General features: G+C 41.0%; 5 protein-coding genes and 3 long non-coding RNA genes across 11 annotated transcripts; 6 read left to right on the plus strand and 2 right to left on the minus strand.

Moving 5' to 3' along the window:
- The first annotated feature begins 2,013 nt into the window (after positions 1-2,013).
- On the plus strand, positions 2,014-5,739 carry LOC113024419 (toll-like receptor 2). The gene has a single exon (XM_026171516.2). The coding sequence runs from the start codon at positions 2,433-2,435 to the stop codon at positions 4,794-4,796; it is 2,364 nt and encodes a 787-aa protein (XP_026027301.2). The 5' UTR covers positions 2,014-2,432; the 3' UTR covers positions 4,797-5,739.
- Positions 5,740-7,932: 2,193 nt separating this feature from the next.
- percc1 (proline and glutamate rich with coiled coil 1) lies at positions 7,933-9,061 on the plus strand. Its single transcript, XM_026169431.2, has one exon. The coding sequence runs from the start codon at positions 7,946-7,948 to the stop codon at positions 8,795-8,797; it is 852 nt and encodes a 283-aa protein (XP_026025216.1). The 5' UTR covers positions 7,933-7,945; the 3' UTR covers positions 8,798-9,061.
- Positions 9,062-10,651: 1,590 nt separating this feature from the next.
- pdia2 (protein disulfide isomerase family A, member 2) lies at positions 10,652-18,792 on the plus strand. Its single transcript, XM_026171517.2, has 11 exons — positions 10,652-11,022; positions 11,775-11,981; positions 13,423-13,556; positions 13,641-13,778; positions 14,389-14,505; positions 14,652-14,777; positions 15,030-15,224; positions 15,371-15,491; positions 18,134-18,312; positions 18,406-18,585; positions 18,664-18,792. Exons 1-11 carry the CDS (start codon positions 10,746-10,748, stop codon positions 18,718-18,720), a joined length of 1,731 nt encoding a protein of 576 aa, XP_026027302.2. The 5' UTR covers positions 10,652-10,745; the 3' UTR covers positions 18,721-18,792.
- A 1,996-nt stretch (positions 18,793-20,788) lies between these two features.
- LOC145429488 (uncharacterized) lies at positions 20,789-24,535 on the plus strand. The gene is made up of 3 exons (XR_013909737.1): positions 20,789-20,920; positions 22,085-22,179; positions 23,472-24,535. It is a non-coding gene; the product is annotated as an uncharacterized LOC145429488 (long non-coding RNA).
- On the minus strand, positions 24,276-25,794 carry LOC145429489 (uncharacterized). Its single transcript, XR_013909738.1, has 3 exons — positions 25,613-25,794; positions 24,845-24,933; positions 24,276-24,647 (listed from the first exon to the last, which is right to left on the minus strand). It is a non-coding gene; the product is annotated as an uncharacterized LOC145429489 (long non-coding RNA).
- Positions 25,795-27,568: 1,774 nt separating this feature from the next.
- Positions 27,569-38,474, plus strand: LOC113024421 (lipopolysaccharide-induced tumor necrosis factor-alpha factor homolog). Of its 3 annotated transcripts, none has more exons than XM_080303077.1 (7): positions 27,569-27,682; positions 29,770-29,926; positions 30,238-30,339; positions 30,880-30,951; positions 32,259-32,466; positions 32,569-32,678; positions 38,333-38,474. In XM_080303077.1, the coding sequence occupies exons 2-6, from the start codon at positions 29,791-29,793 to the stop codon at positions 32,672-32,674; spliced, it is 624 nt and encodes a 207-aa protein (XP_080159203.1). In that variant the 5' UTR covers positions 27,569-27,682; positions 29,770-29,790; the 3' UTR covers positions 32,675-32,678; positions 38,333-38,474. The 3 variants fall into 3 exon arrangements, with proteins under 3 accessions (XP_080159203.1, XP_080159204.1, XP_026027303.1); XM_080303078.1 differs by having other exon boundaries at positions 32,259-32,368; XM_026171518.2 differs by lacking the exon at positions 38,333-38,474 and having other exon boundaries at positions 32,569-33,713.
- A 5,399-nt stretch (positions 38,475-43,873) lies between these two features.
- LOC113023324 (protein disulfide-isomerase) lies at positions 43,874-49,659 on the plus strand. The gene is made up of 11 exons (XM_026169342.2): positions 43,874-44,153; positions 44,282-44,482; positions 45,193-45,317; positions 45,408-45,545; positions 45,880-45,987; positions 46,674-46,799; positions 47,229-47,426; positions 47,521-47,641; positions 48,909-49,090; positions 49,234-49,323; positions 49,437-49,659. The coding sequence occupies exons 1-11, from the start codon at positions 43,985-43,987 to the stop codon at positions 49,518-49,520; spliced, it is 1,542 nt and encodes a 513-aa protein (XP_026025127.1). The 5' UTR covers positions 43,874-43,984; the 3' UTR covers positions 49,521-49,659.
- On the minus strand, positions 47,919-48,478 carry LOC145429487 (uncharacterized). 2 transcript variants are annotated; one of them, XR_013909735.1, is made up of 3 exons: positions 48,375-48,478; positions 48,161-48,280; positions 47,919-48,072 (listed from the first exon to the last, which is right to left on the minus strand). It is a non-coding gene; the product is annotated as an uncharacterized LOC145429487 (long non-coding RNA). The 2 variants fall into 2 exon arrangements; XR_013909734.1 differs by lacking the exon at positions 48,375-48,478 and having other exon boundaries at positions 48,161-48,299.
- Positions 49,660-56,285: the final 6,626 nt, after the last annotated feature.

Raw genomic sequence — 56,285 nt, forward strand, 5'->3', positions numbered from 1 at the left:
TTTATTCAATTTACCATGGATTGTAATCAGAAAAGTGATAATCAAAACCCACCCCTAATCAAGAACTTGCAAAGTAAAAACATGATCAATGTAAGGTAGCCCTTTTGTTATTTACATTTAAAAAGAGGATTAGTGTTACTGTGCGCTGGCTGAGTCTGTTTCTTTTCTTAGAAATAGTTTCTCCTGCCCTGGAGAAAATCCACTTGCATGGAACAGAAGAGGCTGTGGAGTGCAGGAACCACACTGCAAGCTGGTAGATATGCAGGTATTCCTGGGTCCTGCAGACTATCACCTAAAAACAATAAACAAAATGATTTTCTAAACTGTAGCAATGTAATGTACGTATAGTGTCAAATACATTTTTGTAGTCTTCATCAGCTTTAATTCACATGGAAGTGTTCCTAAAGTCATATGCTGTAATGATATTTACATTATGAAAACATGATTTTGGACATTTCAAGTTTTTCACTTCGGCAGATAAAATGAATTGAGCAAAATCAACTCAAAATATTTCCACACGCCAGAACGTCCTCTCTTCCTCGCTGGCTCCATATCTGTCAGTGGAATGATCACCTCGTCGCTATCTGTCACCATCAACACACTCCACGAATCCCGTGGATGATTCACTTCCATATATCCGTTTGAATCAGGTACCGAAGCAGTTACGTGCGTAATGAAGCTTCGGACGTCACTGGTCACGTGACTTTTGCCAAACGAAGCAAGCCTCGACACAGTGCTTCTGAACCAGTGTGTTGTTTTTTTCGACACACGCTCCGGAGCGTCAGCTTCAAGCGGGCCATCACTACACAGCATGCTCGTACAAAGCTTTTTATTATAATTAACAGAGTTGATATTTGGTTTCCCCTGCAGTGAAGCCATAGACCGCACCTCCGCCAGAGTAATAAAGTACATTGCTTAATAACTCCCAGGAGAAAGTAATTAGTTATTCTACTCATTACATTACTTTCATGTTACTCTGTAAAATAACCTCAACCACACTGTCTCATAATGAGCATTTAACATTATAAATCTCGAGGTTGCAGTCCTACACACCAACACAAATCCCTGCGCTAATGACGGCAAACATATGATCTTTCTCTCAGTATTTAGGTGTGAAAACAAAGCTCACAGCACAAAGAAAAGATGAAAACCAGCACAAAGACACTTTTGAGTGATTCTACTTTAGACACACAAACAGGCAGAAAAGGAGCCTGCAGTGTGACTGCTCATCCCTGCTTTTGCTACCTGTTGAAGTGCAAAGCTTGACTGCTAGGCTGGGGTCAGCATTCACTCAGCTAACGTCACAAACTGAAAGCAGTTAATTGCAGCACAAATGCGACCGTCAAATAACTGTAACCGTTCAACGGAGGGAGTTTCTTGTTTTGTTTTTTCCTCCAGTCAGACAAAAAAAGTGCAGACAAGTACAGCCACACTCTTCAATAGCGTACACACCCATTCTCACACGGCATGGAATTAATCTTTTAGGATTTAAACTTAAATGCACCTTTTCTTTTTTTTTGCTTTACTTTTTGAATATTTAACAAAAAACATTTTTGTTGGGCGTTTGAAGGCACATGTATTTTATTCAAATAACATATAGAGGAAGCTTTCTACAGACAACTGAACAGTAAAACCAGAGAAACCATTTATCCTATTCTTATCCCAAAGCCCTGCAGACAAACTGCCACTCTGTTTCTGTATCACCACTTCCTAATATGGCAGGATGTATGCCAGACATGGGGAAATAGTTAAGCCACAACCAATAGAAGTGGCACAGGACACTTCAGAAGTTGTTCTGAATGTTCAGAAGAAGTGTAAGACATTTCAACTGTGACCAAGACGGGACATTTATGAAGGTATTTTCTCATTATTTTGTTCTGTGCAGGCATAAAGCTGTTAAGCTTGTTTTTTTGACCAGAGAATTTATTATGTTTTAATGATATGTTGAAAAACTAAATATAACATCAGTAACATTAAATTTGAATGCATTTTCAAGAACATTTTCCAATTCCATTTTTAAATTCTTTGTTTATATGCAATTAAAGACACACATGATTTTGCTACTTCAGTGAAACATTCTGAACTCTATAACAATCAAGACAAATTCCACACTATGAAAAGCAAGTCAAGTGTCAACTATTAGACAATTATTTAAAGATTGTAGATTATATTGTGTACATTGTGTTATTGTGATGATTTACTGGCATACGCGTATATAATACTGTTCTTTTATTCCTCTGAAAAGTAAGAATTTGTGTTTGTGTGAATTTGGTTCAGACGTTTGTGGTCCCTGATGTCTTTTCTGCAGACGCGTCTTTCTTAATGATCACTCGACTGCTGCCAGTGGGTCAAACTGTAATTTCCCCACCTGAAAGAAAAGCTCTGAGTTTGATTTTGTGTTTGTGTTTTGCAGGCACTCAGGAGAAAAAGTCATGAAGTTTCTCGTGTTTGTCCTGTTAGTATCTCAGTGCTCGGCGCTCACCAGTCAACAGTGTCACCACTGTGAACAAACATCCTGCGACTGCTCGAGCCAAAACCTTCGAGAAGTCCCTGCAGCCGCTTCAAAACTCATCACTGAGCTCGATCTCTCTTTAAACGCACTGGAGACGATAATGAAAGATGACTTTCTTTCATATGCCGCTTTGAGGGCTTTGTTCGTGAATAACAACAGGATCAAAACCATCCATGAAGACGCATTTCACCCACTGACTCATTTGGAGAAACTGGACTTGTCCTCAAACCAGTTGGAGACTTTGTCTTCTGGTTGGTTTCAGAACCTGACTTCTCTCCACTACTTGAATCTTTTGGGAAACAAATATTCAACACTTGGTCAGGGAAACCTTTTCCTGCCACTGAGGAGCTTGAAGACCCTCCATTTTGGAGGACCTTTCCTTCAGTCTGTCAGTAAAAGGGATTTTTCTGGCCTTTTTGGTCTTGAGGAACTTGTTTTTGAAGGAAATCATCTGCAAGTGTTTAACAGAGGGAGTCTGAGACAAATTGGACCCATTAGCCATGTAACACTTAGTCTCAATGGAGTATTTCACAGAGATTTAGCAGTAGTACGAGCTATATTGTTAGACGTTGTTCATCCAAACACAACAGTGACATTCACTGACACACAGTTTAACAAAAGTTTGCAAATGTTCCCACTTCACGTGGCCATCGAGCGTGGTGCTACAGGTCTTAGTTTCAAAAATGTGAACATGTCTGTGTCAGCTTGTGTACAACTTGTGAATATTTTGTCGGGCTCTGATCTGACTTTTTTTGCCATTGAAGATTCTCACATCTTCAAAAATGAAGAGGAAGTCCGTCTGCATCACATAAGCCTAAACAGCTTGGATGTCATCGTCTTCAAAAACATTGATATTCATTCATTCTACAGATTTCCTGCCCTGAATTTCTTAAACAGTATGATGAAACCAGTAAGAAGGACATCTATGATAAACACTATGTTGTTTGCCATTCCTTGTCAATCCATTATTCATTTCACAAACCTGGAGGTTTTGGACATCAGTGACAACATAATCGGAGATTTGGCACATATGGAAATGATGTGTTATGGAAAGGAGGATGTCCTTCTAAATCTCCACACACTCAACATCAGCAGAAATCGTTTGTTTTTAATCAACAGCAAACTCTTCACTAGACTAGAAAAGCTGGAAAACCTCGACATGAGTAGAAACTCATTTGACAGCATGCCTTCGACTTGTTCCTGGCCAGCAAGTCTCAAGTTCTTAAACCTTTCGTCAACTTCTCTTCCTGAGGTGACATCCTGCCTACCACAGAGCCTACAGATCCTTGATTTATCCAGAAATAAACTGACTGTCTTTAGCATTGAGTTGCCGCTTCTCAAAGAGCTGTACATCTCTGGCAACAAGCTTGGAAATCTCCCAGATGGGCATTTATATGTCAGCCTCGCAGTTCTCTCCATTCAAGACAACAACTTGGCCAAATTCAGCAGTAAAAACCTGCATGATTACCAGAGCCTGAGGGTCCTGGAAGCTGCTGGCAACCCTTACGTCTGTTCATGTGACTTTGTAGGTTTCGTGACAAATGACTTGATGAACCACAAAACTGTAGTTAGACATGACTTAAAGTCTTACATCTGTGACTCTCCCGATGCAGTGAGGGGGGAGAGAGTGTCAGACGTGAAGCTGTCAGTGTTTGAGTGCCGCACAGCTTTAGCGATTTCTTTGCTCTGCTTAGGCATCCTGGTGCTGTGTGTGCTCATTGCAGGTCTGTGTTATAAGTTCAGCGTTGTGTGGTACATGAAGATGACCTGGGCATGGCTAAAAGCAAAGAGAAAGCCAAAGTTGAAGAAGGGAGTGCTCCAGTACGATGCCTTTGTGTCCTACAGTGAAATGGACTCCGGCTGGGTGGAGGCGCATCTGATCCCGGCCCTGGAGCAGTCGGAACCGCCCCTCCGACTCTGCCTCCACAAGAGAGACTTTGTTCCCGGAGGATGGATCGTAGACAACATCATGGACGCTATAGAGAAGAGTCACAGAACGCTCTTCGTCCTCTCCCAGAACTTTGTCAGAAGCGAGTGGTGCAAGTACGAGCTTGACTACACCCATTTTAGATTGTTTGATCAAAACGATGACGCAGTTGTGCTGATTCTACTGGAGCCCATTGACAAAAATAACATCCCCAAAAAGTTCATCAGGCTGCGGAAAGTGATGAACTCCAGGACGTACCTGGAGTGGCCTGATGATGAAGATCAGATCCCAGCGTTCTGGCAAAGTCTGAGAACAGCGATCGAAACACCTGAAATTGACGATACAAACAATCTATAAAAGCATTTATAGTTAGAAATATTAAAATGAATGTACATTCAAATTATGTTTTCTGAGTGCTACAATGTCAGTGATTTTATGCTATGAATACAGTGTAACATACTACTTTTATCTTTTAGTATCTTATTTTAACAAAATTAATATGAAAAGTTATGATCTAATTTTTTTTAAGTCGAATGTAATTTAGTAAATCTTTTTTAATAATTCCATTTTCTCAGCTGACTCACTTCAATTTAATTCCTTTTAAGTTACAGGACAGGAGATTGTATACTTATAATGTTGCAGTTTAAAAAAATACCTGCATTTGCATTTCTGAAATCCTCTGATTTAATTTCATCCAGTTATTGTGCCAATTGTGTTTGAAATGAAATGTAAATTCTTCCTGCAAATATGCTTTTCTCTATATTTTATAACAGTAGATTTATTTTCTATATGAATGTATGCACACAAACCATGTACATACATGGATATACACATGTAGGTTTACATAATAAGTAAAGTGAGATAGTCAGTAGTCTTTTACTGGTCATAATTGTTTTATACAGGTCATTCCTACTATTCAGTTTGAAGGTAGTAAAGTTTTAAAAACAAAAAGAGGCAGATTTTCAATGATTTTTTGATTTTATCTGAAAGACGATTTATTAAACTGTTACAGAAACAAACTCACAAAGCCCACAACATTATTCTATAACAATTTTGCCCAAATTCTCCTCCCTGTTATAGGACAATCTCATCTCTGTGTCTAAGTGTTCAATGTACAGTCAGTCTTATATTTTTGTAAATATGAAAGGGAAAAATGTCCCTGACTTTGCTCAAATATAGTTTTCAGAGTGTGATAAACAAGTATTTTCAAAGAAAAAGATTTATTTTGATATTTGATGTAATTTTAATTCATGTCTTTGAGATTAAAAAGAACTTTTATTAAAATGTAATCACATTTTTTAAATTATTCCATTCTGTTCATTTTCTCCCTTCAATTAACAGCAAAGATATGTATAATATTTTTTTATTTTATTTAGTTAATTTTAAAATAACACAGGTAAAACGGGGTGCACAGAGGAGAAACAGTGGACAGGATATGACATCACGTCCCAGTCATTCTTAATTCACCGTTTTATCAAAGGTTTGCATGTTTCTAACATCTATTAATTAAAAATGGAAAAATAATAACTTTTTAAAAACATTACTACTGAACTTCTTTAAATTTCCTTTTTACATGAACACCTGTAGCTTTTGAGTTTGTTACCAAAGGCCATACGTATAAGCAAGTAAAGATTTTATGATGACTTCATTTTTATTTATCATAACTAAATATTAAAGAATGACAACTGACGATAATTGCCATTTATCTTGTACAAACATCTATTGTATGTATGTCATAGAAAGTGGTCTAAAATCTTTAGTTTGCATGTGTGCTTTTTATAATGAATATAACATGTTAGACAAATCACAAAGTTACTGTGTTTGTTTTGCGTGTCTATGTGCTTGTGTGCCTAAAAGCGTGTGTAATTCTTTGTCAGCCTCTTGAGAGCTGACATATTGCTGCTATTGATCTTTAGCCCTAAAATCAACACAGAAGCCTGGATACTGATGACAGGCAGACCAGGGGAGTCAGGGTTTCCTGATAACACACACACACACATTAAATAATGCTCTACATGCACATATAAACAGAAGCAAGACACGTATATACAATGTTACAGTGCAAACCAGGTCAAATTGGCCTTAATCTGTGAGACAACTGCAATTATTGTGCAGTTTTCTGTGAAGAGTGTATTTCCTTTTTGATTTCAAAAATTCAAGTTTCAGTTTAAACTTTATCTGTAAGTACCAACTTAGAGCATATTGCAAAACTTAATTTTTGTTGTCTTTGTTTTTCTCTTTGTGTTTTTAAAGGAGTCTTGTTCTGAAGCAGTACCAGCCTGGTTCATAGACACAGACTAAGCCTAAGTCAATAATCAGTAACAATCTCCACTGATTAAAGCTTTTAGTCCAAGACTAGCCTTAATCCATGTCTGGGGAACTAATGATTCATGAGTTAAGTTTTAAGTTAGAAAAGCACATGGGTTTATGTTGGTAGCTTTTTGGAAAAACAGCACTGAAAACAAACCTACTTTTGTCTTTGTGGCCATTATTTTAGGTCTATGTCAAACCGAGAGGCTGAACGGCATTTTATGGACTTCACAATTGGTGGTGCAGGTCTTTAAAACGTTACTTTAAAACTATGTGATATGACATCTGGTATCTGAATATCTATTTTAAGATCTTTTTGAATGAATAAGCTCAGGAGGCCAAATCCCGACACAAACCAGGGAAGTTGTAAATCATAGAAAGATGGTGCAACACCGTAGAGTTTGTAGTTTTTGTATATTGACAATAAATGATAAAGTATCTCCTCCCTGTCAGCTTTAATTGGTTGAGTGGTTTTATACCATGAGATGCTAACAGCTAACCTGCTTATCAGTTTATTCCTTGAGGGCACTCTGATTTTCTCTGTTTTACCCTCCAAGTCAACCAGCGGCCGATGGCGCGTTACTTGGGTGCTTTAAAGAATATTACACTGTGTCGTTCGTTAGGGAGAGTGTGTCTGGCCAGCCTGTGTGTTAGCCTGCTGTCGTAGGGGGCATGTGGTGGGCTGATGGGGGTTCAAAGTGTTCCCCTTTAAAAGTCAAAACAGCATGTGATTTGATTTCATGCTCTTTTATCCTTTAACTAGCCTGATAACAGGGACGGAAAAAGGCAATGATGTGTTTGTGTCCGCGTCTGGATAACAAATCTCCATCATCCCCTAGCAGAGGGTCCATTAGCTTCGGCCCCCCTCCCTGGTTGCCCAGTGATAAAGTAAACAATGTGTGTTTGACCAATCCCGCGCGCAAATATTTGTCCTGGAAGCTGCCTCATCCGACGCCAGTCACACACACGCCTACTGGCGTGTGCGGAGGTATATATACAGGGCCGGTCCTGGAGGGCACATCGAGCAAATCCATCAGTGACCCAGGCCAGACCTTTATTCTTGGACAGACACTAAACCTGGCAGCTAGGTAAGGTAAGGAAACTCAATATAAGCGTTTTATCCTTTTTTTGTTATTCCCAATCAAGTTCTTACTGTCCCTCTTTCTTCATTCATCTCACCAGGATTAGAAGCCGACATGGCTGCAGGTGTCATCAGGAACTTTCTCATCCAGGCTCCGACTCCGGCCTACTTCCCCATGATTTTTCAGCATTCTCCGTGTAAGGACGGTGCCTATGAGAAGACGCTGCCAGAGAAGCCAGAGGAGAGAGAAGACGAAGAAGAGAGACAGGCAGATGAAGACGAGGAGGACGAAGAATCTGAGGCTCAGGAGGAAGAGGAAGAAGGTTTGGAGGAGGTTTTCTTAAACCCCGCTCACCATGCTCTGGATGTGACCAAGCAGCTGCTGAGGTTCGCCGACGTCATCAGTCGCGATGTGCAGCGCTATTTCGGTCGCTGCTCCGGTGACCGAGAGGCGTGCGACATCTACAGCGACTCCATCTCCATCACCACCAGTGGGCGTCTGCGTTACTATGACGACCTGATGAGAATAGCGAGAGGAAGTCCTGAGATGCAGGAGAACAGCTTCAGGGCCTGTCCTGAAGAGCAGAGAGCCGCGGCTGCAAAAGGCAACAGCAGTGGGCTGGGGCCCCTGGCTGAACTGTTTGACCTCAGGGCCCCGAGCAAGGGCCGAGGCCAACCGATGATCAAACGGCACCTGCCTCTCAGTTTCTGGACCGAGCCGATCCACAGCTGCCCTCTGGTCACTCTGAGTAACACGCTTGACATCGCACACAGGACCGGCGCCTCGCCTTCGCAGGACCTCACACGCACGGACGAGAACGCGCACATGCACTATAACGTCCCAGCGCAGCACGACATGCACACCCTCGACAGCGCTCAGCCAGACTTCAGCGACCTGTTGGCAAACTGGGATCCAAACCCGGAGCTCACTCACACGCTGACGGAGAACACAAACATGCAGCACTGATCACGCCACCCTCAGCCTGGGACTGAAAAGACTCCACTTATGATCCTTTTACAAATACAGTTTTCTGCAGTTTGAAAGGGTCGAGACAAAGAACCTGCCATCTGAGCAGAGTGAGATTTAGTTTAATAAAAAAATGTACCAGGACCCACTGTGTCCTCTACTACTGTAACATAATCGGATGTGAAACTGTTACGCTTTATTTCTGTTGCATAACATTTTGTAGAGCTGCTGTTGATATTTTATAAAATAGATTCATTAACATGAGTGTTGACTCTTTGTTGCTGTTATTTACTCCCTAATTCACAGTTTGGATTTTGTCAAATATGGCTGTGTTGGGTTGAAAAATTAAGTTTTTCTGAATAAATCCATCATCGTTTTGGTCATGCAGTCATGGAGCTGTTAAAAAAAGAAGTTTAACTTCTTGTTCTGCCACATGGTTGCACAGGTGCACTCCAGGACGCTGTAACATCCCTGCTGTGTGTGGCTACAGCATTGGGTTACAGGTGTAAAGAAAACACTACTCACCACACCCATCATTTATCTCACGGTATCTCTATTGTACATAGAAGCTGTCCAAGGTTAAACAGACGGGCAGCAACACAAACTTTTCTTTTGCAGCTGTTTCCTGGAGTGAAACCCTTCACATTAATGCGCAATTTACCTTTATCTGCGAATCGGTATTAGAGAGACGACAGGAAACTAAAAATGGAGACAGAGAGGATGCTGGAAGCAATGACCTGCTTCTTTGAATCTCAGAGCAACATTGAGAAACCTGGACGTAGTTCAATAAAGTTCCAAGATAGTCATTGAGTTTTAAAGTTATAAACAGAAACAGATGTGGCTTCCACAGCACGTCTTTTGTCCCGTCTCCCTCTCATCAACCCCAACCGGTCACGGCTCCCCGAGCCTGGTGCTGCCAGAGGTTTCTTCCTGTTAAAAGGGAGTTTTTCTTTCCCACTGTTGCCAAGTGCTTGCTCATAAAAACTTTACCTTACAATATAAACCTTGAGATGACTGTTGTTCTCATTTGGCACTATATAAAAAAAACTGAATTCAGCAAATAAGTAAGACTTTTCAAAACATACGTTTTAGAGGAACACAAAGGTTAAAAGAAAAGAACCTCGCGGTTGTTTTAAGAGCTCAAACTTCAATCTCAACTTTTGAAGCAAGTTTTAAAATCCTGAAAACAGCTGGACAACCTCTGCCTGTGGAGAAAGACTCGGCGCTGTGAGCCGTGCGTATGTGAGTGTTACATGTACTGGTTTTAGATTAACTGAAGCGCACATCGACACGCACAGTAAAACGCAAAGCATCTGCATGACAAAGATAGCACTATGTTGACAGCACTCAGCTTCAGTGATATTTCACGTTGCTAGCTTGAAGAGAAAACAGAGAAACTTGCTATCTTTCTTGATTAATGGTGCTGTGGATTTAAATTTGAGGTCATGACAGGGGCAACTGTGGAAAGTGGTCTCTGTAGTTTGAGTAAACATAAAGGGTGTGATAAATGGTAAGAGTTGTTAATCCACTTGTTAGTATCACTGTGGGAGTTTTTAGGTAAATGAGGGTTTGATAAGGAGCAGAAAGAGGAGTTAAAGTTAAAAGCGTTTTAATGCTACCACGTGGTGTATGGGGAGGTCTATTTAAACGCTATAAACAAAAGAAACACAAACACAAACATACGAGTAGGTGTACGTGTGATCAAACACAGCAGTCGATCATCCAGTTTACCCAATTCTGAATCTACAAGGCATCGTTTGATTGGCCGAGACTGGAAAGTTTCCCCTACAGGCGTGACGCCTGATTGGATGACAGGGAAGGCCAGTAACATTCTGACACACACGCTTCATCTTAGATAAATAATCGTACAAAGAGTAAAAGACACATGCATTGACGGTCACCTACACCTAAGCACAGGTACCAGAGCAGCTCAGACAGAGACGCAGACATGAAGACTCACAAGCTTTTGTTCATAGCGCTGCTGGGCCTGCTGCTGTGGGCCTCCTGCACGCAGGCCGAGGACAGCACTGACAGCCAGACAGAGACGCAAGAGGAGACGTCTGAGGAGGCATCGGAGGAGACAACCGAGGAGGCGGAGGAGGAGGCAGAGGCACCAAAGAAAGAGAAAACAACTGAGATAGAGGAGGAGAATAACGTCATGATCCTTCACATCAACAACTTTGAAAGAGCCCTCAGCGAGAATCAGTATTTACTGGTTGAATTCTGTAAGTGGGATGTCTTATATCCTGGAACAAAATCCTGATTATTATGATAAATGAGCTCTTTCTCCTTCTTTAGATGCCAGTAATAACTTGTGATGAATTTTCCCTTATCGCTTTGTTCTGTCTTCAACACAATTGTTATTAAATTTGAGTTGCTTTTATGCACAAATAACATCAGTGACAGCGAAGGTTGGCATAAGGCGCCACATAAAGAAGAACTCATAGGTAAGTTGTGCAGATTTTATGTAATAACATGAAAACTAAAATGTAAAATAAGCATTAATGCTCCTTGTTCATCCTGGGAACATAATCTAATCTAAACTGATCAAAGAAGGTTAGAAAATATGGCAGGAAGTGAAAAGATTATCTCATTTTGCTGGCAAGGAATTTAAAATTTGATCAATTTACAAAAGAGAGAAAATCTTTCCTTTCCCAGCCTTTAACAGCGCCGAGGCATTATCGCACACGTGACACGTCCTGTCCAGGTGTTGTGCGGGTTCAACTCTCCCACAGATGAACTGAAGCGGAGAGGCCAGGACGAGGAAATGAGACATGGGGGAGAAAGACGGAGCCCAACTGCCACTTTTCTATCAGCTGCTCATTTCCATGAGTATCTGGACAGGAGCTGCTGATAGCAGCAGAGGCCTGCTGTGGACAAACCCCTGTAGTGTCTCCCTCTGTCTCTCACTCTCTCTGGAGTTCTCTGGAACTTTCATTGAACTGTGTGTGTTCATGTGTTTTTATATGTACTGTAGATGCTCCTTGGTGCGGTCACTGTAAACAGCTGGAGCCAATTTACGCCGAGGCTGCCGAGAAGCTGAAGGAGGAGGAGCCGGAGCTGCGCTTGGCCAAAGTGGACGCCACGGAGGAGAAAGAGCTGGCCGAAGAGTTTGACGTCGGAAGCTTCCCCACTCTGAAACTCTTCATCAATGGAGACCGCAAAGAGCCTGTCGAATACACCGGTGAACACACACACTTATACACAAACACAAGCAGCTCTTTATGCATCATCAGTGAACATCATCACCTGATTGTGTATAGTTTGCATTTTTCCACCTCCCAGCACCTTCGAGGGTTATCATCTATTAGTTTGCACACTGAACCAAATGTGCGTGTTTAAACTACTGTGTAACCCAGTTGGTGTTAGATATTTTTTAATTATTATAATTTTTCTGAGTCTTTGTGTGTCAAAGCTGTGGTTCCCACAAAGGCCTGTGGGATGGGTACTGAGTAGAGCAGCTGACCCATATGCAATAAGGGTTGGAATCTGCCTAGAGGTCTTTACTGGTCTTTCGCTCAACTTTATTACAATAAGAATCTAATGTGACCAAAAATTGTATTTTTAAAAAGTAGCCCTTCATCAGCATCACTTCTCACATTAAAACATGTTGAATTGAACTCATGCTACACTTTTTAAAATTAAAATAATTACTGTAAATTCATTTTTCCAGCAAACAGTCCAATCCAGCCACTGGACAGGTTTGGAAATGTTTTTTAGATGACAATTTGGGGCTTTTAACTTTTTTTCTGCTAAAAACCTTCTCCAAGGCTATTTGCACTTCAAGTGTAATTAAGTGACAGATAAACAAACAAACAACAGTAACGTTCTTGTTTTTTCACTATTGACTGTAGAAATAAATGGGTCCAAAATTTTTTAAAAAAGGTATTTTTTGGGAATTAATGACACTTGTGTGCTTTATAATTACAGGACAGTCTGCACGATAAGCTACCACAACTTTTTCTGCACTTTTACACATTTATTTCTTACAATTTAAGACAGATTTGTTTCATTTACTACAGCAAACTTTCTATTCATGTATGTGTTAGTCCGCATAGGGAAATAGTTCCTCTGCATTTAACCCATTCACCCAGTGAAGCAGTGGGCAGCCACCAATGCAGCGCCCGGGGAGCAGTGTGTAGGGACGGCTCAGGAGTACCTCAGGGTAGCCGTTCAGTGGAGTTGAACCCCCGACCTTCCGATCATGGGGCCACCACTCTACCTACTGAGCTATCCCTGCCCCCTCATTTAACTACACATTTAGCAATATGCAGTTAAACCTCTATACTGACCGATTACTTAAGGTCAAAGCTGGGTTGGCGGTATGTACCCCTCGATATAAAATGACTTTGACTAGCTGTTTCAAATATTTACCCATAACCTTTTAGCTAGTACTAAAAATAAAAGCTAGCTAGCAATTCCAACATTTATTAATTAAGCCAGACTTTTAGCAGATATTACAAATACCCATTACTTTCTGACTGTTCCTTAATTGAATTCATTGACTGCCTGTTTCTACTCTCTTGTTATCATTTCTGCTCAAAGCTGAGCTACAAGCTGATGTTGGGCACTCTTTGCTTCAAAGCACCTGAAACAGCCGCTTTATATCGACCTTTTCTCTGCAGGTAAGAGGACGACGACGGGGATAATCCAGTGGATGAAGCGTCGCACTGGCGCCGGTGCTGAAGCCCTGGAGTCTGCAGATTCTGCAGCTCAGTTCATAGACGCCCATAACATCACTGTAGTGGGATTCTTCGAGGTCTGTCCTTCTGTCGAGGCTAACATTAAATCATGCAATCATCTATGAGTGCTCGTAACTCCATGCTCTCGCCCTCTCCTGCAGAGTTTGGATAGTGAAGCTGCTCAGGTGTTTAAGGAAGTTGCTATGGACTTGCCTGACACAGAGTTTGGAGTCACAGCCACTCCAGAGGTTTTCCAGAAGTATGAGGTGAAAGGCACCTCCGTGGTGCTCTTCAAAAAGGTACAAATACTTTGCAGATACTTTGCTTTGCTGCCATCTAGTGTCCGGAGATGGTGACTGCGTGTTCCTGTAAATTATTTATCCTATTGACCATGAAGAGAAAAAACATCAGAAAAAGAGACTGTGACATATAACAGAATCAACTTCTTTGAGTCTATGAGTCATTTCTTTGAATAACTTCACTATAAAACAGATTTTGATGAATCAGTGAGAATATGACAAAATAGTTGTAATAATCTTTGTATTTATTTAAAAGGGAAAATGCAACCTGGTAGGTTGGTATTATTTATAGATAATTAAGAAAAAACAAACATAGAAAACCATTTAAACATACTGTATGTGAAAGAAAAAACGTACACATGAGGTAACAAATCAAACATTAAAACCACTAAAACTGAATTAAAGACCAAAACACATTAATTACTATGACATTTATGGATTTGAGAGGGTAGATTATACAGCAACTACTGTGTTATAGATGTGGAGAAAGAACGCACAGAATTATGAACCTTAATCCTGCAGGTGTAATATTTCAAGTATGTAAGTATGTAAAATGTAAATGTGTGTGTGTGTGTGTGTGTGTGTGTGTGTGTGTGTGTGTGTTTGCTAGTTTGATGATGGCAGAGCAGACTTTGTGTTGTCAGAAGAAGGGAAGTTGGACAAAAACAACATGACCACCTTCATCAAGCAAAACAGCCTGCAGCTGATCATCCGATTCAGCCAGGAGGTAACGCACACACCAGTGAGCAGACACGAAGAGAAAACTGCAATTAAATTTAAAAAATGATAGCATAATACTGTGTGTGTGTGTGTGTGTGTGTGTGTGTGTGTGTGTGTGTGTGTGTGTGTGTGTGTGTGTGTGTGTATTTTCAGGTAGCAGACAAAGTCTTCAACTCTGGCATCAACGTGCACTGCCTTCTGTTCATGAACTCCACAGCGGAGAGTCAGATGAGGCTCCTGGAAAAATTCAAGGCTGTTGCCAAGGAGTTCAAGGGAAAGGTAACTGTCCTGCTCTGTGTGTGTGTGTGTGTGTGTGTGTGTGTGTGTGTGTGTGTGTGTGTGTGTGTGTGTGTGTGTGTGTGTGTGTGTCATGTGGATCATTACAATGTAAGGTGAAGACTTTGTTTCATCAGTGCTTCGTCCTCTAAACTGTTGGAAATGTGTGTGTGTGTGTGTGTGTGTGTGTGTGTGTGTGTGTGTGTGTGTGTGTGTGTGTGTGTGTGTGTGTGTGTGTGTGTGTGTGTGATACAGCTGCTGTTCATTCTGATAGACGTGTCAGAGCCCCTGTCACACGTGCTGAGCTACTTTGCCGTGTCCAAGGACGACGCCCCCACGATGCGCATCATTAATATGGACACAGGAAAGAAGTACGCCAATGACTCAGAGGAACTGACCATAGACTCACTACGACAGCTGTGCCAAGAGGTTGTGGATGGTACTGCAAAGGTACTACAAATGCAGACAGTCCTCACCTTCTCAAGTCTGTATGTGACTGTGAATGTTAGGTTAAAAGCACTTGGAGTGAAGTAATGTAACTAGTAAAGTACTGTAGAAGTACGAGTTCTTCTAACTGGTCCTTTTTTCTTCTGCAGCCTTACTATCGGTCAGAGGATATCCCAGAGGACTGGGACAAAGGACCAGTTAAAATCCTGGTGGGAAAGAACTTTGACTCCGTCGCTCTGGACCCGACCAAAAATGTGTTTGTGGAGTTTTGTAAGTCAAATCCTGGACAGGGATCTTGTGAAATCAGAGCATTCATTTATTATTCAACTCAATCAAATTTGCAGTGAAGTTTGCCAACATCACTTTGATCATCACTTTTCTCTGACTTCAAATTCATTAGTCCTTGATTTAAGCTGCTTCGCTAAATGATTTTTAGAGTCCGGCACCGGAGTTGCTCCGGTGTCTCATCTTACTTTAATGAGCCTACCTGTGAGCAGGATTTCCGACATCTCAATAACTTAAAAGCGAGTCCTGGTCTAATAGGAAATTTGGCAGCTGGAACCCTGCACAAACACCGAGGATAGACATTTCCAATGCAGTCTTTAAACCTTTGACAAGAAAAATATTTGCATATCCACCAACAGTGGATTCAAGGAGGGAAAACTCCTTGAATTTACTACTTCTGAACAAAACATCCTCTCAAGAAAGCATGGAGCAAAGGCTGTAGAGTCTATAGCATACTGAACGATTTTAATGTTACAGAAACTACAGAAGAGGACACAAAACAAGCACTAACAGAAGTAGATTAAGCTATTGAGTGAAGGAGGTACTGATATTAGATGCAGTATCTATATATGATAACATTATCATTCAAGTCTTGTGTTAAAGCTGGAGAGAACTCAAAGTGAAGCGACAGGAAGCAGAAGCATGGTCAAGCAATATTTATTTACAGTTTACCAAAGAACATCATGAAGTGTTTGAGACAGAGAAGCAGAATGAGCTGGTAAAAGGATTGGAGCTGGCAGCGTGCACACAGAGCGAAGGCTAATCCGAGCCAGTGAGAGCAGAGAGGGACACTCAGACACAAGTAATCTGTGCAAGCTGGAGACCAGAGGAGGTCCACTCCAGGAGTGGATCAGCAAGGAATTAGCAAGAGGTTTAGTGAGTGGCTCGAGGAACTGAACGGCTGATTATGTGATTGGGCAGCATGCTGGAGCTAAGGACCGGTATTTGAGGCAAAGATGATTGCAGATGATTGGCAGCTGGAAACTCAAGCCACCAAGCAACTGATTCCACTCCTGTAATCAAAGCAGGGCATGTGGAGAAAGATCCGGATTTGGGAAAAAGGCTTAGCCTGGAGAAAAAGTAGTATAAATTCACACCTGTTCTTTTTATATGTTCGAGGCATAATTATGCTGTGGCTGTCTTTTAATCTTTTAATCCTGCCAAAATTTGCTTAAACGTTGTCTTGCACACACTGAACAGCTGATTAGAATTTGCTGGCCAAACATCAATGCAACCAGTCAAGACTACAGCCACAAAATGTCTAATAAAATAGCATTTTAAAGCCAGAAGGTCGATGGTCACCTGTGCTTTGCCATAGTGTTGTTCTTCAAAAACACTTTTTTGGCCAATATTTGGCGCCATACGCACACAGAAGCAGAGGGTGAGACTGTGACGATATTTCACCTTCAGTCAGATGCTGATCTGGTGATGCTGACCTTTTGTATCCACCGATTAATAAATTCGTTCAGCGTCTGCACTGCACGTATCTTGAGTCTGGACACAATCAGAAGTACATTCCAACTTTAGTATATGGATGGAGTCACACAACTGCAAAAAGGTAATATTAGTTAGCAACAACCAATCCTAAAGTTCATGCCAGGCTTGCGGCAGTTTTTCAAATTCTTCATTCTGTATTTGGTGGTGAATAGATGAACAAAAGTAAGAAACGCAAACAGAGAAGATAACATCACATTTATAGAGGTATGATAAAATGAACATGATATCATGAAAATTAACAGAGCTGGGGTTTATAATGGATCTACAAAAAAACACCATCTAGATGTTAGTAATGCAAGTTTCATTCAGATTGGCCCACCCATTAAGGTGGAGAAAGGGCACATACTCTGTAAGAAGATTATTGTTCTCACTTAACACAAGTAATTGTTAACGTGGCCATGTCACTACTCTAAAGTCATATGGGGCAAGAGCAGTAAGACAGGCCAACAGCTCAGCTGGATTTCTAAAATAAAGAACATACACTATGTGGACAAAAGGATTAGGAAACGCCTTTTAATTCAGGTGCTTTCAGTTTCATTGCCACAGGTGTATAAAGTCAAGCACTTAGCCATGCAGTCTGCCTTTACAAACATTTATGAAAGAATCGGTTCTGTAACAGGATGCCATCATAGCAACAAGTCAGTTTGTAACGTTTTCTGTGACATCTATAAATTCCACGATCAGCTGTAAGTGTTGGTAGACCACGTATAGTTCATAAAAGACGCCAACTCTCTGCTGACTCAGTAACTGCAGAGCTCCAAACCTCTGTCATTAACATCAGCACAGAAACTGTGCACCAGGAGCTTCATGGCATGAGTTTACATGTCGAGCAGCTCCTGTTGGTGGAACATCGTGTTGGCTAAGTTCTTTGGTCCATATAATGTGTGTAGATTAGTATGCACCAAACAGGGAGTTGGCATTAAGGGAGTTAAAGTTTATTTAGCTGAACTTAAGGTAAGAACCTCCTATCCTTCCACATTTCCTTTAAGCAACGAAGCAGATCTCTAAAATGGTTATTCCTCTGTGTTTACTGTAACATACAGCTGAAATAATCCACCTTTCATTAATTCATCTTCACCAACATTAGAATGACGTTCCTTGTATGTGTATCTCTGTGTGTCTGAGTGTAGATGCTCCATGGTGTGGACACTGCAAGGAGTTGGCTCCCATCTGGGATCAGCTTGGTGAGAAATATGCCGACCATGATGACATCATCATAGCCAAAATAGACGCCACAGCCAATGAAGTGGAATCTCTTGACATTAAGAGTTTCCCAACACTCAAATACTTCCCAGCTGGTGACAAAGAGGTAAACACACACGCGCGCACACACACACACACACACGCACACGCGCGCACACACACACACCTCTACACACTGCATTCTTTCCTTTTCTCTCAGGTGATCGAATACACTGGAGAAAGGGACCTGGAGACATTTTCTAAATTCCTGGATGGTGGAGGAGTTTTACCTAAAGAGGAAAAGGATGAGGATGAGGATGACGACGACGATGATGATGATGATGATGAGGATGAGGTGGATGAGAAGAAGGAAGCCGACAAGGCTGCTGGCGATAGCAAGGTTTGTGTTAACGCTGCAGATTTATGCTGTTTTTCTTTTAAAAATAATCCACAGTTCACACGTTTTCCTCTTTTTCAGGAGCCCAATGAGTCCGCAGAGGAAAAGACCAACAAAACATCCAAAGATGAGCTGTAATGTCACTTTTTGGCCAATCAGGATCAACCTAGCAACTTTGAATTTTCTTAATAAAAGTGATACAGGTTTAAAGTGTTGGCTTTGTTGTGAAAAAGCTTTAAACTTTTTGTCTTGATGCTTGCTTCTTTATATGTCTGTTGAGTGCTTCACACGGCTGAATTTGACACGTTCAACACAGACGGTAATATTTATAGAGACTCTCCAAATGTGTCATAAAATTGAGCTTCAGCAGGATTACGAGGACACGATGGACCAGGATCAAGGTTGGATGTAGCAGTGCAGTGAAAAGAATTTCTTAGAGATTTCTTGGAAACGAGTCACATAATGATTTGTTCTGTGAGTTTCTTTGTGTACAAACTGTGATCAGCTGACTTGTGCTGCTGCTCTGATATTCACTGCTCTTTATCTTGAATTCAACAAGACATAACTGTATGTGTTGTGAGCTATGTGGCTTATTTCTAACCCCCTTAATATGATAAATCTAGTGTAAAAAGTAGAAACCAGTCTAATCAGCATCACCTCAAATATAAATTAATGTCTGCTACCCTTTATCACTGTGTGAGAGGTATTTGTTATACAATATGGAGGACTCAGGCATAGAACTGAACTCAGTTATTGCTGAACTTACATGAGACTGAATAGAAAGACTAAGCAGACATGTGGGAATACAAGCTAGGAAACTACACAGGAACTCACAGGACACACAGCTTGAGGGAAAGACAAACAAGGGCTTAAACAGACACAGGAAGTAATGAGGGAGATGGAGTGCACCAGGGAGCACAGGTGAACTAAATCAGGCTAACAAGACAGAAGAAGCAAAAACACAATGCACACATAAGAGACGATCAAAATAAGACCAGAAATAAACAAACACAGAGACAGAGACCCGGACCCGAGACAAACTAGATGCAGGTAAAGACTAAATAAGCACAGAGACATGACTGACCTGAGACAACAGGGTGACCGACCATAGGGACAGGGCACAGTGAGACACAGAAGCATGACCAGGGCCATAGATGAAGATAACTAAATTTTACAGACTCAAAAGATCAAAATACAAACAGGTTACAGCAACGAGCTTGAATTTATTTATATAGTACATTTAAAACAACTGTTGAGCAAAGTGTTGTACATTTAAATAATCAAAAGAGATAAAAACATAGGAAGACATGACAAAATCTAAGAAGCATAAAGTGAGAAGATCTGAGTAAGAAATAAGACAAATAAAAGTAGTATGAACTTATTCTCATTTAAAAGCCAAGGAATAAAAGGTCCTGATGTGAAACAGCAGTTTGTTTCACAGTTTAGGAGCAGTCACGGCAAAGGCTCGATCTCCTCTGTGCTTTAATTTGGACTTTGGGACAGCTAGGAACATTTGATCTGCAGACCTCAGTGATCTTGCAGGAGTGTACCAGTTCAAAAGGTCAGAAAGGTATGAGGGTGATAACTTATGCAATGACTAGGACATGAAGAACTAGAGTGTAATCACATAATAACTCCAAGAATGAACCAAAAACCCACAAAACTGGGAGGAGCAAGAAAAACTCAAGAAACTAGGAGGTGTTAGGACCCAAAGATCCTAACACCCCTGATGTAACCTAGTAACAGTACTTCCATCCCAAATAGTGCATCATTGTAAATGTTATCACGATACAGCAAACTAACCGGTGTAGCTTGAACTAAACTGCCAGCTGTTTTCATGCAAGCTCTGAATAAGACAAAATTCGTATATTTAATTTGTTTTGGAAGACATTTTACAGACATAATTTGGCAATTTTGATCCAACATTTGGTTAAAAAACTCTAAAATGAATCAACATTAATTGCAGATCTAAATTTGATTTTCTAAAACTTCACTTGCTGAGCAGTCCTTACCTTTGCAAATAACCCCTCATCTTCTTCTCTTGCGTCACTTTAACACTGCAGCAGCTGTAGTATGGAATTGTTTTCGCTTACAATTTTTTTTTTTCGGTTTCAATCCATTTTTTGGTTTCAATCCATTTTTCGGTTTCAATCCATTTTTCAGTTTCACTCTGCTGGCACTGTTTTGGCGTCCGGGGGCGCGCTGGGGGGGCGGGGTTTCCGGCCCGCATGTATTTGCATATATTATAGAGGCCACTAGTGCTGACCAAGCTGCCATCTTTCTCTCTTCCCGTCTTTCAATGGCTGCTTCAATTTCAGCTCGAACCTCCAAACCGCAAGTAAGTAATCATTTTTTGTCATCTTTTCTTGCTGTCCCACTGGACTGGACATTAGTTTAGTTTTTTTAGCTACATCTGGTGAAGTTGTGGTAAAATGCTGGTATTAGCCTATTCGTCGTAGCAAGCTAGCCTGAAGCTAATATTTGCTAAATTTAGGGACACCCGTGTCTCTTCAGGAGTTGGAGGCCGGTGTTCTAGGAGCGGATCTCAGGATCTCAACAGGCAGTGTTGGGCAGTAACATAATACATGCACCGGCGTTACGTATTTAAAATACAAAATATGAGTAAATGTATCCGTTACAATTACTGTTCAATAGGTGATATTGAGAATACAGTTAGTTTGTTGAAATAAATGGATTACATGGCGGTATTTACCTGTTTCATATGTTAGGCTATGGTCTCTCTATTTTTTGGTAATTCCACGCCGGTGGAAACCCAAACAAAACACACAATAAGAGCCTCTAAAAATTATTATACAAAAATTATTTAATATGAAGGCAATAGCAGAGTGTTAAAGGCATCGCCCTAAACAATGTAGCCTCATGGGCAGTACTGCAGGGAGAATGGACTGCCATACCCGTTATGTGTCTGTGAGCGAGGAGGGAGAAAAAGGAAAAGTACAGCTGTCACGGAGCAGAAACAGGAGCTGGAAGCATGTAAATATAATAATAACCACTAAAGCCAAAAAGAGAGCCTGACGAGCCCAGCTGTAAGTAAGCTGTTAAGACTCGACTGTACAACGTGTTCGTGTTTTCCTCCGAAACAATAAGCAGCCTTTCAACGCCTCTCTCTGTCTCTCGCTAGCAAACTTGACCCAGACAACAAAGTAAAGCTAGTTTTCAGCTATGAGCCCGACACGAACCGGACGTATTAGCCAGAGGTCCCTTTACTACGGTTCGGAGCCGCTGACCTGTTTTATATACGTGCTGAATAGTTTTCTACACGAGATCGCTGCAGCCTTACCTAATGTCCACCCTACTGTTACTCATTTATATTAAGATTTTAACATCTAGTTGGTGTTGGTATGGCGAGTAGCCTTCAGTAATAGTAATAAATCACACAGCAATAGCACATTCATGTAGTTGTAAAGTATTCAGAATACATTACTTCTATAATCTTTGGTGGAATACATTTTAAAATTAACCTTCCCAACACTGTCAACAGGTTAGCACCTCATACCACAGTGCATCAAAGCAGTCTCATGAGCACTGGGAAGGAGGAGCCCAGAGCCCAAAACAGACAGTGCAGGAGATGACAAGGTTAGTAATTGTATGGTGAAAATTATACTTTGTTATTAGGGCTGGGCGATATGGCCTAAAATTCATATCGCGATATAATTTGAAGCATGTGCGGTAACGATATATATTGCGATATATTCTTTTCTTCTGTATAACGTATTTTCCACACTATAAGGCACACTTAAAATCCTTTAATTTTCTCAAAAATCGAGAGTGTGCCTTATGTATGAATTCTGGTTGTGCTTACTGACCTCGAACCGATTTTGGCGTGCAGAAATCTGTTAAAAAATGTTTTAGTACAACTTTGGTAAGCCGCACTGCTTGCTGGATTGTAAGAGCATTACGGCTGCCGTAGTGAGGAGCTTCGCGGAGTAATCTGGGTCCAAAACTCCGTCCGCTTCAGGTCCCAAAGTCAAACGAACACAGAATTAAAAACAGTCTAAATTCTTTCATCTTTAATTAAATCATCAGCGTTGCTGCTTTATCGGGTGTAACAATTAAGTTGTACATCCATGCATCCATGAAAACAGAATTTATTAAATTTAACGGAGTTAGAAGTTAACAGGAAGTTAGCTCGCTAGTTTACACCTAAACATTTCATACCATGTTCTGACTGAGAGACTTTTGAAACAGCTCTGCTACCAACATAAATGAAGACAGAAAACTAAACAGCAGTGGCGTTTGCAGGGTTACTGAAGTTGGACTACCTGGTATATAATGTTGTGCTACGTGAATGTGATTGCTAGCGACACAGCTAACTTTTTTTCCACTCAATAAAAGTTAACGTGAGGGATTCTGGTGGTCAGGAACAAATGCAATCACATAGCAGGATGCTATACATGGGCCAAACTTCAGTCAGGAGAACAACTGAGATTATTCATCCACAATACGAGGTTAGTTACTAATATACTGCAACAACATGGGAATAGAGCAGCTGCGAGAGAATTCAACATTAATGAATCAATGTTACGGAAGTGAAGGAACGGCAGTTTTTGGCTTTCCCCATATTTCAAAAGTGCTTCATCTCTTTGCTATGACTATCGCCCGCCATAATCTGCAGATGATAATGGTTGTAGCCGCTGCGATGCTTTCGACCAAAACAGGCGCAGCTTGATGACATCATCAACATGCACTATCGCGATAGAGATTTTGACTATATCGCTCTATCGTTAGCCAAATTTATATCGTTTCTATCATATATCGTTTATATCGCCCACCCCTATTTGTTATCTTGATTGGCAAAAGAAAAGTAAATACAAAATCTGCTTCTCACATATAGGGCATTTCCAAAACTTCAATTTCTTTCATTACAGCTGTCCTGTGCCAGAAGTTCTGTTGACCCACAGTGAGAGGCATCATTTCAGAAACACCAGGAAGACTGAGACTCATCGCCGGGATCAAGCAGGGCTCGTGATCTTCACCAGCAGCTCCCTCACAAGAAGGATAAACCCAGCATTTCATGAACACTGATGGAGACCTTTGTTTTGTGTAATGTTAGAAGTACTCAGATAATCCTCAGAGGGTCTGGACTTTTACATAATATAATAGAATAGAATAGAATTCAACTTTGTTGTCATTGCACAGGTACAGGGCAACAAAATGCAGTTTGCATCCATCCAGAAGTGCTTTAGCCATGATATAGATATATTACAATATATATTAGCAATAGTATAGATATGTAAGTATATTACAGAAATGGGTCTATTATGGTATGTTACAATGTACACGGTATGAAATATGTTGTGAATATTCTATAACTATAAGTATGTACAGGCTGTAGTGAGTACAAACTATGTACAGGATATAAATGAGAAACTACAGAAATCTGAGATATACAGAAATGTGAACTATGCAAATTATAAACAGTTGTAGGATTAAAAATCATCATATGTACAGAATGATTATTTACACAGAACTATACAGTAGTGCAGTTAAGTAATAGCTATAAGCTATAGTAATAGCTTTAAGTCCTGTAGAAAGTTAAATATATGTTGTGCTCACTGGTTACTCTGGTATGAATGACTCTGAATTACTTTATGATAAATAACACACTATTGTCAAAAAACAGTGAAAGAATTCCAGATCACAAGTTTTTAGTTCAAATACAAGTAACAACCTTTGACTTTTAATCAGGTTTTATTTAATTGTGTCAGAGAAAACATCACGTGCTCTTCATGTAGCTGAGTACATTCAGTGTTTAAAACAGAAGTTGTGCAGGTCTGAGATCAGCAGTTTTCTGAAACACCAAACTGAGGTACTGTTAATGCTGATGTATAGTGACACAGTTACAGGGGTGATTAATCCTTTTGACTTTTTGTCTTTAAATTTATCAATAAAACAGCTGCAGCTTTCACTGACAGCACATGTGGTACTTTAACCTTTGTACCGTTTTCTTCAGTTAATTTTGGAGTTACTACAAAGATTGAAGATATAGGATGATCTGTCTGCTGTCACTGGGTGGTGCTGAGGTCTGAATCTGAGGTCAGCTCCTGTAATCACAAACAACAGAATCATCACAAACTGAAATATAAAGTTTATCTCTCAAATCTGAAATACAGCTGATCCTTCTCCGGCCTCACACACTCGGGATCTGAAGTTGTTCAGTCCTACAGTTCTGCCGACAGCTGTTTATTTTTTTTATTTGTTTTAAAGGCTTTACTAACACATTTTCTAATATCATGTTTACCTTTGAGTTGTTGATGCTTTATAAATGGACATCTGCAAAGATGAGATGATGGAGCAGGTTTCAGTCGAGGTTCAGTCTGCTGCTGCATCCTGGTCACAACATACAGAGGTGTTATCAGCTCAGTATTGAACAAGAAATATTAACGTTTCAAATTATTTGTCCTAAAGGATGCAAGCTGTACAGAGTACTGAACATGTGACTTTGTGAACATAATTCATTAAAAATAATTTGGACAGTTTTTTAACCTGAATATTTGTAACAAACTCAGTAAAAAAAAAAAAAAAGCTAAAAAAAATAATCAGGGGAAAAATGTAACATTTTAAGTTAAGCTGACAAGCGGAAGTAGTTGGTTTCAGTACATAAGTATCGGGCTTTGCTATTTAATCCGTAGCTATTGACTAATGAGGGGAATTTAAAAGTTGGCTTTAATGTCCTTCCACATGTGGAAAGCGACAGAAAACATGCTGCTGTTTGCACATATTTAATAATCAGCTCTGCACAGGAGCAGAAGCAGAGTCCAGCCCGTTGCTCTTACAGTATAATACTCATAATAAAAGTACAGTAACCGTGGTTAGTCACTGAGCAGCCCGGTGCGTTTCTCTTGATTTCTTTAGTCAGGGTAAATTCATTCACCTGCACGGGTTAGCTAAACGAACTTTACAAAACATGTTTCCCCGACAGCCGAGTGCTCATCTTAGCTAGCTAGGTCCTTAGGTAGCTAGCTAAGGACCTAAATTACGGATTAGCTTACAAACACATTTAACTTACCAAAAATAATGCGGTGGGGCCTCAGGTCCTCCTGTCCGGTAGTCCAATTTACTGAAGAACACCTCAGGCTGTCACTTTGAAATAGTCGGTAATGTAAACGCTGGACCTCTCGGCATCTGCCATTCCCGAACAGACACGTGCGAGTTTGTCCGTGACCGCAGCCGCGTCGTCAGTGTTTTCTCCAGTCATTGGTCAGCATTATAATATATGCAAATACATGCGGGTCGGAATCCCCGCCCCCCAGCGCGCCCCCGTACACCAAAACAGTGCCAGCAGAGTGAAACTGAAAAATGGTTTGAAACCGAAAAATGGATTGAAACCGAAAAATGGATGGAAACCGAAAACAAAAAAAAATTGTAAGCGAAAACAAAAAAATTACAGTTTCAATTAATTGTTTTTCACTGTCAATTTTTTTTTCGGTTTCAATACAAGATTTTTCAGTATATTTATTTCAGTTACAATATTTTTTTTCGGTTTCAATCCATTTTTCGGTTTCGTTTCAAGGTGGCATCGTTCTGATTCCATACTGTAGCGCTCACAGACACAATTTGTGACAAACTGGAGAGAAAAAGTTTGTGTTTCCTGATATTTGTTGAGCTGATTGAGAAGTATTTGAAATGGCTCTAGGCTTAAAAAAGTTAACTAATTCAATAATGATATGCTTTAATCTGCCTAATGATAATAATAATGCACATCCATTCACTGTTCACATGCATTTAGGTGTGCAGAGTATCCAGCTGAGGTTCAAAGTGACCATCAGAATGGGGACGAGAGGTGATTTAAGTTATTTGATGTGGCACTTATTGTCATAGTGCAAGACAGGGTGGTCTGGGAATTTCAGAAAATGGTCATCTACAGAGATTATTCACCACAACCATCTGTAGGGTTTGCAGAGAGTGGTCAGAAAAAGAGAGAATATCCAGTGAGCTGCAGCTCTCTGGGTGAAAATGCATGTTGATGTCAGAGGTCAGAGGAGAATGGCCAGACTCCTCTGAGATGAACAGAAGCAAAAGTAACTCAGATAACCACTACATACAACCAAGGTACGCAGAAGAGCATCTCTAAATGCAGCAGAAGACCGCATCACTTCTGTCTGCTAAGAACAGGAAACTGACGATACATTCTTTAAAAGTGGACAATAAAAGATTAGAAAAAACATTTCCTGGTCTGATGGGTCTCAATTTCTGTTACAACTTTCAGACGATAGGATGAGAAAAATGGATCCATTCTGCCAAGTACCAACAGTTCAGGCTGCTGGTGGATGTGTAACTGCCAAATATGCTCGACTGCCTGGCTGAATGAGGCAGTTGTATAAAACTTTGAGTACTCCAGTGGAGTAGAAAAGCGCTTTATAAAAACCAGTCCAGTTACTATCTTTCCAAAGCTTTGGGGAAAAAAAGAAAAAAAAAAGAAAGTAGGAAAAGAAAACCAAAAAAGCACCGGTTGTCTTAGAGCATATATAAAAACTCCCTTTTAACAGGAAGAAACCTGCAGCAGAACCAGACTCAGGGAGGGGCAGCCGTCTGCTGCGAGCGAGGGAGTGAGGAGAGGAAGACAGGACAAAGGGCACACTGTGTAAGAGAGTTGGAGATTAATAATAGCTAATGACTAAATGCGGAGGTGTACGTAGAGAGAAGGAAAAAATAAGGTAAAAAAAGGAGAGGAGGAGTGGTGACATTTACAAAAAAAATGTGAAATATTAGAAATGATTGCCAATTATTAAAAAACTTTCCATAATTGCCTCATAAAGAATGATTAGTCTTTGTGCTGGGTATCTAACAATAAATCATACTATAAAAGTTTTTTTTATTGCTGTAGATCTTGTAAATATAGTGATTCCAGCTAGTAAGCAGGTATAGACTGATTTAAGTTGAACAATCTTTTCTTCCTGCAGGGAAAACCTCTGAATAGGCAGTGGTGACTAATAAGACAAACAGGTTGGTTTTCATGTGAGACGTAAAATGTTTCCAATTCCAGGGGAGAACAGGTTTAACAGGCTGTGATGTGATGACCATGATCAGCAATGGTACGTGTTTCCTCCTGCCAGTCGTTCTTCCTCATTTGCCCAAGGTAAGACCACTGCTCCGATATATCTCACATTACACTATTTAATCAGCGGGTAATGAGCTATAAGGTTGTTGGCAGGTGTTATTGGAAATGTCTATGTGGCAGGGGCAGGTCTGTGCCTGTCTGGATCAGGTATCGGGACTTGGATGTGTCTTGTTTACATAAGAGCGAAGTCTCATGTGAGCTCGAGTGACTTGACTGCATTCAGCGGGTGCATTTCATGGCTGATACACTCGGTTTTCTCTGATATAGGGGTAGAAAAATACATCTTTGCCAGTCAGAGTTGTGTTTACATGCTGTAATAATTCTGTGTCATCTTGATAAAAAGGTGGACGATGAGTAATACACGTTTAAAAGGGTGAATATTTCACACCAGTTTAAAAACAGTGCAACTATATAGACTAACAGTCTAGATTTGACATTTGTTTCTATTTTTATAATCCCTAAAAGGGATGAAGCTGCTGATATATATATATATGGCTTCTATAGTTACATTAAAACACAACTAAGATTAATGTGTGCGGCATTATTAAAAACACTAAAGTATGTGAAGTATGAGTAAAAGACTGATTTACGCCATCACATGTTACACTGTGTGTACTGTTCTGACGCTGTCACTTTAAACCAGCAGTGCTAAACAATGAAAGACTGGATATGTAGCGCCTTTCATTGTTTAGCAGTCAGGAGGAGAGATAATGCAAGTAGCTATTACGGCAGAATCAGAGCTTCAGACTTAAAAGCAGTAATATGAGACTCAGCATCACAGAGCCTGGCATACAAAGAGCTAAACCGCCACATAAAATACTTTACAATTGACTCTTTCCAGTGCGCCCACATTAACACCAGGATAAACTGAAAGAAGCTAGTGTACACACAGCACATTTCATTTGCAATGCAAGCTGGAAAAGCCCAGGGTATAAAATGTTATTTTTTCATTCTTAAAACCTTATATGTTGGTTTTTTTTATTCATTCCCATTTTTTCCCCAGTTTCTCGGATTCAGTCCTAAACAGAGTGATTACACGTGATTCAATGTCATTTTTTTAAACAATAGTCTTTCGTAACCATGTATTAATTAATTGGATTACTGGCACTTTTACTGAGACTGTATATAATACATGTTGTCTTGTCAATAAAAAAATGTCCTTTTTGTATATAATGTACTCTTTCACATGGTCTATTTTTCAGTTTTCTATATTTTGATACTGGAGAGAGAGACTAACAAAAATAAGTCTGACTCTGACTAGATAGCACAGTGATAATAGTGTGGAAATATGAGGGAAAGGAGTGGGCACCAGTATGTGTGAACTTCAGTTTTTGTTAGTGAGCTAAATGACAAGTAATCCAGCGAAAATTACTTGGAAATAAAGTAATTTTGCTTAATTCAATAGTGTTTTCACACACGTAATGTCCTTTGTATCCTTTATGACCAGGTAAACAACTTTAAGCTGGTCATCGCTTCCACTAATCCTAAAAAGTAAAATTATAAAGTGATGCATTGGATCATGTAAATACATTTTCAATGTAAGTACAACTTTTGATAAAAGTAACTTCCCCATAATCCAGTCCAACAAATTACCCCTAAAAGAAGAACAGCAAAAGAAAAAGGGCACGACTGACTCCACGAATACTTTTATCACAATTCTGATAAGAGTCTCACATGACTCGTGTCGCATGTTAAGAACCTAACATGTGACATTAGTCGTGTGTTAAGAATCGCTAATGTGGGTTCACCAAACGCAAGATCATTGTCAACTTTTTTCCCCACCAAATACTAGAAGATTGTGACGACTTGTGAATGAAGATCAAAAATAACCTGTTTTAAAGTGATGACAAATAAGAATATATTTAATTTGTCACTGAAGGAAAAGCACAGATGTTATCAACAGCAGGAGCTACGTGACTCGATAATTGTGAAGAAGAGTCTTACATTAATGCCCTTTTGGGGTTTTATCTGGAAAGCAAGACTGTACCAAATCAAAGATATCTGGGTATAGACTTACATCGTTTTTATGTAATTAACTATCTGTGATGAAAACACACATTTCAAACTTGCTCTTATCTACATTTCTGTTTTTATCTTCATGACAGAATCCTGTTTGATCTGTTTGGATGGACCCCCCTTCATATGAGGAGGCCAGTCGCCAACCTCCTGCTCTGCCCATTGCAGCTTTTAACGCCCCCCCACCTGCCTATGACGCCTCTCTCTCATCCCCACCGACACCTCCACCTGCCTACAGAGAAGCAGGTGAGATGCTTCCTTTAACCCCATTTCTTGAGTCAGCTCGTGAGATATTGCTGACAGGATGTACACACTAACTTGTGTCCTTTTCTATTTATTTTTTGGGATACTGTTTACATGACATACCAGTTTTACCAGGCTGATTTGTAGAAATGTCGTCATTAAGTGTATTCATGCTTTTACTCTGCCAGACAACCACTTCAGTGCACTCTGAAGTAAATTTAAAAAATATATATTTAAAGTAAAGTGTGGAAGGAAACCCTAGTGTGACTGCAAAATAACATGTAAACATTTCTTTTTCTTTTTTTAAATCACAGTTACAGTTCAGCCAGATCCTTTTCCTGTCCTGTCTGTGCCAACTGCCGTGTCCTCGCCTCCCCACCAAAGCACTGGAGTCATAGTCCATCCCATTACTCAAAGTATAAAGATTGCACTTTTAATATTGACTTTGTTATGTAGACCTGTTCAACTGCTCATTAACGGAAATATCAAATCAGCCAATCACATGGCAGCAAACCAAGGCGTTTAGGCATGTAGGCATGCTCAGCAAGTTCAGTTCAGTCTCTATGTGCTGCACGCTGGTTTCACAATGTAAGAGGCTCAGTCCATATGCTGTCTGTAGTCTACTCACCAAATGTTTGTATTTTAACCCAACAGTGCCTGTCGTATCATATTTAATTCATGAGTTTTTGTGAGTTTTTGAGACTTCTACATCATCACAGTGATCCCCGTGGAAAGCCTGTCTAAACAGCACTAGAGAGAGAGAAACAAATGTAACAAATATAATTTCAAAGTAAACTCATGCATGCAAATGAATATGTTTTTTCTCAGAAGGTTCACAATATTTTCAAAAATCTTGAACTTTCTGGCAATTATTTCATGGTTCAGACTTTAAAGGGTCAAAGTGTAAGTATTTAAAAAGCTACATTAGGTTAAATTTTGGTTTTTCTGTGTTACAGTTAATCCGCATGCTTCTCGTGCTCGCGCTGCAGCTTCTGCTCCAGCTGCTGCGTCCTCGCGTTCCCGACAAGGCAAGTATCAAGACTACATCTTTACTATAAGCATGATCTCTTTACTGCTATTTACACTTACTGGCCACTTTGTTAGGTACACCTTTTCATCTGACTGTCAATGCAAGTATCTCATCAGAAAATCACAGGGAGGTAACTAAATGCATTTAGGTATGCAGATATGGTCAAGATAACGTGCTGAAATTGAAAAGGAGCATCAGAATGGGGGAGGAAGGTGGCATTCGTGGCTTTGAATGTGACACGGTTGTTCTCGTCAGACAGGCTGGTCTGAGTATTTGAGAAAAAGCTGATCTCCTGGGATTTTTCCACACAACCATCTCTAGGGTTTACATAAAATGGGCCAAAAATATCCAGTGAACAGCAGTTCTCTGGATCAAAATACCTTGTTGATGCCAGAGGTCAGAGGAGAATAGCCAAACTGTTTCTAGCTCATAGAAAGGCATCAGGAAACAAGATATGCAGAAGAGCATTTCTGAACACACAACATGTCGATCCTCGAGGCAGAAGACCGCACTGAGTGTCTCTCCTGTCAGCTACGAACAGGAAACTGAGGCTACAGTTTAAACTGGCTCAACAAAATTGAACAAGAGAGTCAGTCATTTGGTCTAAGTAAGTAAATACATTTTATTTCTATAGGATATTTAAAACCAAAATGTGTTACACAAAATAAAACAGAATAAACAGGTTCCTATAAAAAAAAACCAGCAGCTAACAGCAGCCAATCCTCCAATCACAGCTCAACAATTCAACTGTTTCACAAGTCTAACAGAAAAGGCAGCTCAGATTTAAAAACAGTCTTCACTGATGCTTGCACGAGGTCATCTGGGAGGTCATTTAAGAGTTTTGATGCAGCAACAGCAAGGACACAAGCTGCTTTTGAAATAAGCTTTGACTGCAGGGATTATCAGGAGTAACAGAGAAGCAGACCCTAACGATATGCACGCAGCATAAACACCACATATACAAAGCTCAAATCATCTCAGACGGGTTTTCCTGACCATATGGCCTCCATAGTCATCAGATTTCAATTCAACATCTTCATGATGTGGTGGAACAGAAGATTTGCATCATGGATGTGCAACAGCTGTGTGATGTCATCATGTCAATATGGAGGAAAATCTCAGGAATGTTTCTGGCACCTTGTTGGAATCTTGCCATGAAGCTGTAAAGGCAGTTTTGAAAGGGAAAAGGACGTCCAACCTAGTACTAGCTAGGTGTACCTAACAAAGTGTCCAGTGGGTGTATAAGCCTCTGCCTTACTTGTTCTTCTCTCCTTCTAATAACTTCATCTGTCTCCTGAATGGCAGCTGGTGCCGCACCGCGTGTCAACAGCAGACAAACTCAGCCGATAGCAGTAGTGAGCCAGCCGCAGCCTGTTCCCATAGCGGTGGAATATCTGAGAGGCGCCCCTGGTTTGGTACGCTGCCCACACTGCAGTCATCTTGTAACCAGTAAAGTCACACATGTACCTGGGACAGCTGCTTGGTGCTGGTGTGTCATTCTTGCAATGGCGGGGTAAGAGCCCCAAACACTCACACAGGAGGAGTATTGCATGTGCACCGGCGCTAAACGAGCTTGAGCACAGCTTCATTGGTGTTTTCTGTGCTTGTGTTTCAGGCTCATCTGCGGTTTCTGTCTCATTCCATTAATGGTACGGGGAATGCAAGACACACATCACTCCTGCCCACAGTGTGGAAACCCTCTGCACGTGCACAAAAGATGACCCTGTGAGGATTAATTAACCTTACACATCGAAGTGTGGACAAATGAACTAATGAACTTGTGATGCTAGTGTGACATCTATGGCAAACGAATACTTTACACAGATGATGGCTGAGGAGAGGCCCGGAGTCATGTGGAGACTTTTGTACAAACTCTCCCAGACTGTTACAGAGGACCTCCAGGTCACCACACACACTACCACAGCTGGTAGCTGTACTGAGACATTTTTCCTTTTTTTCACACTTTAGGCTCACAAGCAGAAAAGCATTTCTAGGACGTAAATATGAAAAAGAAATTACACAAAAACACTTTTTTCACTTTCTAATTTTGTACAAATGTATTACAGTGTGAGTTCATTATGATTAAATGACACACAGCAATAACACTTTACACTCCCCTAAAGACAGTGCAGGACAGTCCTTCTTCATTGCAGACAATGGGATGAGACAGTTTAATGCAGCCATGTTTAACCACATTTGTCCAAATTCTAACATGAAAAGAGTTTTACAGCTCTGCACTAAATTCTTTTATCATTTATAATTAAGCTTTCATTGCTTTTTATCCAAACTGACTGATTTCTATATCTGAAAACGAAAAAAAAACAAAACTTTGATGTTTTTTAGCTTTACTGCAGGTACAACTGAAGTTTTTAAAGTACCTTTAACTGCCTAACTACACTATTTTACTCTTAGTGATAGTTAGAAAAAAGGTTATGTGGTTTAAATTATTATATTTATTACATCTGTTATTATTTCATGTGAGAATGGTGACCTAACTCTGCTGCACTGCTTTCTAAGCAGCTGTAATCAGTCAGTGGGACTGACTCATTCTGTCGTGTGGCCAAATGCCAGCCACTCCTGATTGAAACCTGTTCCTGAACTGATTTACAGGACTTCTATTTACTTAGCAACATATAAAAGGTTTGTTTACACCAGCAATGTTTACTCTCTGACAAGCAGACCTATAAATGTTTAGCTTTACAAATATGTTATGTGATCAAAAAAATTCATAAATAAATAGAAATCCTTAAAATACCTTAATGGTTGTGATGCGTTGGAAATCTATCACATAGAAATGGTCCAAAGAAAGTACACCCTCTTCAAATTCCAAGTATTTACATATCAGGAGATAATAAAAATTTTGAAAAAAGGTTGGTCTTTAGCAGGTCTTGAAGTTGAAGACTTGATAGATGATAAATCAATGAGATATTACCCTCTGTCATCATTTAATTAGCAAAAAATAAGCCAAAATGCAGAAGCAGTGTGTGAAAAACTAAGTACAACATTAGTGTTTCTATAGAAAGTTGGATTGCACTTGATTAACTGATGACCGCGGGTGAGCACCTCTATAAATGCAGAGGTTTTTGGTGTTTGCTACTCTGAAGCATTCAGGTGTGTGTTAGCACACAACAAAGATGACAGACAGTGATCTTAGAGAAATAGTTTTTATTTTCCATCAATCTGGAAAGGGTCGCAAGGTCATTTACCAACAATTTAAAGTCCTTCATTTTACAGTGAGGTAGAAAACATTCAAGACAGCTGCCAGTCATCCCAGGAATGAACATCCCAGCAAATTCACCCCAACATACAGAAGATCCAATAATCAGAGAAACTGCAAGAGCTGCATCTCATACTCTACAGGCCTTGGTTAAATGTTACACTCCATGGGAGTACAATTAGAAAAAGACTGATCAAGTATGACTTGTAAACCTTTAGAGTAGAGTGGAATAAAATTCCTCCACAATGGAGAGAGGGTTAGGGAAAGTGATACAGAAAGTGATTACTTTTAGAATAGAATAGAATAGAATTCAACTTTATTGTCATTGCACATGCACAGGTACAGGGCAACGAAATGCAGTTTGCATCCATCCAGAAGTGCTTTAGTGATATAGATATATTACACTATATATTAGCAATAATATAGATATGTGAGTATATTACAGAAATGGGTCTATTATGGTATGTTATAATGTACACGGTATGAAGTATGTTGTGAATATTCTATAACTATAAGTATGTACAGGCTGTAGTGAGTACAAGCTATGTACAGGATATGAACAGGATATAAATATGAAAAACTATACAGAATATGAAATGAATAACTTTACAGAATCTGGGATATACAGCTATACAGAAATGGGAACTATGCAAGTTGTAAACAGTTGTAGGATTAAAAATTATCGAATGTACAGAATGATTATTTACACAGAGCTATACAGTAGTGCAGTTAAGATAAGTGAGGGTGTAGATAGTTTCTACAGAGGCTATATAAAGTGCTAGTGGTTGTGAGTGGTGGTTCAGTCCATGTTATTATTGTGTTTGAGGGTACAGTTGTCCATTGTGGGTGTGTGTATGTTCAGTCCATGAGTTTAACGTAGGTCACGTCAGGAGGCAGAGTTCAGGAGTCTGACAGCTGTGGGGAAGAAGCTGTTCCGGTACCTGGTGGTCTTAGTCCGGAGGCTCCTGTGGCGCCTCCCAGAGGGCAGGAGGGTGAAGAGTCCATGTGATGGGTGACTGGGGTCTTTGATGATTTTCCCAGCCCTTTTCAGACACCGCTTCCTGTAGATGTCTTTTATGGCAGGAAGTGGTGCTCCGGCGATGCGCTGGGCAGTTTTCACGACCCTCTGCAACGCCTTCCGGTCCGAGGCAGAGCAGTTCCCGTACCAGACTGTTATACAGTTGGTCAGGATGCTCTCGATGGTGCAGCGATAGAAGTTCACCAGGATGTCTGAGGACAGGTGGTTCTTCCTCAGAGTCCTCAAGAAGAAGAGGCGCTGGTGAGCCTTCTTGACCAGCTTGGAGCAGTTGGTCGTCCAGGTGAGATCCTCGGAGATGTGGACTCCCAGGAACTTGAAGCTGCTCACACGCTCCACAGCCGTCCCCTTAATGTGGATGGGTGGATGTGGGTCAGCATTCCTCCTGTAGTCCACGATGAGCTCCTTGGTCTTCTCGGTGTTAAGCAGCAGGTTGTTTCTGTCGCACCACTCAGCCAGACGATCCACCTCCTCCCTGTAGGCGGCCTCATCGTTGTCACTGATGAGGCCAATCACCGTGGTGTCATCTGCAAACTTAATGATGGTGTTGGAACCATCAGCAGGTCTGCAGTCGTGGGTGAAGAGGGAGTAGAGGAAAGGGCTCATCACACAGCCTTGTGGTACACCGGTGTTCATTGTGATGGTAGATGAGCAGCGGTTATCCAGCCGGACATGTTGGGGGCGGTTGGTCAGGAAGTCCAGTAACCATTTGCAGATGAGGGAACTGATACCCAGGTCTGTCAGTTTCCTGATGAGTTGTGAGGGGTGGATTGTATTGAATGCTGAACTGAAGTCTATAAACAGCATTCTGGCGTAGGTGTTGTTGTTGTCCAGGTGTGAGAGGACAGAGTGCATTGCAGGGAGTGCAGATTTATTAGGCAAGTTGTATTTTTGAGGAATAATGTTATTATTGAACAACAACCATGTTCTCAATGAACCCAAAAAACTCATTAATATCAAAGCTGAATGTTTTTGGAAGTAGTTTTTAGTTTTAGCTATTTTAGGGGGATATCTGTGTGCAGATGACTATTACTGTGCATAATTATTAGGCAACTCAACAAAAAACAAATATATACCCATTTCAATTATTTATTTTTACCAGTGAAACCAATATAACATCTCCACATTCACAAATATACATTTCTGACATTCAAAAACAAAACAAAAACCAATCAGCGACCAATATAGCCACCTTTCTTTGCAAGGACACTCAAAAGCCTGCCATCCATGGATTCTGTCAGTGTTTTGATCTGTTCACCATCAACATTGCGTGCAGCAGCAACCACAGCCTCCCAGACACTGTTCAGAGAGGTGTACTGTTTTCCCTCCTTGTAAATCTCACATTTGATGATGGACCACAGGTTCTCAATGGGGTTCAGGTGAACAAGGAGGCCATGTCATTAGTTTTTCTTCTTTTATACCCTTTCTTGCCAGCCACGCTGTGGAGTACTTGGACGCGTGTGATGGAGCATTGTCCTGCATGAAAATCATGTTTTTCTTGAAGGATGCAGACTTCTTCCTGTACCACTGCTTGAAGAAGGTGTCTTCCAGAAACTGGCAGTAGGACTGGGAGTTGAGCTTGACTCCATCCTCAACCCGAAAAGGCCCCACAAGCTCATCTTTGATGATACCAGCCCAAACCAGTACTCCACTTCCACCTTGCTGGCGTCTGAGTCGGACTGGAGCTCTCTGCCCTTTACCAATCCAGCCACGGGCCCATCCATCTGGCCCATCAAGACTCACTCTCATTTCATCAGTCCATAAAACCTTAGAAAAACCAGTCTTGAGATATTTCTTGGCCCAGTCTTGACGTTTCAGCTTGTGTGTCTTGTTCAGTGGTGGTCGTCTTTCAGCCTTTCTTACCTTGGCCATGTCTCTGAGTATTGCACACCTTGTGCTTTTGGGCACTCCAGTGATGTTGCAGCTCTGAAATATGGCCAAACTGGTGGCAAGTGGCATCTTGGCAGCTGCACGCTTGACTTTTCTCAGTTCATGGGCAGTTATTTGGCGCCTTGGTTTTTCCACACGCTTCTTGAGACCCTGTTGACTATTTTGAATGAAACGCTTGATTGTTCGATGATCACGCTTCAGAAGCTTTGCAATTTTGAGACTGCTGCATCCCTCTGCAAGATATCTCACTATTTTTGACTTTTCTGAGCCTGTCAAGTCCTTCTTTTGACCCATTTTGCCAAAGGAAAGGAAGTTGCCTAATAATTATGCACACCTGATATAGGGTGTTGATGTCATTAGACCACACCCCTTCTCATTACAGAGATGCACATCACCTAATATGCTTAATTGGTAGTAGGCTTTCGAGCCTATACAGCTTGGAGTAAGACAACATGCATGAAGAGGATGATGTGGACAAAATACTCATTTGCCTAATAATTCTGCACTCCCTGTAATTTGCGGCTGCTAAAGGTGGTTCTACAAGCTACTGAATCATGGGATGTACTTGTTGTTGTTAAATCCTGATATGCAAAACCTTCGAGCTGACAAAAGGTGTACTATTTGCTTCCTTATAGTAACTGTATGTGTAACTTCTGTCAGTGTAGTAGTTTGTTTGATTTCAGTAGTGATTTTATTTTTAATCCCATTACCTTTGACTCTGCATAGTGATGGCCCGCTTGAAGCTGACGCTCCGGAGCGTGTGTCGAAAAAAACAACACACTGGTTCAGAAGCACTGTGTCGAGGCTTGCTTCGTTTGGCAAAAGTCACGTGACCAGTGACGTCCGAAGCTTCATTACGCACGTAACTGCTTCGGTACCTGATTCAAAGGGATATAAGGAAGTGAATCATCCACGGGATTCGTGGAGTGTGTTGATGGTGACAGATAGCGACGAGGTGATCATTCCACTGACAGATATGGAGCCAGCGAGGAAGAGAGGACGTTCTGGCGTGTGGGAATATTTTGAGTTGATTTTGCTCAATTCATTTTATCTGCCGAAGTGAAAAACTTGAAATGTCCAAAATCATGTTTTCATAATGTAAATATCATTACAGCATATGACTTTAGGAACACTTCCATGTGAATTAAAGCTAATGAAGACTACAACAATGTATTTGGCACTATACGTACATGACATTGCTACAGTTTAGAAAATCATTTTGTTTATTGTTTTTAGGTGATAGTCTGCAGGACCCAGGAATACCTGCATATCTACCAGCTTGCAGTGTGGTTCCTGCACTCCACAGCCTCTTCTGTTCCATGCAAGTGGATTTTCTCCAGGGCAGGAGAAACTATTTCTAAGAAAAGAAACAGACTCAGCCAGCGCACAGTAACACTAATCCTCTTTTTAAATGTAAATAACAAAAGGGCTACCTGACATAGATCATGTTTTTACTTTGCAAGTTCTTGATTAGGGGTGGGCTTTGATTATCGCCTTTCTGATTACAATCCATGCTAAATTGAATAAAGTGATATTGATTCATTACAATCCTGTGTCGATTTGTAAATTAACGTTATTATGCCTGAAACGCCAGCATCTCAGGTTAAACCTCACAACATGTCGTCAAACACCATGCAGCTAAAACAGTAACTGGGAGCAGGTTTACGGATTCTGCATACAAACGTGAACACAGAGCGCGGACCCGACGCGTCAGAGTCAGATTTTGGTGTGTCGTCGGGTCCGCGCTGTGTTTGCCTCTTTTTTTTCCCGCTGGCTTCTGCAGCTGCAGGTTTCATAACTCTCTGTTTACATCTCTAATTAAGTCTCACATGTGTCAGCTTTCTTTTAATAGATACGAAATTATGGATATATACTGTTAAATGATCAGAATTGTAATATTTCTGACTGAGGCAAAACTTTCCAGATTCCAATCAAATTGAATCGGATCCTGTATCGAATCAAAAGGATTCTACAAATCAGTGACGATGCAGCCGTACTCAGCCCCCTAAGCATTTTCCCTTTCCAGTTCACAATCAATCCCACCCCTAGGTCAAAAATATGTATAGGACAATTGGCCTAATCTAATATTTTGTATGAACCTGTCCAGCTGTCCAGTGATTAAACGACAAGTAGATGGAGGCAGGACTTCACAGCAGGGGCATACTCCATAATGTGCTGTGCATTATCATATGTATATTATATATATTGCTCACTTATTGTATTTACCAACATCAAGGAGTTATGAGCAAAGAAAGGCCACACCATAGTGCATGTTTAAATAGGGAAAGTTTATTGATCAAAATGTATTACGCAGATACGCATTGCATTTTTTTCAGCCCCCCAATCGAGAAAACAAAACCAATTACATGTTCAAAGCAACGGAACGGTGGCCCAATATCAGAGAGAACTCCACTCTTGAGTGAGCAGTGATAATTGAGCAGTCCGTTTTATTTTGCAGATTCAAGCTGCTCTTCAAAATTTTCACCACCAGATGTCACCGGAGAGGACTGTGTTGAAAAGCTTCGAGTAATGAACCGTTTTTCAATACAAGCTTCAGTGCTTCGGAAAGCTTCATTTGGCCATCACTAACTCTGCACCAATGTTAGATTTTAAAATGAGGTCTATTAAAGAATAAAGGAAGTGTGTATTAGCAGTTACCCTTTTCAATTTTGATTCAGCACACTTGTAGGTATCTTACCTGGACTGTAAATGTGGAGTAGACAAACACAACTTGTATATCTTACCTGGCTTTGGCACGTTTGAAAAGATTTTGCAGCTAGATAGCTATCAGTCACTTCACTGGAGACCAACAAGCCTGATGTTACGTCCCTCTGCAGCTTTTAATCGTCTCAGTGTTTTCAGCTGGTGCTAATTGGCCACACCTAGTCAGGTGTGGATAAAAGCATACCTGAGGCAAGCTTTCCAGCAGTGCACTAGTCTTTGCCTTGGTGGCACCAGCCATTTTAGCCAACCTGGTTTTCCATTTTAGGATGAAACCTCTTCTCACCCACACTCTGTTATTTGTCTCCTTTTTCTTATGTTGCGGCTTTTGAGCCGGGTCGTAACATAAGTGGTGGCACGTCCGGGATATTTGGACATTTTAGTGGAGACTGAATGTCAGTTTGTTTTGCTTTTAAGTGGGTGAGTGATGGTGTTCACTGTAATTGAGCAAACTCCCTTTAGTTAGTGTTTCAGCTGGGTGGCTGTGCTGCCCTTCCATCGAAGCACTTGTTTGTTGTTTTGCTTTATTGTTTTAGTTTATTGTGTTTGGTGGCTATCCTGGGTGGGGGTACGCTTCAGGGTTTGGTGGGAGACTGTACCCCGGTCTGCTGCCTATCCTTGAGTTTGCGTTTAAAGGTGCCTCGAGCCCGGTACACCACTGAAGACTAGACAGGTAAAGTTTTATTGATTTTTTTAGCATTTTAGGATGGGAGTTGCACATAGTAAATCAGTGGCACCAAACTTGGTAGGAGGTTTGAGACCATTCTTGATTATGGTCTGTAGCTGAGGCAGGTAGGCTGTTTTTAAGTTGGCATTGTGTGCACACCCTGTGTGTGCATATGTCAGTGTGGATGGATGCTAATGAGATCCTTGTGAGGTGAGTGTTTTGGGCTGTGACCTTTAGTGTTGTGGGGAATATGGCTATTTTGTTGGATCACTTGTGAGTGTTGTTGGCCAGGTGATGGCAATAACACTGTGGGGTGCTGAGCCACCCTTGATGTGATCATTGTGTGGCCATAGCTCTCCATTTTGTGGTTGGTCACTAGTATGCTTGATTTACTGAACTTTTTGGATTAAAGTAACTTGTTGTGGTATAGGGCCACTTGTATGTGACTGTTTGTGTGGTGGAGACAACAGATCACTTAGTTGTGATTATTTGTTGCTACTTCTGGTTTTGTGTTGTAGCAGATCAGGTAATCATTTTGGGTTTGTGACTGTTGTGCTCCTTTGTGTTGGTCACATGTTACTTTTTGTCTGTTCAGTGTGGCAACTTCAAATCCTCATGCCCATCCATGCTTAGAGATGCCAACTATAACGTGAACACTGTGCTTCTGTTAGCTTTAACTTTTATTCCAGGTTTGTGGGTCAAGGAACTGAAGGCTTCAGAGGGGCTTTTAATAAATTTAAGGGTCCTAGAGGAACCCTTTTAAGGGAGGTGGTGTTGCGTCCCTCTGCAGCTTTTAATCGTCTCAGTGTTTTCAGCTGGTGCTAATTGGCCACACCTAGTCAAGTGTGGATAAAAGCATACCTGAGGCAAGCTTTCCAGCAGTGCACTAGTCTTTGCCTTGGTGGCACCAGCCATTTTAGCCAACCTGGTTTTCCATTTTAGGATGAAACCTCTTCTCACCCACACTCTGTTATTCGTCTCCTTTTTCTTATGTTGCGGCTTTTGAGCCGGGTCGTAACACCTGACCAAGAAACAATCGAGCACAGAGGGAGCTTTGATATGAATCTCTCAGAATATGAACAACAGGAAAACCTGTGTGGTACTTAACATTTACTAACCAGCCGAAATTAGCTACTCTTGCAGATGAAAACAATTTCAAACTTCAAGCTAGCTGCAGGTAATGAGGGTACTCATCTATTTTTAAGCAGTTTTCTGGTATTTTGCTGTTTATATCACCAGATAAAACGTTCTTACTTACCTCATTATGATTAAACAGTTTTTATAGAACATAATTTGCCAGCTTAAGTGATCCTGGTGCTGTTTCTATTCTTTAATGCTAAGCTAACCATGCAATTGTTGTACGCAGAGGTGGGACCAAGTCATTGTTTTGTAAGTCTCAAGTCTTTATCCTCAAGTCTCAAGTCAAGTCTCAAGTAATGTCAGGCAAGTCAGAGTCGAGTCTCAAGTCACTGGTGTAAAAGTCCGAGTCAAGTCACAAGTCTGAAACTTTGAATTTCAAGTCCTTTCGAGTCTTTAAAAAAGAAAAAAAGAATGTTGCAGTTATATGCTAAATGTAAATATTAGACCATGTAATTTTAAAATCTGTGTTTTTCTCAACACATGACAAAATAGTGAACTTAGAAAATACACACAAATTGTGAAATTGCACCTCTTTAAAATGCAGCTCAATTAAACCTAGCTCCAAGAATAATTTTCACCGACAGTTCTGAGATAAGCTGCATGTTATTCTTGGATGCGGTTGTAGGACCGGCTTTAAAATCGCATGACAAAAATATCATACACATTAAAAAAAACTGTATCACCAACGTAGCCTGGACAACATTTGCTAGTTAGATGAAGTCAGCTATCTCATCGTAGCATATTTATATGCATATTTATAATCATACGGTTCTTGGAGTGAGCGCATACACTCATGAAGTTTAGTAACTTCCGGTCACTGCAACAAGCCCAGGTACAGTTTACCGACGGATGGGTGCAGGACCTTGAAATGCACCGTGTAGAACGAAAGACCATCGTACGTATCATAAGTTTACCAGTCTCACAAATCGTCGTCATAAATACACATTCGTTAACCGTTTATTAATAGGACCTTTGAGCTCAACGGTAATTAATTAGTAGTGGAAATAATTTCTGGTACCCATCACAGAAATGTAGCAGTGACAATAATACTGTATGCTGTAATCGTACTGGACAATTAGTGATACAAAACAACTGTTTTATCCTGTGAATAAAAGTATATGTTTTTGTCAATGTACCATAATAACAGAAGCGAAACGCAATATTGTGTCAGGACAATTCACTATTTATGCACAATAAATAAAGGAGCATAGGCGACAATTTCTGTTCAGCGCCAGACTTGCTTGTAACCTATATCACCAATTATGTTATGAAAATGACGTATTAACTACAGCAGCAGACTGACCTTTGTGGAAATGCTTGGAGCAGACTAACCTGTGAGCTGGAGTGTTCTGGGACGTTATATTTGATCTTTGAGTGGCTGCAATCCAGGCCATCTGTCGCCTGTTTGTCACTTCGGAAACATGGCTCGAACAATTTCTCTTCAACGACGTAATCCGATAACAACCGATCTCTTTACCCGTCGGCTTCCCGTGGCTGTCATGCGACAACATTTTTGTGTTTCTTTTTATCGCTGTATAACTGATTTCAATTGAAAGCCTGCGTGCGCTAGTACCTCTTGCCACGAGTTCCCAGAATCCTTTGCGGTTCTACCCGTGAATTACGTCACATTTTCAATCTCTATATAATATGGATGTTAAATTTTATATTTGGGGTAAAATATCAAGTCTTTTCAAGTAAACCGGTTCAAGTCCAATTCAAGTCCCAAGTCATTGGTGTAAAAGTCCAAGTCAAGTCTAAAGTCATAAAATTAATGACTCGAGTCCAAGTCATGTGACTCGAGTCCACACCTCTGGTTGTACGGACATTTTTCTTGTTATCTAACCCTCTGTTAAGTCCAGTATAAAAACAGTGTGATAAAATGATATGACAGTATGGGATCAAGAATGAAAAGGCTGTTAAATAAAGTGATAAATGGGCTTTCTTTCCCTGCCTTTAATGCTGTAGTGAATGTTTAGTATCTTTGCCAAGTTGAGGTCATGTTTCGTTGCGGACCAAAAACAAAACATGCATTTATGTATTTTCGAGGGCAAATGGGTGCACTTTGCATATGAACACAAACACCAAATGTGTGAGTAACTTCCTCTTTTATGTCTGCTGTGTGACCTTGTACAGGCAACAAAGTTAGGGTTTAGCGTTTAGATACTAGAGCCTGATATGAACAGCAGCCAATAGCAGACATACAGCAGTGCTCAGATAGGAAAGTTAATCAGCTATAGGCTGCTGGGTCCAGGCGGCAGATAACGCAAGGATTCACAGTTATACCTCCTCGGCACTGATACACACATCAGACCTCCCTTTCACCACTCCCGCCAAGTTTGTCAGTGTGAGACTGAACCGCCATGAAGAGGCTTTTGCTGCTGTGCGTGACGGCCTTCTGTCTCGGCGTATGCGTCGCCGCCGACACGAAGGAAGACAAACAGTTCCCAGAGAAAGACGGAGTGTTACAGCTGAAGAAGGGGAATTTCAAAAGGGCGCTGAGAAAGCATGACCAACTCCTGGTGCACTTCTGTAAGTTAAACATCAAGCCTAGTACAGCATGACCTTTGACCTTCATACTTTCATATGGTAAGCGCACAAACAGGCGACTGCAAGGTGTGTAAGAAATCAAATCCTCATTTCCTCTGCGTGTCTGTCAGTTGCACCTCTGTCGGGAGAAAGCCAGCGCGTGTCTACAGCTTTCCAAGGAGCTGCAGCAGAGCTCAAGGGGTCAAAGGTCAAGCTGGCAGTGGTTGATGTGTCAAAAGAGAAGGACCTGGCTAAAGAACTGAACGCAACGGGCCACCCGGTAATCAGACTGTACCTCTCCGGAGATAAACACAACCCAGTAGCCTGCCCTGGTAGGTGCAGAAGAGTTTCATTCATCTCATTTATTCTTTTAACAAGAACAATGTATATCATATGACATGACCCAGAGGAGTAGCTCCAGATATGGCATACTGCTGAAAAATAAATGATCCACACTTATTTTATCATGTGACAAAGCGAATGAAAAATCAGGGTTCTGATTGTTAGGAAACAATAGAGAAACAAAGAGATGCTTTGGTTTGAATCTTCCTCTACCTCTGTTCGAGGGCTTTGTCCTCTAGTGCTCTGACTTCATTATGATGTTCGCTGGCACCACCGATGGCTAGATGCTGGGTAATAAAAACAGCAGTGAAAGCCCTGGCTGGAGTCATTATGTTTTCATATGAACCATATATCTCTAAAGTTATCCAGCACAAATTTTAATCGCATTTTTTGTATGAAAATTTGCTCTTATTCTGGAAACGTGAAAAGATCAGGATGAAAGAGGCACATGCTGCAGTTAAGTTGTTAAAGCTGACACCCTGTCATTAAATTTTGCCTTGAACTTTTCAGACATGTGTCTCTTTGATTTAACTAGCCTGCCATTTGTTGTGAAACACCAGTGGTTAGAGTTTACTGGCTGTTGTTTCATATTTCCTGCAGAGCACCAGGAGTTATTAGGATCCCCTCAGCTGTTGAATCTTAATTGTTTTGGGTAAAATATTAACAGTAAAGTGATTTGTGATCTTGGATTGTCCTGAAGTTCCTCAGAGCTCGGCTTCCATCTTGACCTGGCTGAAACGGAGGGCAGGGTCAGCTGCTGACCTCGTCACTGATCTCAGCCAATCAGAGGCCTCAGAAGAGGTGACAGTGGTTGGATTCTTTAAGGTAAAACAAAAGCCTCGCCTGAGTTCCCTTCTCTATTATGTTGTGCATCTACCGCACTCCGACAGTTTCTATGCGTTTGCGTGTGAGCAGGAGCTGAACCACGAGTACGTCCAGGTGTTCTACGCCACGGCGGTCGAGCTTCCTGACGTCAGGTTTGTGGTGACGCAGGACGATGACGTCATCGCCAAATACGGCCACACACATGATGTTGTTCTGATGCTCAAAAAGGTTCTTCACGCACAACACATACAAACACACCGGTTCACAAAAACAATACTAGTTGTGACATTGCTCTATGTGAAGAGAGGTTTTAGTTCTTTAGTTAGTTTTTAGTTCTGTTTAGTTAAGAGAAATTAGCTGAGGGTGAATGCCATAAAACATGAGTGAGATTTTAAACATAAACCTCACTGTGAGCCTTCAAAAAGACGGCATAACTGAAAGAAATCTTGATGTTGCATCCAGAGTTTTACAAAAGAAGCATAAATATATGAAGCAGACTTGTTGGTTATAGTCTTACCTGTGATACCATGTATGTTTGTGTGTCTGTGTGTGCCCACTGCAGTCTAAGCTCATCAAGGCTTACAAAATGACGCCCGAGACATCTAAAGGGGTCCTGATTGTCTTTATCACGATCTACCAGATGGACCCAGTCACTGAGTACACCGGGCAGGTACAGTGTTGTGTCCATGGTGTATTTTCACACATATACAACAGCTACGGTAGGAACGGTTTGGTCTGAATCCACTGGGATGGTGTTCAGGGAAAATCTCTGCTGACTGAAATCTAATTGCTGTTTTCATGTAGGCTACACCCACCGAGCACCTTGCACCTTTCAGTGTAATGCAGCTCTTCTGCCATAAACTTTTATAAGTCTATTGTTGACATTGCCCGAAAGGTGATTATTCTACTTTATCTTTATCACTGAGGTCGTAGTGGGTGGTGGTGGTGGTACTGGATCGCATTATGTTGAAAATCAATTTTAATATTTATCCACCTCTTTGGCATACATGACGCCATATTAAAAGGTGTTTTTAAACTCTGAATGAGTTTGCACAGCACTTTAACTGAAGTTTAAGTGCTTTTTATCACATGCGTTCACACTCTGATGGATGCACTGGAGCTTTGGCACACAGAGCTGGAGTTTGTTGTCCTCTTTATCCACCTTCACCTCCTGCCTTTGCAGTTAGCGGCTCAATTACAACTTAATATCCTCATTTGCACCTGTTATGATCATCTCAGTCAGTAGAGGGCTCTGTCCATTGAACTTAAAAACGTGCTGAATTGCCTTAACATTAGCGCCAGCTGAAATCCAGCTTCACTGCTTAAGTGTTTGAACCGCTTTGTCTCCTTTTGCAGACAGCCTCTCAGATCTTATCTTCGCCTGTGTTAAACCACGCTCTTCTCTTTGTCAACAAAAGTTCAGAAGACTTTGATGAGATTTTTTCTGCCTTCAGCACTGCTGCAGAGACATTCAGGATGAAGGTACCTAACATATGTCTGTGCTTTTGAGGTCAATAATAATGTATTTTCAGACTCTGACCTTGACTCGATCGCATAAATAACATTAATCCTCACCTTAAACCTACTTTTTACCCAAACCAGTTCTTTACTAAGGTCTTGTGAGCAGTTTGGCTGCAGAACAGCAAATCATAAACAAATGACCGTATCTGACCCTTACTCTAGTCCCAAAGTGAGATAAGAATGAATACAGCACATAGATTTTGTTTAATTTTTCCTTTGTTTTTGACCATACTGTTTAGGGCATTCTTACGGGGTGGCTGTAGCTCAGGTGGCAGAGCAGGTCAGCCACTAATCCGAAGGTCGGTGGTTTGATCCCAGGCTGCCTCCTGGCCCTGCCGCCTTGTTGTGATGTACAGGAGCGTCTGAGGGCTGTATATGTTTGTGTGTCAGATTTTGTTTGTGTTGGTGAACGTGGCTGAGCTTCGCAATGGCAGAATGATGGAGTACTTCCGGGTGCGGGACTTTGAGGCTCCCCTAATCCGACTGGTTAACCTGTCAAATCACGTGACCTACCATCTGCCCTCTGACGCCCTGAGCGTAGAGATCATAGAAAGGTTCTGCCAGGACTACCTCGAGGGCAAAGCCAAGGTAAGTCCCACTCACCTCTGCTGTGTGGCACAGAGACAGAACCCGGGAGGCAGCTCGTCTTTATGTGTTTAATGGACTTGTGTATCTCTAACAGCCTAAGATGCAGAGTGAGCCGATACCTGAAGGATGGGACCAAAAACCAGTGAAGGAGCTGGTGGGGATGAATCTGGAGAAAGTTGCCTTTAACCCAGACAAGACTGTTTTTGTCCTGTTTTGTATGTAAACACTGTTCATTTTAATATCATGCTTTAATTTGTTTTTCTTTTTAAAGAGGGCCCTAAGTTATACTGGGAGTCATTGGTGACTAAAATTGGCAACCACCCTCTAAGCTAAACAGCACCTTCAAGCCTTTAGATTGAAAACGCACATGATTTGAGTTGTTGGGAGTGTATTTAAAGGGCCCTGAGAGTATAAGGAAAAAGATTCTCTAACATGATGTGTTAGGAGAACTCACACGGATGGATTTAGTGGCAGAAACACACGGGCACAAGATAGTAGTGATGCAGATTTATATACAATGATGGGGAAATATTTACAAGGGAAGGGGCTATATACAGTGACAGGTAAAAATGTGCAAGGAGAGCAGAGCTGAAGAGACGAGACGGAGCCGAGGTATGCGGGTGGGCAGATGACGCACCAGAGCTACCTGAAAACGAGGGACAAACAAAGTTTACCGAGTAACGTCGATAGCCGAGAGTTAAACTAAAGACGATGGGGAGAGTTGGAGAGCTTACTTGAAACACAGAACTACAGCTGTAGCGGTGGTCACAGACTGGTATGAAGTAACTCTCCGTCACGGATCCAAAGAAGCCAACACAAAGACAAATAGGCAGGCGAGCAGGCAGCGGGACAGGCTAGAACAAAGGAGAAGCAGGCAGGAGATGGATCCTCAAAACATGCAGCTCAATAGCGTGGAATCAACAGATTCAGCTTGCACCAACACGTTACCACTTATGACAGCGACAATACTCCGACACCAGACGTCCGTGACTCAGCTCCTTAAAAGCGCTCACTGATGACGTCCGATGCGCCGCAGGTGTGCCGGAATGCCATCAAGCCCCGCCTACCTATGCCAAAAAGGGAAACAAAACCCAAAAACAACAATACACCTACCCACCACCTCCTAACATGATGAGTCAAAAAAGTGTTTGAACAGATCTCCCAGGCAATACAAACACTTGAAGAAGTCCCCTTCAATGAAATGATCAGTTAACCTTTCAGAAAATGAGCAAACCAACACAAGCAACCAAGTCTGTGCCAATCCTTTATGTAGTTCAGCTAAAACCATCACTCAAATTCTATTTAAGATCCATAGACAGACTGCAGAGATACATCCCAAACAATGTGATGAAATTTGACAGATTAAAAAAAATGATGCCCTTATTTAGGGCATTTGATACAAGGAAAGTTCAAATTTATGTTGTGATTAAAAGTGAAAACATAGAGAGCTTCCTAAAGTAATCGTATGTGTTTGTATTGAAGATCTGCCCTACAGTAAAGAGTCCCGCGCTGTGTTTCCGCTGTGGGAGGAACTAGCTGAGGCCTTTGAGGAGCGCGAGGACGTGGTCATCACTCGTATCGATGCTTCAGCCAATGATATCAACTTATCAGTGCAGGGCACGTACCCATCACTCTGCTTGTTTCCTGCTCTGTATGCTGAAAGGGTACGAGGCAATTATGAGGCGATTAATCGTTTTTATTAAAGCCTATGATATCATCACGAAAAACAGATTTTAAAAAAGGAATTATTTGCTCTTTAGAGGAAACCAGGCTCATTACAGTGAGATCTCTGTGGTCTGTGTCGTAGGTGGTGGTTTACACTGGAAAAAAGAAGCTGAAACCCCTGATTAAGTTTGTAGAGAAGGAGATGGAGAAAGCCAAAAAATACAGAGCTAAGGTGAATGATCATCCTTACACTTGTGTCTTTGTGTGTTTTTATAGCTGTCTGTGTGTTTGAGAGCTGCCTTTTTCTTTCAGTTAAAAATATACTTTTCTCCTTTGTGTATCCAGGAGGATGAAGACAGGAGGAAGTACACCGAGGCCATGAAAGCTGAGGAGGCAAAAAAAGCCAACAACACCAAAGATGAGCTTTAAGACAACAACAAAGACGTGTGTGTGTGTGTGTGTGTGTGTGTGTGTGTGTGTGTGCGTAAAATGATGCTCTTTAAATGTTTCTAAATAAAAAAAAATACTTTTTCTTTTTTTGATTCTGCATTAAAGTCTCAAAACATCATTTTTGATATTTAATGAAACTTTAAATGGAAAAGGTTGAATACTGAAAGAAGACACAGTATGTGCATACAGCTAAAGAGTTTGACAAATAACAGATCACCGTCCACAACTGACTATGGTTGCTGCTGTCTTCACGTGTCTCAGAACAGAATCACCAATTACCAGAGTTTGATCCCCGGCCGGTGTGTCGCTGAGTTTGGAAAACAGTTAGACACATGAACAGGTTTGTGGTGCGTCAGGGCTTTTTGCACAGTCTGAGGAACAAATTCTCCTTTTGTTGATGAAACACTAGGAAACACTGTGTGAGGAAACGTTTCACTGGTCAAAACTTCAGGTGTAGGAAGGGGCCTCTCCAGAGGTACAACCTCCCTGAGTTGTGCTGCTGACCATGTCCATCGTTTTATGACCACAGTATACTGCTCTTATAACAGATGTCAATCCAGCAGATTATCTTTGGCATGTGGTGGATCAGGAGATTTGCAACATGGATGCACAGCTGACAAATCTGAAGCAACTGTGTGACGCTATCATGTCAATATGAAACTAAATCTGTGAGGAATGTTTCCAGGTCTTTGTTGAATCAGTGCCACAAAGAATTAAGGCAGTTCTGAAGGTTAAATCTAATTTATGTTCATTAATGCCCCTCACACTGTAACTTAAAGTAATAAATTGGTTACTGATTAATTACAGAAGTACGTTTGTGAGCATAAAGATGTAAGCCTTGGACCATCGGGATAAAATGTGATTTGGAAACTTAACAAGCATTGATAAAGCTTCATCAGTAGCTCGAGCAAGACCTCATTGTTACAGTGCTAACAGAATCATACAGGTTTTTGACAGGGAGGTTAAACTCATGCAGATTACCTTCACCCAGGTTCATGAAAACACTGATAGCAGATCATTTGTGTCAGTGTGTCAGGATGGTTTATATTTGAGCTTCTTGTTCACACAGAACTATTTTTTTTTCATTTTTTAACGATTACCAAAGTCTGTGAATCCCCAAATTGTTCAGCTGTTCTTTTTGCTCCCCCTGAGGTCACTTTCACCATGTGACAAAAACAACACCCCACTGTACACACTCGGGCCACCAGTAACTTTCTAAATCCTCAATAAAAAGCTGACAGGTTGCAATGATGTTCCAAATAACTTATTAACAAAAAACAACTAAATACACAGAAAATATTTTGAAAACTGGTTTATTTTATATCTCCTAGTTTGAAGTGAAGCAATAAAAACGTGTATAAAACATCACAAACTGTAATATTATACAAATGCTTACGTCCTGCTGATGCAATGGAGACATCTTCCAGTGACAGTCTTCATCCGTGTGTGTGTGAGGAGGCTCCTAAACCCACCGACACAGAAGTGCATGTTCACAACTCCCTCTGTGCAGGCGGGGTCAGGACCCTCCTCACCCTGGGTGAAGAGGGGTGGTGCTGTGGCCAGTCAGGTATGAAGTGCTGAGAGTGGATCTTTGGTCCTCTGTGCAGCTCTGTCCACTCTCAGCTGCCCTGCAAAGCAATAACACAAGAAAGACGTCATTTTAACACAAAACAGGATTTCCATTGTAGGCAGCTGCAGCATGTTGTTAAAATGCAATTTTAAACTCAACATATACACATAAACATAAATAAACTTACACCTACAGTACTGTAGTTTGTCATTTGGTCATCCATCCTTCTCATCGGGTTGGGGTAAGGCTGTCTTCTGGGTGGAGTATCTCTCTGTGTTAGCTCCGTCCTGGACGTTGAGTGTCTGAAGTGCTGAATGCTGGGAGAGGACGATTTTAAAGCACCTGAAGACAAAAAGACAAAGAGAAAAGCATGAATTCACAGATCACCGAGTTGTTCAATTTACTTTTCTTCTGTTATGTGTTTTTACTTCACCTCTGATCCCTGAGCCACAGGCTATACCTTATGTAAAAACAAGAGACTACAGTCAGTTCACTACATCATTTTTAAACCTTTTCTAATTATTCGTGTTGACATTAAGTACAGACTTACCTTTGTCCTGCATGGTGAGCTAGAGCTTGAGAAAAAATATGTAAGTCATTTAAATAGTTACCTGTGATATCAAAAGAAATAGAAGTAACAATATCTAAAACACTACCTTACAGTCACACAGGCAAAGTCACATATTAAGAAAAAAACAATACATTTCACATGTGTTAGTTAATATTTTTTAAAAGTCAGATATTCTTAGTTAGCTGTCTTACAAACATCACAAGACACAAAGGCTTAACTTACATATTACAAAGTTAATTAGAAATTAAAAGATATTTACAAGTTTAAAAACAAGTTCTAACATAATCTAGTCAGAGTCGCTGTCATCAAGTGAAAGGTTAAAAGGCCTTTCCCAGAAGCGTCTGACACCAAAAGAACCCGATGATGTTGAAGGGCCATAGAACGTGTCATCACTTACCTTGCTTACCTTTGCACTTACCTCTTCAGTGCAGATGTCTTCTCTCCTTCTCTTTGCTGAGGAGGTAAGAGCTGAGGTTGAAGGAGAAGGAGAAGCTGTAGGATCAGCAGAGGAAGCAGCTGAGGGAAAAGATAAGAGAGCAGGTGAAGAAGAAGGAGCAGGTGAGGGCGGAGGTGACGGAGCAGGAGAGGAAGCAGCTGAGGGAGTAGATAAGAGAGCAGGTGAAGAAGGAGCAGCTGAAGGAGGAGCAGCTGACGGATCACCGACTGGGGCAACGACTCGAGGGAAGAGTGGGTCGTTGGCGTGGCCGAAAGGCGGCATGGCGAATGGGGCACCACCTGGAGAAATAGGACGTTGCCAATCGTGCCAAAACGGCTCTGGAGAAAGCTCCCGGATGAGAGGGGAATCATCTCTCTCATCCATGGTGTCATACCCCGAGTCATCGCTAAGCCAATCGCCCCACTCTTCTGAGTCGTTCCAGTCAGATGAATTGTCAGTGTCTTCACTCACCTCTTCAACGTCCTCAGGTACGTTGGGAGGGTACTCACCTTCCTCTTCACTGTCATCAGGATGCTGTGCTTCATGAGAAGAGGGGGAGGGTGAGAGAGGGAGATACTCACCATACTCACCTTCACTGACAGTGTCAGTGTCATCCAGGATCCTGATGACTTCAGGAAGGCCTTCTTCTGCAGGACGCTCAACCACGTAGTCAAGACGACCTGTGAGGAAACAAGTTTAAAATAACATTAGGAATGTAATAAACACCAAGTGCTAAAGCAACAGACCTACATCTGTTAGTTTGAGCAGATGATGAGAGAAAAGCATTTTAGGCTACATTTATGTCAGACTGAATGACACTTCTTAAGTCTGATTTCAGTTGTTTGCTGGAGGAGCAAAACAGTTGTTTGGTCTACAGGTTTTCAGAATGGAGATATTGACATTATTTGTATTTTTACTGTACAAAGAGGCAAGAGCATGATGGTGAAATAAAAACTGAGTCTGAGAAAGAAACAAATGGATTATACTGCTAACATCTGCACAGACAGCATGCTTACTCGGAGCTTGGCTAGTTTTGACGTCTATGAGGACCCAAACCCAGGAGCCAGACCTTCAACGGGTAACAAAAGCAGTGATGAGCATTCAGGCTTGCAGCATTGTCAACATTCCTACAATGGACTCTCTACAGTGGCCCCGAGGGGCCAAAAGGACCGCAATTTAAGAAAACGCCAACAAATATGATAGTAAGATTCTATCTAAAATTCTGGCTAATCGATGATTAAACCGGGTAATAACCTCTCTTGTACATGTAGATCAAGTTGGTGTCATAAGTTCACGCTCTTCAGCTGATAATATTAGGAGGTTAATTGACATTATGTGGGCGGTTCAGGACAGTCATTCTCCCATAGCTGCGATTTCATTGGATGCCGAAAAGGCATTCGACAGAGTTGAGTGGAGATATCTATTTGCCACTTTGGAGTGTTTCGGTTTTACTAAAAGCTCTATTAACTGGATTTGGCTTGTATATGTAGACGCCAAGGCATCAGTACTTACAAATGGAATAATAGGGCCTCCTTTTGAACTAGGTAGAGGAACTAGATCCCCTCCCCTCTCCCCACTCCTTTTTTGCTCTGGCCCTTTAGCCACTGGCAGTGGCTATTCGTAGGGAGCCCAATTATCCAGGTGTTAGTATAGGGAGAGACTGTCATAAACTGTTGTTGTACGCCGATGACATTTTGCTTTTTATATCAGACCCAGAAAAGTCTTTTCAGTCCTTGCAGGTAATAATAAATACGTTCTCAGGTATTTCTGGTTACAAGGTGAATTGGACCAAGTCAGAGGCCCTTCCGCTAACTAGTTATTGCCCTAGGTCGCTTTTTCCAACCGGTATGTTTTCCTGGCCTCAGAAGGGCATTAAGTATTTAGGCATTACCTTCCCACCTCACCTGTCAGACGTGATAAAGATAAATTTTGAACCTCTACTTAGCGATATGAGAATTAATGTTGATCGCTGGTCTCAGATGTATCTTTCGATGTGGGGAAAGGTAAATGTAATAAAAAATGGTATGCACACCTAAGTTCAATTATTTGCTGCAGGCTCTACCAATCCATGTTCTTTTGAAATACATCAAACAATTTGACCAGATTTGCAAAGCATTTATATGGAGTATTAAAAAGCCTAGATTGAATTTGAGAAAACTGCAGAAACCAGTAGACAGAGGTGGGTTAGGGATGCCCGATCTACTTTTATATCATTATGCTTTTTCTCTTAGGCATTTGGCACATTGGTTTTTACCCCCTGAGAAAGCGCCTACTTGGTTCTCCATTGAAAGTACTGCATCGCCATTTACACCATTATATAGCTTATCAACTAATCTGTTCCCCCACATCCAATCACATCTGGTATTTTCTCATTTAAAAGAAGTATGGAAAAGAATGTCCAAATTATTCAAATTTGACCCACATCTCAACCAATCTGCTGGTATTTGGTATAATCCCAAACTTTCTATCACCAAGTTACCTTTCTTTTGGAAGCTCTGGTTTCAGAGAGGTATAACAGTGCTGGGGGATCTTTACGAAAACAGTACATTTAAATAATTTGAAAAACTTGCAGAAGAATTTGATTTACTTTGGCAGGAATTTTGGAAATACCTGCAACTAAGACATTTGATGGTTAATACATTTGGCTCATCCGCAAAGTTCCCTTTAAGCTGCGATATTCTGGAGGAAATCAAAAAATCTTTGGGTGTGGACAAGAGGCATCAGCTTATTACAAAATGCTTTTATTAGCTTCTGATCCTAACACACTGTCCCTCAAAAGAACGTGGGAAATGGCTTTAAATCTCAGCTTTACACTGAGGAATGGAATGGCATTCTTAGGAATCTGAAAAAAATGTCACGTGAACTGCGTTCAAGATTGGTTCAATTTAAGATTTTAAATAGAGTTTACTGGACACCCTCACGGTTGCACAGGGTGGGTCTAGCGACTGACGATGCATGCTGGAAGTGTCAGCAGGATAGTGGCACACTTTTACATTTGCTTTGGGGATGCTCCAAGGTCCAAGATTATTGGACTCATATTCACACTGTAGTAGAGAAGGTTGTAGGCCATTTATGAACAGTCTTTATGTAGGAGACCCTTCAGCTTTGGGTCACTTACCTACTCCTCTTGCTCATTGGGTACAAATGGCTATTACGCTGGGGAGGAAGCTGTTGGTGAAAGAGTCGGAGGCCTCATCGACTCCTGCCTTCTCTCAATGGTATATTTCTTCGGGACAAGTGGCAGCTTACGAAAGATTATCATATAGGCTGCTAAATAGACTGGACGACTATAATGACAAATGGGCCAAGTACCTTTCATATACAGGTCTCGGTAGTACACGTATCGAGCTAAAGTAGTTAAGGTCGGACTAATCACAATAGCTGTAATTGGGTTTATGGAAAATATTGGCATCATTGTGTATTTATGTTATTTTGGATTCTGTTTTTGATGAGAATATGTACTGATTCTCAATTTATTTTGCTATTGTAACTGTGTTAAGGAGTGGAATGTCCATTCTGTTATCTTGTAGGTTTTTGTTGTTTGTTTGTTTGTTTGTTTGTTTTTTTGTTTTTTTGTTTGTTTTTAATTATTAAAATCTAATAAAGTTCAAGTGGGGAAAAAAAGAAAGAAATCGTCAGCAAATAGAAAAACCCAGGAAAAGCAGACAAAACACAAGTGAAGTAGGAAAAATGAAAACAAATTAGAAAATAGAAAACAGAATTGTTTCTAGGGACACAATGCTCAACAGCTAATAGCAAGCATGTATTATATGAATCATTTTAAATTCACATTGCCTTGAATTTTTTTCTTCTTCTTCTCTTGAGCGCGTCTCAGCGCGGTCCTTTTTAGGTTTTGTGCCAGTGCAGGGGCTGTCGGACATTTGAAGACCGCGAACGTTTAAAAGTAATAAGCTTTTATATGTGTGGATCTAGAGCAAAGTGAGTGAAAGCGAGAGCTGTGTGTCAGTATCATTCATTCATCTCTCCTCACTATTTCCCCTGTTTAAGGACACAACAAGACTACATGCTTGTTTGGCCTGTGATTTTAGACAGTTGTTGGGCAGTTGCTAGGCAACGCGGTGACGTCGTGAGCACGCGAAATGAAAGTTTTGTGGAGGTGAATAGACGACGTTGTCCAGAAATGTCAGTGATAGGCTGCTGTGCTGA

Source organism: Astatotilapia calliptera, chromosome 6 (assembly GCF_964374335.1).
Source record: "Astatotilapia calliptera chromosome 6, fAstCal68.1, whole genome shotgun sequence".
NCBI lineage: Eukaryota > Metazoa > Chordata > Actinopteri > Cichliformes > Cichlidae > Astatotilapia > Astatotilapia calliptera.

Bases quoted from the DNA above. Each gene is read 5' to 3' on its own strand.
- LOC113024419 (XM_026171516.2), top strand. From the start codon at position 2,433: ATGAAGTTTCTCGTGTTTGTCCTGTTAGTATCTCAGTGCTCGGCGCTC.
- percc1 (XM_026169431.2), top strand. From the start codon at position 7,946: ATGGCTGCAGGTGTCATCAGGAACTTTCTCATCCAGGCTCCGACTCCG.
- pdia2 (XM_026171517.2), top strand. From the start codon at position 10,746: ATGAAGACTCACAAGCTTTTGTTCATAGCGCTGCTGGGCCTGCTGCTG. The intron at 15,492-18,133 runs GTAAGTCAAATC...GTCTGAGTGTAG, and splicing joins AAATGTGTTTGTGGAGTTTT to ATGCTCCATGGTGTGGACAC. The intron at 18,313-18,405 runs GTAAACACACAC...CTTTTCTCTCAG, and splicing joins TCCCAGCTGGTGACAAAGAG to GTGATCGAATACACTGGAGA.
- LOC113024421 (XM_080303077.1), top strand. From the start codon at position 29,791: ATGGACCCCCCTTCATATGAGGAGGCCAGTCGCCAACCTCCTGCTCTG. The intron at 29,927-30,237 runs GTGAGATGCTTC...TTTAAATCACAG, and splicing joins ACCTGCCTACAGAGAAGCAG to TTACAGTTCAGCCAGATCCT. The intron at 30,340-30,879 runs GTATAAAGATTG...TCTGTGTTACAG, and splicing joins AGTCCATCCCATTACTCAAA to TTAATCCGCATGCTTCTCGT.
- LOC113023324 (XM_026169342.2), top strand. From the start codon at position 43,985: ATGAAGAGGCTTTTGCTGCTGTGCGTGACGGCCTTCTGTCTCGGCGTA. The intron at 45,546-45,879 runs GTTCTTCACGCA...TGCCCACTGCAG, and splicing joins TTGTTCTGATGCTCAAAAAG to TCTAAGCTCATCAAGGCTTA. The intron at 49,324-49,436 runs GTGAATGATCAT...TTGTGTATCCAG, and splicing joins CCAAAAAATACAGAGCTAAG to GAGGATGAAGACAGGAGGAA.